This window comes from Triturus cristatus, chromosome 11, assembly GCF_964204655.1.
Source record: "Triturus cristatus chromosome 11, aTriCri1.1, whole genome shotgun sequence".
Classification (NCBI taxonomy): Eukaryota; Metazoa; Chordata; class Amphibia; order Caudata; family Salamandridae; genus Triturus; species Triturus cristatus.
In genome coordinates this window covers 272,291,744-272,363,832 of record NC_140594.1, presented here as the reverse complement: position 1 = coordinate 272,363,832, position 72,089 = coordinate 272,291,744, and the positions used below count along the sequence as shown (strand labels likewise).

The 72,089-nt window shown below is 47.4% G+C and overlaps 1 protein-coding gene across 1 annotated transcript; it reads left to right on the top strand.

The window, feature by feature from the left end:
- Nucleotides 1-13,803: 13,803 nt before the first annotated feature.
- On the top strand, nucleotides 13,804-47,376 carry LOC146784004 (uncharacterized). The gene is made up of 7 exons (XM_085633434.1): nucleotides 13,804-15,402; nucleotides 19,139-19,271; nucleotides 21,583-21,717; nucleotides 27,864-29,632; nucleotides 34,242-34,371; nucleotides 43,455-43,574; nucleotides 44,851-47,376. Exons 1-7 carry the CDS (start codon nucleotides 14,796-14,798, stop codon nucleotides 45,098-45,100), a joined length of 3,144 nt encoding a protein of 1,047 aa, XP_085489560.1. The 5' UTR covers nucleotides 13,804-14,795; the 3' UTR covers nucleotides 45,101-47,376.
- Nucleotides 47,377-72,089: the final 24,713 nt, after the last annotated feature.

Below are 72,089 nucleotides of genomic sequence, written 5' to 3'. Positions count from 1 at the left end.
CTGGGGGCTTTCTGGCATACAAGGAGACGGTACCTGAAAACGCTCACCTGATTCAATTTGTACTGGTTTAAACTGTATATGACTGTTGTAACGAGCGGCCATATAGATGTCCTGGTGTTCTAAATGTTTTAAATATTTTAAACCACTTTTTAACTAATTCTATGCATGTTTTTAAATATTTTTATAATAGTATAATTCTATGCATCTTTTATGGAGATATTCTCCGAAATAAAGTTTATTTAACTTGACTTGATATACAAATAAGCATCCTTCAGATCTATGGTAGTCATAGTCTTGGATTTGAACCAGAGGAAAGATGCTCTGTGGCGTCACCATCTTGAAATGTAATGTCTTTAGCTGCAAATTTGTATACTACAACTGGCAGCAGACACGTTTCGTCACAAGGCAACTTTTTCAAGGCTCAAGCACAAGTCATCATAAGAATAAGGTATATAGATGCATCCAATATTTCAATGGGTATTGCAAACGTCTAGGCATCTAATGATGAATTGTCTAAAAGACTAGTAGGTAATGCTACAATCAACTGCCCCCAAAAGGTGCCCATATAACAGTAGTCTGAACCGTAAGCAGCAGTCAGACAATGTCAGTAGTGTGTGGGCTCAGAAGTAAACCAAAAGTGGGGCATGTAAGGTCTCCAACTGTTATTCTATCATACTTTAAATAAATTCCTATTTTAAGAGGGAGTAAGAGATGATCTTGCTGCGATGTGTTCCTTTTCCAAAATCATAAAAGGCTAGGTTGCACAGATGGGGTGCAAGGATAGTGTTTCTTGTCTAGTTGGAGAGAGTTTCCTCTCTCAGAGCCACTGATTCACTGTTTGTCAATTTCGAACCAGCAAGAAGAGGGGAGAACATTCAGTGTCCTCCTTAAGTAGATGGGTTAGAGCCCTGGTTTCATTGGTTTATATATCAATGTGATCTAGATCAAACTAGGTCTGTTAAACACCAGCATCCCTACCACAGTTATGCCCTGTCCTATGGTAGCCCCCATCGCCCCACAACCCCAGATCCTCAATGCCATGACCCCTACTCAGAACCCCGATCAACTCACGGTGACACATCCCAACACACGGTCTCTGGTCAAACACCAGTTAGAAATATTCCATTTATTAAACACCGAATCACATGATATACTGCTATTGACCAAAACATGGCTCACTGATGAATCTTCCCCAGATATATTTCCTGCCCTCCCAGCAGGTTATAACAGACTACAAGCAAATACAGCTGTAGGGAAAATAGGTGGCAGCATAGCTGCCACATTCAGTAAACAATTCAACATCACCAAACTGATGTCATCTTTTCTAAACGATGTGTATAATTGAATTCTTATGATATGATATGAAAAAATATTTTAATTAAAATTCATTGTTATATTTCTAACTTGGTGGCATATTGTTTTTTAGCTGGGGGCTCCAGTAAATGTATCTACCTCAGTGTGGTGGAGTGCAAACTTGTGGTGAATGGTGAATGATTGTGGGTAAGTATTTTAGTCTGCAAAGGGAAAAGATTTTTCCTCTACTAAAAAATATAACTACGCAGACGATATGCAACTTCTGTTTACAATCGATAACACCCAGGACTCTCAGAAGTTCTTACAAGGCACAATGTTGTTAATTTGTAAGTGGATGAACAGCAACCACCTAAAACTAAACTCTGATAAAATAGAGATAGTCATTACCAAAAATATGTTTAACTCTTTGATCCGCTGTTTCTGGCCTTCTGCAATGGATGCCCTCTCCTACCCCACACCTAAGAACTCGATAAAGAACCTCAGGGTTCTTATCGACGAGGAACATTCTCTAAAACCCCAACTTGGTTCTGTGATCTCATCCTGGTTCCTACAGCTCCGCGAAATTAAGAAAATAAAGAAATTCCTCACTACAGTGGCGGCACTGGTTCAAGTCATAATTGCCCTGGTCATATCAAGAGTAGATTATGCCAACTCTCTCTACCTGGGCCTCTCCGATTGCCTCATTATCATGCTCCAAATGGTCCAGAACCAGGCAGCATGGCTGATGTTCCAACTTCCCAGACATTGTCACATTTCCCAGTGATGAAAAAAGTCCACTGGCTTTTAAAACCTGCATCCTCATGTTTACATCTCTTATCCTGAACAGTCCAATCTCCATAAAAACCAGAATCCAATTAGTACATCCCTAATTGAAATCTGTGTTCTACCAATATGCACTACATATCGATACCTCAATATAAAAAGAAAAGGGCAGGTGGATCTAGATTTTCAGCCATTGCCCACTGCATCTGGAACTTCCTGTCCTTGGAAAGCAGGACGCACCCCAATTACAGGAAATGTGGACAACTTTTAAAAACAGGCTCTTTAAGCAAGCTTAGAATTAACATCCTAAGCAGCCGTCTGGACTAGGTTACCTCAGCGCAAAAAAAACGTTTGGTGTATTTGCGCTCTATTAATGTTATTAACATAACACAACATAACAATGGGTCATCAGCCATCTTTTGCGGTTCAGGGCAGAACCCCAAATGGAATGCCAACATCTCTTGCAAAAGTTCAGAGGGCCTCATTTGTGGAAATATGCAGAGTAGCCAACTCAGATACACCTTGTACTGTTGATAACCACTATAGAGTGGCACAAGAATTAGATTTAGATTACATCTTTGGTTCCAAGACTTTTTCTTCTATGGAGTAAAAAGGAGAAGATGATTGGTTGTAATATGAAATAAACGTTTTCTGCATGCAACCCTGGTTGCCCTGGATTTGTATTTGGAATATCACATAATGCACGGATTTGATGCGAGGAATGGACAAAGAGGCAATTTGTCAGTTACTTACTGGTAATGTAAGGATTTTAAGAAAGGGAGTAGCACTCACAGTAATGGAATTAACTGTAAGTAACTCATGCCTTCCTTAGACAGACTGGCATCCCTCTCTCACACCCACTCTTACAGTCCTCTCACATACCCGGTTACTCACATACACACCCAAAGCAGACGCAGCTATCTACCGTCCTCGCTCAGGAGTGGCTCCAGTCTCGAACTCTCGAAGCTGGCCTCTCGCTTTCAAGGCTGGCAGTCTCCAGTGCCAAGGCCAAAGCTCCTGCCAGCAGAGGGGAATTTAATCCCCGCCTCCTCCCAGTTGCTGTTTCTGGGATGGTGCCCACTCCTGCCTCTTGTAAGCAGGCGAGGATACCATTTCCCCTTCACCCAGGGGTTCACCTTTCCAGGGTTGGATTGGGATTAAAAATCATCCCGGGCACCAAAAAAAAAGTGGCCCACATTTGCACGTTGCCTTCCTCAAAACACTGCTTCAGAGAACTTTTATTTTTTTTAAATGGGGGGTAAAAAAAGCACACGGATTAGTTTACACAGATGAAACACACCTCAAAACAAGTGAGGCCACTTCTGCTCAGGCCCCCTGTCCCCCCTCAATGTGCATACATTAATGGGCCGGCTCAGCAAGAGAAAGGGAGCGATACCTCTGCCTGCTGCTAAACAGGAGGTAATGAGCGCCCATCTGCCTCCAGAAAGGCCACTCAGACACCCACTGGGCCGCTGGCAGTGTCTGAACAACAGAGACACAGCCCAAGTCGGCCCCCCAGACTGCTCAAAAAAGCCGGCCCAGACCCCGTTACCAATCCAACGATGCCCTTTCCGACGTTTCTTCCAGCGCATTGAGCAAGGGAGACAGACACGCTCACTCAGTACGAGTTCTCCACTCACCCTGGTTGGAATGCCGCTGACCGCGGCCCCCGCAAGGGGCCAATCAGCGGTCGGCGCCTTAGTGCCCCCGGGGCACCGGTCACCCCTCCCCACCCCCTCCCACAGGGAGGGGGCGGGGACGCCGACCGGAGCCCCCCTCCTCGGGTTGGCCGGAAGTGACGCGCAATGCCTGTCACTTCCTGGCCCTGGTGTGAGGGGGAGGCTATTTAGCCTTCCCCCACCCTCCTGGTGACCTCTTTGTCGCCCACCTCGCCACATCGCAGCATCGGTCGTTGTCCTCGCCTCATCGCTGCGATCCCAGTCCCCACGCCGCTTTGGTCATCGTCGTTCTGTGTCACAGGATCAACGGTGAGTCTTGCCGCACCCACTCTGCCCCGGCCCTATCCCTGGGCTGTACCAGGTCGACGGGGCCCTGTGGCTCGGATGGCCACGGGCGGAGGGGGCGCAAGATGGGGGCAGGGGTGGCTTAATAGGCCGACGCTTCGGTCCGTCGGTGGCGCCGGCAATGAGCGGTAAAAGCAGGTAGCAGGGACTTAGCCCGATTAGTGGGGCCCCTGGTGGTTCGCGGAAAATGGCGCGAAAGGGTTGCGGGATTTAAATGTGTAAGCTACAAAGTCACGGTGGCCAAATGATTAAAGTATGAGACTCTTGGTGGCGCTGGCCCCGAAGCGGTAGGTCATCCTGCTAACACGGGTTATCCTTTCACTCCCCCCCGCACATCGAGCTAGGGTTCGGGGGTTTTCGCGGGCACGGTCTAAATCATCCCCTGCCCACGCGTCGCTGCAGCGAAATACTGTGAAGGGTAAAGCGCTCCAATACCGTCCGAGTACACACTCAAAATTGCGGCCCGGTTTCAATGCCCGCACTCGCCACGCTAACGAGCGTGAGGTCGTGCCCTCAGTTGACGATACTGGGCGGTTCACTCCTCCCGCACTGTCCTTGAGTTGGGCCTGGGTTGGGGTTGTTGTCGCGGAGGATAGACAGCGGGGCTCCAATACCTTTCCGCACTCTCATTGAGGGTGGGCTTCAAGGGCAAGTCATTGTTGACCCCCCCCTACCCTCGGGGCCTCGAGCCGGGTCCGGGTGGGGCTCCGAGGAGGTGGTCGCCGACGGGGGTGTGCTGTTGCGGGCCGCTGGCCTCGTGGTGGCGGCACCATCCTGTGATCCCAGGCGACCGATTGTGTTTGGTCACCTGTGCGTCGAGGTCCGGGGATGTGCTCCTGTCTGCGCCGCCGCCGTGCGGGCGGCATTCCTTATGGAGGCATCAGCGACCTGTGATCCGGGGCAAATCATTAAATTGATTTCCAGGTGGGGGCCGTGGGGATGTGGTTTGTAGGCTGCGGTCGCGTCACCATTTAATTCGCAAGCAAATCCCCCTCCCCCGCCCCCCTTTGGGTTAGCACAGGTACAGTGCTTTCAGCCAAGGCAAGTAGAGGCGCAATGGTGTCAGCGGCGGCGCAACTTTAATGTTGCCGCCATATGGCGCGAACGCGGGCGGCGAGCCTCGGTGTCGCGTCACTATCCTGTGAGTCTAGGCAAAGCGATTATTGCCCCGGGCATAAAGTTGGGGCCGGGGGCAGGGGGCGCAGCACCAAACGGCGGAGCAGTGCTTAGCTCAGTAGGCGAGAGGTAGCGGGATCGATGCCCGCACTCTCCACTAAAAAAAAAAAAAAGGGGGGGGCAATGACGCACTCGCCGCGATGAGGATGTCGCGCGGCCGCCAAAGGTGCGGTTTGCAGGTTACGAACCTCTTAGGCGCGTCCACACCCTGTGATCGTAGGCAAATCACTTATTCTCCCAGTGCCTGGACGGATAAGGTAACTACGGGGCTGTTTAAGGCGTTCCACACCCTCGGGTGAACTCGCACCGATTGAAAGTTGAAGGGATGGGGTGCCTAGGCTAGACTGCCGATTTTGGTGCTGGAACCCAGCGTTCAATCGTCTCGGGTCACGTCCACATCCTGTGATTCCGGCCAAATCATTCAAGCTCCCCATGGCTGAATGCGTATTGTAAATACGGTGCGCGTGTATAGCGCTCCAATACCATCGGGTCGAGCTCGCGTTATATAAATTTGCAGCAATTTTGCAGCCTTTCAAAGGGGTGCACCTATCGTCCAATGGAGAGTTCATTGGCTTGGGAGTGCAGTTAGCATGGGATTTGAAAGAGCAGGTCAGGTAGAAAGCCGAAGGGATGGGCCTCGGCTGGACTGCCGATTTTGGTGCTGGTAACCAGGGTTCGATCATCTCGGGTCGCGTCCACATCCTGTGATTCTGGCCAAATCACTTAATCTCCCCGTGCCCGAATGCATAATGTAAATACGGTGCTCGTGTAAAGCGCTCCAATACCTTCGGGTCGAGTTCGCGCGATATAAATAGGCAACAATTTTCACAACCTTTCAAAGAGGTGCAGCTCTTGTCCAAGGGAAAGTTCACTGGCTTGGGAGTGCAATTAGCATGGTTGACTCAAGCGAGCAGGACAGGTACACAAAGTTGTGGCTATAAAAGATAACCTGGTTTACTTGTGTATGGCGTGTAAAAAAAAAAAAAAAAAAAAAGTTATCCACACTCCGTGATCAAATCACGTAATCGCCGCGACGAGGATGTGCTCCATCGGCTGCGCTGCCGCCAAAGGTGCGGAAAGCAGATTACGAGCCCCGTAGGCACGTCCACATCCTGAGATCATGGGCTAATCACTTATTCTCCGTGCCTGAATGTGTAATGTACAGACGGTGCTATGACCCCTCAACGCCGCAGCAGCCGCATGCGTGCCACGGCTAGACATCGCGGGGGGAGAAGGTACCCCCCCCCCAAATCACTAATCTCCCCGTGCCTGAATAGGTAATGTAAACACGGTGCTCAACGTGCAGCTGTTCACTTTGTTGCAGGAAACCAGGGTTTGAGCCTCGAGGTCGCGTCTTGTGATTCTGGGCAAATCACCTAATCTCCCCCTGTGCCCGAATAGGTAATGTAAATACGGTACTCATGTACAGCGCTCCAATACCTTCGGGTCGAGTCCGCGCGCCTTGCTGACTGGATGTCTAATCTAGAAGGTGTCGCTTCTAGTACACAAGACAGTCACTAGTTACAAGCTTGCCCATGTTGCAAATGGCACGCCACCGGTTGGCACTGTGGCTATGCTGTACCATCACTAAGCCTGAAAGAAGTGGTATAGGGAGGAGATATGATGGAATTAATTTCCATTGCCATGTGCGACGCTGTTGACTAACATTAATTCATAGATGGGCATGTCTATTTAACAGTCCCACAAGATTGATGTCGGCACAGTTTACTGCATGTGTTCGAGCAGCCACGACATGAATCATGCTTCGCAGACGCCTCCACACATGCCAAGTGGGATTTCGTCCCAATTATGGAGCTAACTGTCGGAGCCATCGAGAGAATTCGAACTATACCCGGCAGATTGCATCACGGGTCCCGCGGCTCCAACCTTTTGCTGAAAAGGGTCTTCGGTAGGTTGTTGTGGTTGTTGTCTTGACATTCAAACCCCCATTGCTCAAGGCCTCGCGCTCCCAAGTGCATTAGTCCTTGGGCAGGGCGGACCAGAGTGGGGATAGTCCTAACGTAGAACGGTCATTGGGCTATGTTAGTAACAGTTAAACATGGAACGCTGCCGACAGTCTAAAAGAGGTGTGCTATAAGTCCGCAACTCTGCCCCTCCAACATGCTTAGGTGGGCCTTGATCTGAGCACGGTGTTGAGATGGGATTGACACGCAAAGGAGCAATTTACAGCTGTGGGGCTACTGCTAGCCAGGCCTATCAGTAACGGTCACCATTGTCCAACGAGTCAGAGTTACGACTTGTCTGGCCCAGAGACTACCGTACACGGGTATGTTCGTACAATTACTGATATCAATAGGCCTGCTGCATCTGCGTGGTTTGGTTTTGCTCGCAAGAAAGTGCCAGCCTTAGGCCTTTAACTGTCACCTAGCCACCCAGGTGGGTGGTTAGTTCTTGGAGGGCAACGCAACCGAGATAGAATGGTAGTGTATTATGTAATGCAAATGGAAGCATTGATTAAGCCAAAAAAGGGGTGTAGATATGGGTGTAGCTTAGTGCCCCAATCGCATTGAAATCGGGGATGCACTGACATAGCGGCAAAAGAAGAAGTGGTCACCACATAGCGCCTCACTAGGGCTAAAATCACGGCACAAAGTTACCGGTGGGATTTGACCAAGTGGTTGCGGGTGCGCCACACGCGAGCAAATTGCAAACTGGCGCTGGGGACAGTCTGCCACAAGTTGGTGCGGCCCGTATATTGTAGAGATGACCCAACAGGCATGGATCTATGCATCTGGGATTAATTCTCTGTTGCCAGCTGAACAAGCCATTCGTATAGTTTGGAAGGCTTGGAACAGGCGCAAGTATCATGCCTGCACGAGTATCTAGGTTGGTTGTGGTATTACTATGATGGACAGCTCGGCAGGAGCAAGGTGTGGGCGATAGGAAGTTGCCGCCTGGCATGTAGTCGCACAATTGTCAGGGTTCCGTAGAACTGCCTTGCGGCGGAAGCGCGCGCGTATGCCAATTTCTAGTTTTGCGCAATTTGGTTCTCTCTGTACATTTTGCCGTGAATAGCTCTAGGTCGGTGGTTGTGTGTCACTCTGCCTACAGCTGGCATTGCGGTACGCCTGCCTTAGGGGTAACGAGACAGGGTATTTGTCCCTTCACTTTGAGGAGCGATTCATTCAATGCTTTTCTTCATAGAACTATTCTCATCATTGTTATTTCAGTGTTTTGGAGGGTACCTCTGTCTCCAACCCACCAATAGTTCATTGTTAGGCCGATTACTTGCGGCCCACCGGTCCGTGTTCCAGACCGCCTCATGGCGCCCGAGTTAAATCTTGGACCATGCAGGTTCATTATTCAATACAACTTCTGTCTGGGCAATCAACCCGACCGGGTTGCAAGTGATCACTCAGTTGGTCGTTGTTTCCCAGGACCCCCGCCCCAGCATCCAGGTCAGTGGGAACAAGAGGGACCTCCAGAGAGGTACACCTCCTCCTCAGTAGTGCGGGATTTCCAGGGGTTTGCCGTGAAGACTGTACATGCGCGGGCTTAGAGGGCCACCATTCTCATACTGAAAGTCAAGCAAAACTTTACGAACACTAGATTACCTGGGAATCCAATTATCTGCATGCGAAGAGGGGTCCCGCACTGAGGAGCAGTGGGAACTGCGTGAATAACTTCTGTCTTGGGTGCGGCCTGGAGTTTTAGAAGGCGTACATTGCACAGGGCAGGCTGTAAGCACAGCCCTCTGTGGGGTGTCAGGCAGAGAACATTAGCACGGGACTACCGGGACTACCAACATGCCACGTTACTTAGTATAAAGTTGGCCGCATGGCGATGCGGCGCCCGCTACACATGCCTGGGGTGAGCTTGCTATTCACTGAAGGGAGACACCTAAGGCTTATTCAACTCAGAGAGGTGACAGTCCCACCATTTCAGAATGGAAGCAATTTTGATATGCTACCAGGCGAAGCCAGAACTGTGGCTTCGGTCATCTTCTACAGCTCACAAGCCTTGTTTAGCCATCGGCACTGGGGTGGTATAGGGGTAGTGTGAGAAGCCGCAATACACCAGCCGGCAGCACACTGAGCCGGGCACCAAACCCTAGGGTCAGGCCTGCAGGAGGATCAGTTGTAGGCACCATATAGAAACAGGTCCAGATGTACACTGGGGGGCATTCCCCTGCAACCAAAGACAGATTTCGGGTTGCTGCAATGAAGACCTATCCACCCGCGCTTTAGCCAGGGCGGCATGTGGGTGGTACAGTTGTTATATAGCAAGTGTGCGGTCGTTCAAAATGTTTGGTAAACACCACGTAGAGCCTCAGGGCGTCAGGGCATTATTGACCAGGCAGCATTCGCAACATTCAGGATAGGGCCGGCATTTGCACCAAAGTTTCTGGTTGGTTCCCACAGACTTGTCTGCCCCCAAGGTTATACTCTATGGGTTAGAACGTGAGACTAAGGGGGCATCTCCTGCTTCGGCGTCACAAATAAGCGATAGCTACGCTGGGGTGGAGGTACCATGCAAGTCCTGTCCACCACTGGGTTCCCCCCAGGCGATGGGATCAATCTAGGTGGGACCACGAAGTCTACGGTTCTTGGGAAGCTTCCAGCGGTAGGGCATTTTAGCAACAGATAAAGTATCAGCGAGTGGGTAAACATCTGCTCTCCAGCAGCACCGTGCCCTGGGAGCATGCGCGTTGCCCAATCTCTGAGGCCTACCCATAAGGGGGCCGAGTAGCAAAAAACAAGTAAATAGGTTTCAAGGCGGGCCTCTGGCCTTACGGCTGTGTGAAATCACCATCATTTAGAGATAGACCCAGATATGAATAAGGCATTTCTTAATGTCCAGAGGACCATTGCGGCTGGTGGTACCCCCCAGCGGAGTCACTGGTCGCGTACTGCAGCTGCAGGAAACTGGGAACCTGGTTTACAGACACTTTTACCTCGCTTAGGGGATGCGGCCAGCCAACATATGGTGCTGCCGTCCCAATAACTGGGGTGTCAGCGGGTCAAACACAAGGGGACATTATGTCAATAGAACAGTTGGCACGCCCAGGGTGTCACTAAAACTCTACTTCAACGGAGCAGAAATTAGGCACCGCAGGGGATGCTCTGGGTTGGCGGGGGGCACCCCCCCCTGCCACCCTCCTACCGGGGACCATGATGGGAGGGGCAAAGTAGGACTTAGTCAATCCCCAATGCCTGAACCATACAGACAGCGAGCACTGATCAAACCAGACAGATTCCCGAAGCTGGAATGCCTAGGGGGTTTCATCACTGAGGGATCTGTAGGGGCATAATTCCCATAAGGGATGGTGGGCAGGGGCAAGAGTCGCTCCTTGCCCATGGGCACGCGCTGTCAGCTAGAAGCACTCCTGTGCACCAGGTTTAGCATATAGAGGGGACTGCCCAATGGTTAAGCAAAACCCTTCTCGCCATAGTATCCAAAGCAGGCGGGCGGGGGAGGGGCCATCCAGCGAGTGAGCTGCTGTCCCAGAGATGGGCACGCAGGTTCAGGCACACCCGGTGCGGAGGGTGGCTGTTAGGTGAGATCATCAAATTGTTGGGAAGGTGCCGGCAGGGGCCTTGCGAGCCTGGGTGCCGGCATCCTCCCGCCCAGAATTGTGAAGCGGTGTAACTTTCCCGCAAGGGGGCGAATATTTCTTGGTACATCTTCACGGGCCCAACGGGTCCTTTATTTCAGCAGGCTCTATCCGACCCAGGATAGCGTCTAGGGCTTTGGGGACATAGATGGGGCCATCTACAACACCAGGAGCTATAGCTCACTGGTAGTCTTGTGCCTGTGGTTGTAAGGGGTCTCACAGGACAAGGGTTTGAGTCCCGCTAGCGCTGCAAAGTGTCATAAGGTGGCAAAATTTCAAACTCTTCTTTCTGCAGGGATGGTTCCCTTCCAGCTAGTTGCAGGAAGCCTTAGTCAGGAGAGGTTGCAGGTAAGACTATAGCGGGTTGGTGGGGGGCCCTGGCTGCGACGGTGAGCCGCCTCCAGGGCTGTGGCGGAGTTACAGGGCGATCTGGAAGCAGGCCGGTACAAAGGGTACCTCTGCGTGGCACCATAAGGGGTGCCTGAGCCAAAACCGAGGAGCCTCATGGGAGGATCCCGGAAGCCGTGTCGGCGCCCCACTAGTCCTGCGGGCGGTTGTGGGCATGAACAACCGGGGGCTTGCTAAGCGACGCTCCGCCCCGAGAGGGGGGCGTGAGTAGAAGTTACCAACGGCACGTGATCGTAGAAAGAATCACATGGATGGCAGCATCAGCGGGCATCGCTCCCGCGCTGCCCGGCTCATCAGGCGGGCAGGCGTCTCAGTTGGTTGCCTGCCCTTGGATCGCCCGTAAAATAACCCACCCATTACATATTCTGGAATTATGTAATAAACCTGCAGCATTGTTACCCAACACCAACTGTCTTGTGTGTGTCATTTGGGTAACCTACCATGGGGGAGGGGGGACAGCGGGGTGCCCCTGGGGGTACTATGCCGCTGACCGCGGCCCCCGCAGGAGGCCAATCAGCGGTTGGCACCTTAGTGCCCCCGGGGCACCGGTCACCCCTCCCCAACCCCTCCCACAGGGAGGGGGCGGGGACGCCGACAGAAGCCCCCCTCCTCGGGTTGGCCGGAAGTGACGCGCAATGCCTGTCACTTCCTGGCCCTGGTGTGAGGGGGAGGCTATTTAGCCTTCCCCCACCCTCCTGGCGACCTCTTTGTCGCCCACCTCGCCACATCCCTCCCTACCGCTTACCCGGCATAGGCGTTGGGTGGGGGGGGTTTCTGAGCGTTGTAATGTTTTCTTTTTTCGTTGCAGGCAGAGTTACAGGGCGATCTGGAAGCAGGCCGGTACAAAGGGTACCTCTGCGCAGCACCATAAGGGGTGCCTGAGCCAAAACTGAGGAGCCTCATGGGAGGGTCCCGGAAGCCGTGTCGGCGCCCCATTAGTCCTGCGGGCGGTTGTGGGCCTGAACAACCGGGGGCTTGCTAAGCGACGCTCCGCCCCGAGAGGGGGGCGTGAGTAGAAGTTACCAACGGCACGTGATCGTAGAAAGAATCACATGGATGGCAGCATCAGCGGGCATCGCTCCCGCGCTGCCCGGCTCATCAGGCGGGCAGGCGACCCAGTTGGTTGCCTGCCCTTGGATCGCCCGTAAGATAACCCACCCATTACATATTCTGGAGTTATGTAATAAACCTGCAGCATTGTTACCCAACACCAACTGCCTTGTGTGTGTCATTTGGGTAACCTACCATGGGGGAGGGGGGACAGCGGGGTGCCCCTGGGGGTACTATGCTCCAAGCGCCTACCCTCCATCGGACACCTGCATATGTGGTGCACGAGGGCAGTCGGGGTTGTTATAGAGACGGAAGGGGCGCGTGTCGAGGGGTGGTGGCAGAGAGGCGCGTGCGATGGATGCACGTTCTTGAAGCGAAGTATGAACGAATGAGTCTAGGACGGGTGTGCGGGAGTGGGGCCTGGTTGGGAATGGAGGGTGCGAGAAAATAGCTGAATGGGAAGGTGTGAGAGTGAAGGAAGGAGGCTGTGGGGCTAGGAGGGACAGAGGTGCAACTAGAGCCACATTTGGGGGGGGGCTAAGAAAAAATTTCGGGGGGGGGGCTGAATCTTTTAAGCCATAGGCAGAGTGGAGCTGCAGGGGCTCTTAGAAGGGGTGAAACAGCGAGGCCTCATTAACATGCAAATGGTCTTTTAAAGACCTGTGAAGTGCTCGGGTGCGGCTGTGTGTGCGCCGGGAAGCTGTCTCATCCCGGGCTGCCACACACGACGGGGGTGGGGGCTGAAGTCCTGTGAGTCCAATGGGTGTTGCGCGCCTGAGGAGGGATGTGAATGAGGGAAGGGCTGTGAGAGAATGGGGTGTGTGGGGGGATGGGGTGTAGAAGGAGTGAAAGTTTTGAACCTAGACAGTGCTTGAAATGGAAAAATAGAAGTGCAGGTAATCTGTACCAGAGTACCTGCTTGTTTCTGAGAAGTGCCGGTACCCTCCAATTAAAAGTATAGCATTTCTCTTGAAAAGTGCCGGTACTCTCCCTCCCAAAATAAAGAAAAGTACTCCGTTCCGGGCAGTCCCGGCCTATTTAAAGCACTGAACATAGGTATAGGAGGAGTTTGAAAGAGCGGGCGTGTGAGTGGGGAGCGTGGGCTTGGGTGAGGAGGCAGAGAAAGAGGAAGGTTACACGTGGTGGAACGATTGAGGTGTATGGAGATGGTAAGGGTGCGAAGGTATGTGAGGGCGGAGGGTGTGGTCAGAAGAACTTGCGGGGCTTGTGGAAGGCGGCATACGCGGTTTGGTCTGGTGGGAGGGGCTTGGGGTAGGAGGATATGCTGAAGGATGCATGAGGGGGTAGGAGGGAGTGTAATGAAGAAAGGGCGTGGGAAGGGCACGGGGCGGTTCCCTGGCAGGGACGGGCACACGGTAGCACCAATCAGGCGAGGGGCTGGCGGTGTGCCACGAGCACCCGCGGTGGATTCGGTGACAGAGATCACCTCATGGTCCCGGGCTGTCTTTAAAGCTCGCGCCGGCTGATTCATTCATTCCACCTCACCGGTTTCTCCAGCTGCCTGCCTGCCCTCCGGTGGCTGCACGCCCAGGCCTCAAGCCTTTTCCTAAGGGGCGTCCTTTCGGGTTCTCATCCGTGAACCGCCGCCAGTGTCAGGGACCGTTGTAGGGCTCAAGGAAGACAGGTTTGGGTCCGCAGAAGACAGTGTTTGTTTGGGGAGTCGCACAGGTATCCGAATTGAACTACAGAGCACATTTTTGTCCACAGGGAAGTGCCAGCATCTCAGGACAGATAGATTCTCAGGTCACATTATTCAGCCTCAGGGTACCGAATTGTTTCAGAACGGCGTTGCAGTCCCAGGAGACGGGTTTGCAGTGCCGGAGCGTTAGATCCTCAGGGTACACTGCTGCAATCTCATTACAAAAGTGGTGTAATCTCGGGACACAGTGGCGTTTCAGTCTCAGGACAGAGTGCAGCACTGTCCTGGCACAGTGCTACACTCTCAGGGTACACTGTTAGACTAGATAGGCGCAATGTTGCAGTCCAGTCGAAATGCGCAAACTTCTCTTGCGTGGTAATGCAGTGTCTGGCCAGTGTTGATAGCCCCATGGAGTAGTGTTGCCGTCTCGGGTAGAGTTTTTCAGTCGGTTTAGGGTGTAGAATTCTCAGAACACACTGCAACAGTTTAAAGCTACAGCGTTGTTGTCCTAGTGAACACCAGCACAGTCCGGGTAGTTTGCATTCTCAGGTCTGCAATCTCGAGACAGCGTTGCTGTCTCAGGGTTGATTGTTCGATTCTCGGCGGTCAGTCTCAGGGTACGGCATTGCCCTCTCAGTGTGCCTTGTTGTAGTGTCAGGAAAGTGACAGACTCTGCAGGTAGACTGTTGCAGCCCTATGGCAGAGTGTTAGATGTTCAGGGCACAGGTTTGCAATTTTGGGGGAGAGTGTTGCAGTCTTGAGGCAAAGTATTAGGTTTTCAGAGCGCATTGGTACAGTCTCAGGGTGTAGTAAAGAAGTCTCAGGAATGACCCGTTCAGTGGCAGAAAGTCTGTTGTTCTGTTTCGCATGTATCCTCTCTGTGTGTGCTCACGAGGAGCCTCTGTCCCTCTTTGTTAGCCCTGTCACTTTCTGTCACATGGTAGCGTCCACCTCGGATCAGGTGTATGTCAGTTTCCTGCACACTGACCTTGATCACGTGACTCTGTACCAGACAGTCTTTTCACTTCCCAGCCGCCATCTCCTTGAATGCACTATCCAGCAGGATCAGTCCCTGGTGCGGCCCTATCAGTCCTTTTGCGAGGCCTCCCAGGCCAATTCCACGCAGCACCCTTTCACTGACCACCAGGACCCGGAAGTCCAGCAGGCCCTCTCTGCGTTCCAGATGCTCCAGCGGTCGTGCCTCACGTCCTCTGGGAGTCTGTCTGAGGCTGCATTGGAGAGGACCAAAAGGGACACCTCCATGGGGGATGGACCGGTTCCAGAGACGAAACCATGGCAGGACCAGGATGCTGAGGCTGTACCAAGGCCCATACTAGAGGGGAGTCCAAGGACGAGAGCCAAGCGAGGGTGGACCATGCCTGGGACACTCTGGTGTGGAGCTGGCAACTCTGCTGGAAATTTCACAGATGTAGGTAAGGTGATGGAGGTGTCTCCTGGAGGTCCTCTCCTAGAACTGCTGACAAGTTCTGGGCAGGTAACTGCATACCTACCACTTGTCCTATACCTACTGTATAGTATAGACAGGATGCAGGAGGCCATGGTCGGGGGAACAAATCTGTTCTAGGTGAGACTTTGGATAGGGAAGACGATTAGAGTTTGGCTGAAGGTCAGATTAGTGTCCAATTATGCTTCGGAACAAGTTAGTGGTATGTCAGGGTCAGGGTCGTAACTGGGACCTGAGTTAGGATTAGGGCAGAGTTGGGGTAATGTAGGGGTATTTAAGGGTCAGCGTAAGTGTTGTAGTCCAGGTTACGCTTAGGAACAAGGTATGGGGAAGGTTAAATCACTGGTATTTATCAACGAAAGTATTTTCAACCAAGTAGCTTGAAATGGAATGTGACTTTCAAGCCCGGGTATGACTCGATCTCAATATTTCATTGAAATAGTTTTCATCATAAAAGTTGTCCCTGAAGTCAAAAGCCTGAGAGGACATTGATTCCTAAGAAATAAGGGTCCATAGCTATCATGAAAGGACTCAATAAAGAAATCCCTAAAGTTAATAGGAAACCATACAAGGAGGAGGAAAGAGGTGCTCCTTGAGCCCACTCTAGACATACGATACTTTGAAGAGTAAGACGCATCAGCAGTGCTTATGTCTACTTCCACTACAGACTCTACTAGATGTATGGCTCCAAACTTGTTTACATGTTGCTTCCTTGTGTCTCTCCCATCCATCCATTCAATTTCTCACACCACTGCAGTTGGGAGCAGGCCCATGCTTATACTCCTCTTTCTGTGTTCCTCATTGTCTGAATATTTTTCCAGAATCCAATATTTCTGGAAATTCTCACCTCTTTATCTGCAGGTCCATCTCTAGAAATATTTCAAGCATGCCCCCTGAGGAAGCCTGTGTCTCCTTATGCGCAATACTTGGTCCAGGGACTGGCCTTTCTCCATATCATCCAAGTCTTTGCTCCCCTTAAAATGTGGTGTACCAATGCAGACCCAGTACTAAAAAGTAGGGATGAGTAAAAAAGGTACCACACATAACCTTGTACACCTCTGCTAGACCCCTCTTTGCCTCGCAAGCAATGTCTGACACATAATGGACCCCCTCTGGTCGTGAGATGCGAGAGCATCCTTGCCCACATGGTGCCTTCAAACATGTCCTGTCATTTGTAGGGTGGGCAGCATATGTATAACTCTACATTAACTGCATTGACATCGAACTAGCACTTCATCTCACCTTTCTCAACCCCTTCATTGTCTGGGAACTCCTGCTTGTTAGCATAGGCTTCCTGACTTCCCATCTGCAATGTTGCCAATCAGTGTGAGGGATCTCAGAGCTCATTCATGCAACACTCAGAGGCTGGTGTTCTCTCCATGGTGTGAAGTCCTTGCACCAGAGCTCTTCATCGCCGTGCCTTGCAGACGACCATGCAAGGACGTTTTAGCTTATAAATTGAATGATATTGTGGACTTTACTTTAAGCCAGTCCGGCCACACCCCGCTCCCTCTGATGATCTGATTACCGGCTCGACTCAAAACCCTTCCATCAGATATGTCGTGCAGGGCTTGAGCCTAGTGAATCAGCCCCTTCCTATCTTTGTGTACTCTTCTGGCTTGTTGCTATTCAGTAGTTCTTTCTTTACAATATTCCAGTAATTTTGGCATTATCACGTCAGGCCGATAGATCTTAAATTGCCTAATCTCTGGCTGTTGAGACTTTTTATGGAGTGGGGCTTGAGATCGCATGCCGCCAAGTCTTTGCTGTGAAATATTGTTATTTTACTTAGTAAAATAGATCCACCTAATTTAAATTAGCCATATTTAGTCTCACTTATGTGCACCTGTGCATTTGTCCATAGGAGATTTTCCTATTGGCTATTGCATCAGTGGTAGCCAGAGGCCCGATGTATTACTCTGTCAGATTGCCAGCTGTTTGTCTTGATATCCTCACAGGTGTCTGAGTATATCCTAGAGATTGTTTCGGATCAGGCTCTCTGAAACACATGGATCAGGACCCAGGTGGATCCGCAGAAAGTTGTGACTGGGTTACTTGGTGGGTGACTGACGTCTGTAGGTGTGCATAGTTTTAGAGATAGGATAGTCTGTGGACTGTGTTTACAAGCCATTATGTTTACATCCTATCACTAGTTTGACACGCTACACGAGTCTGTGTACACATCATACTATTGTTAGCAAATGTCTCTGAGGGTAATCAATCACAGGCCTTTATTTACACCCTAAACATTTTAAGGTAGATATGTTCACATGCACATAACCTTCTACTCAATCTAGCTCTCAGTTTACTTCTACTAAGTGCTAGGTAACTATGTTCTTTTTATCACCGCCAAGATTAGAAATGTGTGGCTTGTGTTTGCAACTAATGGGTTGGTAAGTGCCCTGTGGTCTTTATTTATACAAGATTGGTTTATTGGGTTACACGCCTGTGTTATGTTTGTATTTGATGAGTTTTTAGGTAAACCGTGGCCTATTTTGATATCTGATGGGTTGTTAGTTAACACCTCGTCTTTTTTTCAGATTGCATGACGTTTGATCTGAGTTTACGTTTAATTGGTTACTAGATAATCGGAGTTCTACGTTTTAAGTCTATGTGTTGTTAAAACCAGATAACCAGAGTTCTAGGTTTACATCTGTGTGTTGTTAGACAACCCATGGTCTATGTTTACAACTCAGGGGTTAATTGTCTAGATTTACACTTGTTTCACAGCTCTTTAACTATGCCTGATCTATTCTCACACTACATGATTCATTAGATAATTAATGGGTTATGTTTACACATAAGCTTTTTTGAAAAAAGAAAACTCTGATCTTTCTTCACAGCTGATTGCTTTATTAGGTAACATGTGGTCTATGTGTATGTGATAATTTGCAATAAAACCTTTGTTTTTGTTTACACCTGATTGGTTATTGAATAACCCTTGGTCTTTGTTCACACGTGGTCGCTTCATAAGGTAACCTGTGGTAGATGTTTACATCTGATAAGTTAGTATGGGGCATATTATCAAGAAACGGCGTTAACCTCTTCAGTGCCCCGCCCTTTCCCCGCCCTGTGCCGGGCATTGAATTAGCGGGCGGGGTTCATGACGAGATAGTCTCGTCATGGGCACAGCGCAACCGTGCTCCATGACGAGACTATCTCGTCATGGGCACTGAAGGGGTTAAAAGTATCGCCGCTTTAGCAGCAGAAAACTGCTGCTAAAGCAGCGATAATGGGCTTGATAATATGCCGCAGAGAATTCCCATAGAAGCCCATGTTGACACCAGAACATGGGCTTCTATGAGAATTCTCACAGACTCGAAATATGGGTGTAAAAAGTTTGCTTCATTGGCAGAAATTGGGCAAGCAAACAAACATGCTTCGGCTTCTGGCTACACAACCTGAATGGGCTCCTGAGGGAAAGGTGTTCTCTTCAGGGGAGGCAAAAAGACGTCATAAATGGCCTGTCAGCCGTGTCGTCATCGCGCCCTTGCCTGCGCCTTCCAATTATCTCCGGGTGGAGAGAGCGGGCCCCTCCCCTTCCCACTTGATAGGCAGGATATCCTCACCGCAGGTTTATAGTGTACACTAGGCTCACACATGATCAGCAGCCCTTTGATTAAGCTAATGATATGCGAGTACACTCACAGTCCGTTGCAGCAGGTGTTTGCTCTCCATCGTCTAACACGCACCTTCTCCCGCAGGAATCTTCCAGGGGACGGACCTGTGCTGCCGGGAGCACGACCACTGCTCGGAGAGACTGCTAGCCCTGGAGTTCAAGTACGGCATCCGCAACTACCGGATACACACAGTCTCCCACTGTGACTGCGACTACAGGTGAGAGCGGAAGGAGCGCGTGCTGCCTGCACTCACCCATCCTCAACAATCACCAAGCAATGGGCAGAGAGCTGCAGGAAGCAGTGAGCTGCAGGGCACGGCTGGCAGGGAGCCGCAGGGAGCTGTAGTGGCCAACAGACAGTGAGGGCGTGAGCAGGTGCATGGAAGAGAGTAAAGGGAGGGGCAGGGGCAGAGTCAAATGGAGGGACACTGCAAGTCTGAGGGAGCGAGAAACAGAGAATCGAGGAAAGTGCCAAGACGAGAGTAATTGGCGTGACCGGAGATCATCTGAGGAGGGACAAACAGGGACTCAGAAGGACTGACGGACGGGGTCAATGGGAGTGACGAGCAGTGAGTCAGAAGGAGTGACAGGGAGACTCGGAGGAGCTGACAGGTGCGGTTAGAGGGGGACCGACATGTTCAGAAGGACGGACACGCTATGAGTCAGACAGAGTGGCAGGCAATGTCAGAGAGCGTGATAGGCAGGGTGACGGGGAGGGACATGCGCACTCGTGAGTGACAGTTGGTTAAGAGGGAGTGACAGGTTGTGTGAGTCAGAGGGAAAGACAGGTGTAGTGATGTTCCACACTTCATTCAGGAAAAGAAGGAATCATGCAAGGCTTGCAGTTAGTTACAGCTTCAATGTTTATTCCAAGATACTGAGTACAACCAGAGACCAGCAGCTCATGCAGCACAACGGACACTGAGTTAGAATCAGCCCTGACCCCATAACATTCTTATCATAGGTGTAGGTTCTATTCCTACTCACGAGCCTACTTAAAGCGATACACCATCGCTACACATCTCCCTTCTTAATTATACATTGTTCACAAATATATTTTCACAGAAACTCACATGCAACAGTGTTACAAATAAAAACAAAAGAACTTGCATAATACATTACTTAAAAACAACAAAACCTTCAAGTTTCCTGGGAGCTGTAATACTCCTACCAAACCTGCTTACCCTGCTCCCAATAGTACATTCATTGATAGGCTCTTTATTCTGTGTTCCCACTTCAACACTCTTACCCTGAACTTGACCATCCTTTAACACAATACCTTCAGGGGTTTGCCCACCAATGTCATCATGATCACCAGAGACAACTTCACCTGCTCCACTCTGCACCATCTGAAAACCCAAAGGGTCTGTAGACTGTGCACCCATTCCAAGATCTATATCCCCTAATCTTTCATTACATTCTCCCAACGACGGGAAAACATCCATCCACCAATAGTCTCTTCTCCCCTCTGAAACACAATTTTTTGCTAAACCTTGATCATTTGAAATAGCAATGCGGCTCATGTGATGGACACTGCCATCATCGAGCTGCACTGTGTTCCTCATGACCTTTATAATGGTTTTAGTCTCCGAAAATCTGGGTTGCAACTTGCTAGATTTTTTTGCATGCTTAACCCTTACACATTGTCCAACGCGGACACATGTTTCTTTTGTACCATGTTTTTTGTCAAAATACACTTTATTCTTCTCTTGTGAAGCCTTCATAGCTTCTTTTACAAGATCAGCATCCCAGTCATGTTTCCTACTTCTGCCGATCCACCCAGGATTAATTTTACAATGTGGGAATCTTCCACGCATTAACCCAAATGGACACTCCCCAATTGTGTCATGGGGTGTAATTCTATATGACCAAATCAACTTGTCCAGTTCATCATCCCAATTTTTATTACCCTTCTTCGCTAATTGCAAAATGCCTTTCAAAACTCTGTTAACCCTTTCTACTACTGAATTACCTCTTGGGTGATACAATGCTGTGAACTTTTGCTGAATCCCAGTGTTCTCCATAAATTTCAGAAAATCAGGCAAGGTGAGTAACAAATGGAAAGTCGGGCGGGGGGAGGGGGGGGCAACAGCATGAGAGTCAGGGGGAATGACAAGAAGACAGAGAGTCACAGGGACCGATAAATAAAAATAGGGTGTGATCATTGGAGAAACAGAGGATGGTGGTGAGAAAGACAGAGAGTGGATGCAAAGTGGAGACATAGGAAGGAGAGGGACAGTGAAAGTGACCGTGGGAGAGACCAAGAGAGTGAGATAAAAAGAGCCGGTAGAAAGAGAACGAGAAGATTTACAGGTAAAGATATGGTTGGTTGGCTGAATTGGGCAGATGGGTGTACAGTGTGTGCGTGAAAGAGAGAGAAAGATTAACAGACCAGGCAGGGCTTAAGAAAGCAAAACAAATTGAGAGAGTGACAAACGCAGAGAAATGGGAATGATTGAGAGAGAATGTGAGGGAGTAAGAACACATAAGATAATCATTGTATAATTAATACCCCATCTTCTTTCACAGGTTCAAACTTTGCCTCCATCAATTGAACGACACCATTTCCACGTTTGTGGGCATCACATTTTTCAACCTGTTGGAAATTCCCTGCTTCACGATGGAAGAAAGAGAAGGGTGCCAGGCCTGGCACTGGTGGGGAGGGTGAGTGCCGCTTATCATCTTCCATTGTGGAAAGAGGGTCGTTCTGGATAGGAAGAGCCTGGTTGCAGCTCTCCATTGAAATGCAGCGTCCAGAAGTGATTTGTAAGAGAGTTAAAACAAACTGATGAGCAAAGTCAACTTCTGCACCCCTGAGTGGAGCAGTAGCTCCTAATACGGGTCAGCTGGAGTGTGTACCTGCTACAGAGTGGACATCCCAGTGATGCAGGTCTGCAGTAGGGCATCTTTAGGTGTGCACGTGCAAGTCATGAGTTTCTTGTGGGGCCCAGGAAAAAACCTCAAGTGGAAATCAAGTCCCATTAGCGTTTATTTACTTTAAAGTAAAAAATTAAATGTCCTCCATGGTAAGAGAAATCAAAGCAGAGCCAGCACTTGGCCGTATCTATTGGTATAGTTGTGTTATCTGCCTAATCATTAGTAAACGGGCAGACTTGCGTCAAAGTCGGTAAATACGTTTGGAGTGCGAGTCCTGGGCCCTGAAATTGTGTGTTCCTGGGGAATGGCGTCTCCTCTTGTCGGCCTCTGTGATGGCCCCGGGGGTACTGAAGAAGGGCACCTTTGATTCCACTGCCAGTTGCTGTTCTGCCTGGATGCCTCTTTCCCTGCACCTGAGTTCACTGAAGCCTTTAAGTGAACATAACTTCTGCACACAGGTGCATTCAGTAAGACTTTTAAGTAGCCATATATTTTCTATATGTTAAAAAACATAAATACATTATTCTACAGAGGCATGGCTTCAACAGATTCAGCGGGAACATACAGGTGGTATGTTAAATTATTGTTGTCAAAATACCCTCTGGCATAATTATTGTGTCCTAAATATTGTCTGCAAAAATATCTTCTCAATAAGTGTAGATTTTCTGTTGTTATCTCCAATGGGGTGATATTTTTGTAAACAGGTTTACGGGTGCAAGATTGATGTCAGATGATATTCTGACAACAACATTCTGGTAGCATGCCCTAGTTACTCAGGAACTGTCCTGGCTGTGGCAAGCACCTCTCCCGGGCTGGAGAAATGGACACTGGAAAAGGTGGCATGTATGCAGGGACAGAGATGTTTCTACTTGGACAGGGTGGCGTGTATACTGGAACAGGGGGATGTGTATACCTGGACAGGGTGGCATGTATACTGGAACAGGGAGATGTTTATTCTTGGACAGTGTGGCGTGTATACTGGAACAGGGAGATGCTTATACTTGGACAGGGTGGCATGTATACTGGAACTGGGAGATGTTTATACTTGGACAGGGTGGCATGTATACTGGAACAGGGAGATGCTTATACTTGGACAGGGTGGCATGTATACTGGAACAGGGAGATGTTTATTCTTGGACAGAGTGGCATGTATACTGGAACAGGGGGATGTGTATACCTGGACAGGGTGGCATGTACACTGGAACAGGGAGATGTTTATACTTGGACAGGGTGGCATGTATACAGGAACAGGGAGATGCTTATTCTTGGACAGTGTGGCCTGTATACTGGAACAGGGAGATGTTTATACTTGGACAGGGTGGCATGTATACAGGAACAGGGAGATGTTTATTCTTGGACAGTGTGGCATGTATACTGGAACAGGGAGATGCTTATTCTTGAACAGTGTGGCATGTATACTGGAACAGGGAGATGTTTATTCTTGGACAGTGTGGCATGTATACTGGAACAGGGAGGGAGATGCTTATACTTGGACAGGGTGGTGTGTATTCTGGAACAGGGAGATGCTTATTCTTGAACAGTGTGGCATGTATACTGGAAGAGGGTGATGCTTATACTTGGACAGAGTGGCATGTATACTGGAACAGGGAGATGTGTATACCTGGACAGGGTGGCATGTACACTGGAACAGGGAGATGTTTATACTTGGACAGTGTGGCATGTATACTGGAACAGGGAGATGTTTATACTTGGACAGGATGGCATGTATACCGGAACAGGGAGATGTTTATTCTTGGACAGTGTGGCATGTATACTGGAACAGGGAGATGCTTATACTTGGACAGGGTGGCGTGTATTCTGGAACAGGGAGATGCTTATTCTTGGACAGGGTGGCGTGTATTCTGGAACAGGGAGATGCTTATTCTTGGACAGTGTGGCATGTATACTGGAAGAGGGAGATGTTTATACTTGGACAGGGTGGCGTGTATACAGGAACAGGGAGATTTTTATTCTTGGACAGTGTGGCATGTATACTGGAACAGGGAGATGCTTATACTTGGACAGGGTGGCGTGTATACAGGAACAGGGAGATTTTTATTCTTGGACAGTGTGGCATGTATACTGGAACAGGGAGATGTTTATACTTGGACAGGGTGGCATGTATACAGGAACAGGGAGATTTTTATTCTTGGACAGTGTGGCATGTATACTGGAACAGGGAGATGCTTATACTTGGACAGAGTGGCGTGTATACTGGAACAGGGAGATGTTTATACTTGGACAGGGTTGCATGTATACAGGAACAGGGAGATGTTTATTCTTGGACAGGGTGGCATGTATACTGGAACAGGGAGATGCTTATACTTGGACAGGGTGGCGTGTATACTGCAACAGGGAGATGTTTATACTTGGACAGGGTGGCATGTATACTGGAACAGGGAGATGTTTATACTTGGACAGGATGGCATGTATACCGGAACAGGGAGATGTTTATTCTTGGACAGTGTGGCATGTATACTGGAACAGGGAGATGCTTATACTTGGACAGGGTGGCGTGTATACTGCAACAGGGAGATGTTTATACTTGGACAGTGTGGCATGTATACTGGAACAGGGAGTTGCTTATACTTGGCAGGGTGGCGTGTATACTGCAACAGGGAGATGTTTATACTTGGAAAGGGTGGCATGTACACTGGAACAGGTAGTCTTGGACAGGAAGGCATGAACACTAGGACAGGGAGACATGCATACTTGAACAGTGTGGCACTCACACGGGCACGGGGAAATGTTTAGACTTGGTCAAGGTAGCTGGCACACTGGGGCATGGATACTTCTACACCTGAACAGAGTGGCATGCACACTCAGACAGGGAGATATTTATAATTGGAAAAGGTGGAATGCACTTTGGGACAGGGACACGTGTGTACTTGGAAAGCGTGGCATGTAGGCTGGTGCATGTAGTCTTGGACAGGGGGAAATGTGTACTTGAAGAAGGAAATGTTTATTCTTGGAAATACGGATACTTTTATACTCGGCCAGGGTGGCATGAACACTGGAACAAACATTTAGACCGAGATCAAGATACATACAAGCAATACATGGAGAATGGTAGAGTGAACACGAAGGGCCTGTTTTACAAAGGTAAACTTACACTTTTGTGTAAGGTTATGATTGTTTGCTATTCACAATGGTGTTTTACTAGTATTTGTACGTCTGCGGAGTCTCCGCACATAAAAAGATTCGACAGTTCTATCTTTTGATGTGCATAGACTCCGCAGTCGTAAAGTTCATACACGTAAAAATACCTCTGTGAATAGCAAACAATCGTAAACTTACACAAAAGTGTAAGTTTACCTTCGTGAATCGGGCGCATTGGAAGAGAGACAAAAAATATTTTCCTGACTAGTAGGGAAAACCCAGAAAGAAAGCCTTGAAAAATATGGGGAAGGTGGAGAGAAAAATAGAGGGCGCCAGACTTGGAAGGGACCCAGCAACCTCGCGGAGTTACCTGTAATGGCCCTGCAAGTTTTCCTTTGTAGGATCATCACCCTGAACAATGAGGCAGAAGTTCGTGGAAAAAAAATCCCCCAAGCCCCTCCCGTCTTTACCAGGTCTGCCCCTTACTCCTCCCCGGGCTTATTACGTGCCAAGCTACTCAGTGACGCGGCCAAGTTAGTGGAACAAAATGCCCGTCGAACTGTGCGGGGAACAGTGGGTGCATTGTTTGTTACACTGAGGAAAAAACCTCCCACATATACGTTAATACGTTACAGTACACACATGCGGATTGTTAGACACGCGCCCATCAATTGCTTCGATGACTCAGTGTTTAACTTTTGTATAAAGGAATTAAAACAAACCCGGTGCATACAAATGCCGGCCCTGTGGGGAGAGCGCAGGGTCTGGCCTTAAACATGACCGCACACCCCGGCAGAAAGAAAGGCTTCCTGTGAAAATCACCATACTGGTTTATTGCACATTGAATTAAAGCTCTGCAGCCAGGATCTGACTGGAAACCAAAAATCAGCACTGGAAAATGTTGAAACCAGCCTCACACTGCAGTAGACTGATACGAGAACAGAGTTGAGTGGGTTTTAACAGAGGTTAGATAGATTCCCATTGATGGGCTGAAATGCACAATCTGTTAACAGAAAAACAGGCCTATTCCCCATTTGGTCAAATTGTGCAATCAGAAGCAAATGTGTTATTTTAGATAGTGTCCTTTTTTCTTCATTAGCACACAAGAGAGCCCCTTCAAATACGTGAGTTCTGGATGTGGCTACACAGAAGCCTCTAGTGTTTGATTTAACAGACTGATCATTTATTTATGCTCCATCTATGATCAGAATCTAGGCCATGTGTAGGGTACACGTGACAACTGACTCGCCTCTTACTTCTGCAGTGCGTTGTCGTCTGTGGGGTGTGAGGCAGGAATGTTTCTAAGTTCATGTTTGCAAGCTATCACTTTTAATAAAAGCCACTCCATGCAGTGATATGATCTATTGTCCTAAGGTGAAACACCTCAGCATCTTAAAGAAATACTGTATTTTAAGTTATGAACAGAATTTATCACATTTGTACGCAATGCCTGTAGCATGATTTAAAGGGCAATCGTTTTCATGGCTCGGCTCGTGCACAGGTCTTTCGAGCAAAGCCAGACCCTGGCTCGGCTCTCCCTGCAAATTTGTCGGCTCGCTCACTTTTAGGCATGGATGGGTCATGGCAGCCCATTCATCTGGGACAGAAGTGCCCTAATCTGCAGCCTACCGGGGAAATGCCAGTGTCAGAATGCCCAGTGCCGACCCATAAAATTACTGCCCTGCCATGGCATTGCACACATGAATGACTTGGCGTGTTGCTAACGGTGGTGTGGATGAACGCATTCTATGCATTTCCAATCAGTCTACTAGGGCAAACCATATATGTATTGAAGGTTTGTGGTTTGCGGCGTGCGTGCTTGGCAGACACATTTTAGGGTATCAAGTACTCATTTGATTAAATACAGCATGATCTGGAGTCCCATCTAGAGTTTGCTGTGGGTTTTCCAGCAGTGCCCTGTCAATCACCCTGAACGCTTTCAGCTTCTTCCCAGCAGTGCCCATCCAGTGCCGTACAATTGCAGCAGTGTGAGCTTTTTCCGTGCAGTGACCTGCCAATGCTGTAGGACCCCAGCAGTGCCCAGCCTGTTCCATACAACTGCAGCTGTGTGAGTTTCTTCCCTGCAGTGACCTCACAGTGCTGTAGGACTCTAGCAGCGTGAGCTCCGTCCCAGCAGTGCCCGTATGTGCAACAGCGCCTCACTACTGAGAGCTTTCTTTGGCAGTGCTCTCAGTGCCATAGGACTAAAGTAGTGTGAACATATCCTCAGCAGTGTCCTTCCACTGCTACGGGTCACAGCAGGGCCTGCTTCCTTCTGCACTGCTCTTTCAGTGGTTCAAGACTCCAACAGTTGACGTTTTTTCTACTAATTCCCCATCAGTGGTGTAGGACCCCAGAAGCTTAAAGGTACTCTAAATAGTACCATTTACCTTGCGACTAGACCTTCAACACCACCCTTTCTCTTCCGGCAGTATCCTATAAGCACTGCAGGATCCCATCACCCCGAACGTCCTTTTGCAGCTGCTCTACGAAAGCCACTTATCTCTGATCTTTGGCAATGTCCTTTCAGTGTTCCAAGACTGCAGCAGTGAGGCTTCTCCCCCACATTGCCCTGCCACTACTGTTGTCTCCAGAAGGACCTGCTTCATTCACCACTGCCCTGTCACTGCTAAATGTCTCCAATAACATATACACTGTGTCCATGCAGTGCCTGTTGGTGCTGTGGGATCCTTGCAATGTTAGGTTTCTCACCAAAGGGTTCCTTTACCGCATTGTCATATAGGTTCTCGATTCTTGCAATTTCATCAACAACTAATGTGTAATATAGTGTTTTTTTGGCTGCTCGCTAAATCTGCTTCTCTACTTCTCTCTAGGTGTAAAGAATATGGTCCCACTTCCTTCGCTGTGCTCCAGAAGCAGGGGCTCTACAACTACACTCACCCCTTTTCAGACCCATTGGATGAACAATACAAACCCAATATTGCTGCAAATGGCAGCACCATCTCACAGGCTGGTTCCACAGATCGCAAAATCTTACCACACCGTCTCTCAAAAAATGGACCTCGCCGCCCAGACAGAAATCAGAGGAAGAAGACAAGGCTAGGGAAGCACCATAGGCGGCCAGAGCAAACAACTAGACCAAGAGCTTCTGAGGTACATTTGACGACCCACCTGCCCAAACTAGAGCCAAGCGTCTCTGGGACTGATAGTAATCCTCTTAGACTTAAAGATGTGAAGGCTACTAGTGCCGAGGCTGCGCTATGGCCTGATGTGATAGAGGACACAGTGCACAAGGTGTTAGATAATCTGCTACCTGAAGGGATGGAGGGTGCAGAGCACAAGATGGGAGATAGTTCGCTGTCTGAGATTGTGAATGACACAGTTCACAGGGTGATAGATAGTCGACTCCATGACGTAATGGAGGACAGAATGCACAAGGTGGTAGATAGTCCTCCACCTGATGTCATGAAAAAGGCAGTGCATAATGTGGTGGTGGACACAAGTCAAAAGCAGTCTGAGGGAACCCAGAATCCCCTTCCTGAGATGACGAAAGTCTTACACATGACAATTTTGGAGACCCAACTTCCTAAGGCGATGGAGGTCCCGCTGCATGAAAGGCTGGATTCTTCATTGGCCCATCTGACAGAAATTGTACAAACCGAAATGATGAAGGTGCTACCATCGGATTCTTTTACAAACAACTTAGAGGAACACAAAACTGTAATACTTGAGCTTTTCTATGATGAGAAACTCCAGAGTAATATGTCTGAGTTAGTTGGCAGCACAGCTCACCTCAGTACTGTCCAGGCAAGGATGACTACGTCCTCCGAAGATCAGCTATGCCCTGACCAGACTGTCACTGACTATACCGATGTGGCTAAGCCCAGAGAAGAACAACAGAACATTGATCAGGCACACACAGGCTGTCAACACACTGGACAACTCACTGCAAGTAACATACATGCTGACCATAGTAGCATGTTCCATCCAAGCACTGAGAGACCCACCACAGGCCATTTCACAGGGGCTCATCCCACTGCTGAACAGTTTGGCCCATCAAGGCCCAACTTTGATGATCAAATATTTATACCTCAACAAACTGAAAAAGAGGACGCAAGCACTTTAAGGACCAAGCAAGGACAATTTCAACAGAACTTTCCCCAAACTTACCCAGTGACTCCATCCATAATTACCCATGCAAGTAGTCATCAACCCAGAAAAGATGCAACCATGACAGGAACTGTTCAAGGCATACAGGAGACCGCCCCTGTAACCGAAGACACTTTAACAACATTTTATTTAGAAAACAAATTAGGAAATCATGCATCTCATGGACAATTAGCAACCTACCCTATGCAGAGATATGTGGACTCTACAACAAAATCAACCCCCATCGACAACCCTGGAACTGAGTTTACAAGAATGCATAATTTTGATTTGTCAACCATGGAAGCGGGACTGTATAGCCATTCAAAGGAGAGAACCGTTTCTCCTGTCCCTCCTGAAGTGCAACTAGATTATAGCCCAGGAAACAATTTATTGAATGAAAAGAACAAACCTATACACGACCTTACAAGGATCTCATCTCATCACATCCATGCGCATCACCCTTCTATTACCCATCAACAGTCAAGCAATCACTGTGAGTACTATAACGTATGGGATATACCTAGGGGCAAGTCAAGTGACTGGGGTAAATTGCAAGGGTGTGTGAGTTGATCCTGGAATACGGAATTCATTACATAGTGTGGGCTTAATTTGAGCATCAGTGGCATGGGTGCAGTGATTAGACTTTACTTTGCGGTGAAGCATGTGCTTTGTAATGGTTTGAGTGGAAGATGCATGGGTTGAGTGATGGAAGCTTACATTTGGTGATTAGATTTGCTTTGAGTGATGGATCATAATATTAAGTACATTGCTTTTGGCTGTCCTTATAGGCATGGGCAAAGTGATATGGCTCCTATTAACACATGGTTTGAGGGGCGAGTACCAGTGTTGAGTGGTGGTAGCTCATATTGTGAGATAGGGTTTAGTGTAAATGGCAGCACCTTTGGTAAATTGATAATGACTTGGTTATTGTTATTGGCCACGTGTAGAGTGATTTGACTCATCGAGTGGTTGAGGCATGGTTTTAGTGGTGGGTTCAAATAATGTGATTCAGATTGAGCAATGAGATTTAGTTTGAGTGATGACCCCTCAGTTTAAGTGGTTGTTGTTATGGAGTATTTGTAGAGTGGAGTGGTTATGAGCATGGTTTTAGCGGTGGATTCATGCCTTGAGTAGTAGGGTCTCAGACTGAGACATGGTATTTAGCTTTAGTGATGGCATCCGAGTTTACGTTATAATGCCTTGGTTATTGTTACCAGGTATTGTGTGGAGTTATGTGATTCTTGTTGAGTGATGGAGGCATGGTTTGAGCCATGTACGAACAGCTTTAGCTATGAGGTTTAATTTGAGTGTCAATGCTTTGGTTGATGTTGTGGGGCATGCAGTTGGAAATTGCTCTTGTTGAGAGCTGGGGGTGTGGTTTGAGTGATAAATGCATGAATTGGGGGATGGAGTTCAGATTAATAAATGGTGTTTAGGTTAAATGAAGTGATAATGCCTTGACTGGTTTTATGCACCATGTATACAGTGGTTACTGTTAAGAGCCATTTACAGAGTAGTGTGACTCATGCTGGTGGATGTGGCCATGGTTTCAGCGGTAGGTGCATGGGTTAAGAAATGGGAACTCTGGTTTCAGAATGGCGTTTAGATTGAATGAAGATATCTTAGTTGTCATTGGACTCTATATTTTAGTGTGAAATGCCACCTTGCTTCAGTTTTTTACGGGAGAACAAATTATGCACTAAAAAAAGTGCAAATCAACAAAAGCCCCTCAAACAACAGCCATTCACATTCTGTTCTTCTGCAATCACAGTAACATTTTACCACAACCGGCACGTACTTTAACACAACAAGCCTAAATCAAAATTATTCAAATTAGGCCCGTGAAATTCAAATTTTGCCTAGGCGTAGGTGATTGAGGAGGCATTGTTGGAGCAGTGAATGAATGGCATAAGTGACCTGAGAGTTTAGTGTTGGGATTAAGTTTGAGTAATGGCGCCGCAGCTTAAATGATAATGCCTTATGGTCATTGTAATGGAGCATGCTTAGACTGACAATAATCTTGTTGAGTAGTTGAGGCATGTGTTGAGTGCTCAGTGCATGGCTTGAGTGATAGTGTTAGTTTGGTTTGAGGCAAATCATCCTAGATTAAGTGACAACATCTTGGTTGTTGGTCTTAGGCAAGTGTAAAGGGTTGTAACTCTTGTTGTTGATAGGTGCATTGCTTATGTGACAGGAGCTCAGATTGCCAAGTCTAGCTTGAATGGCAGTGCCTCTGTTTTAGTCACAGTGCCATGGTTATGGTGAGAGGCATGTGTGGAGAGATATCATTCTTGGTGAGTGATGGGAGCGCGGCCTGAGCAGTGGATGCACGACCTAAATGGTCTGGTGTCCGCACCTCAGTTTTAGTGATAATGCCTTAATTGTTGACAAGGGGCATGTGTAGGGTGACATTATATTATTATTAGGTTGTGGAGGCATGCTGTGGGCAATGGATGCATGGCTCAAGTCATGGGAGGCCAGACTGAGTGATGGCTTGTGTGATAAGATCCTAGCTCAAGAGACCAAGCCTTAATTGGTTGTGGTTCATGTTGAGTAAAGTGTTTTGTTTCAGACTGTAGGAGAGGGTCCTGGGGCTTGAACTCCTGTGCAGGAAATAGTCTGTCTAATAAATGATAAAGACATACATAAAGTTTTGGAGGTGGTATTTGCAGATTGTTAAACAATGGCTACTTTCACGTCATAACCTCCTTTAAAAGGGTCTTTCTCTCCTCTCTTTCTGCACTTTTCTCCCTTGTATCAGGACCATATCTTGTCTCCCTCCCATCTCATGTTTTAGTTCTCACTTTCTCTGCTTTCTTCAATGTATTCACACTCCGAGGGCTCTTGTACAGTATGGTGCGTGAGTCTCCCTATGATCATGTCTTCATTTTAATAGCATTATTCCCAGTTCTTTTATGGTTTCTCACATTTCCTTCCTGCCTAGCCTTGTATTGTCACATGTAGGCTTCTCTACACTCACAAGTTTCTGAGACTCCTCCCTCTGTTTCTATGTACTGGTCTTCTATCCATATTTTTTTCCCTTTGTAACAGTCTCTCTTCCGCCTCCTGTTGATGCAGTCTTGAGTTTCAATTATACAGTCGCCCTTGTCTCCTTCCTCTGTACAGTGGTCTGTATCCATGCTCATATTTCTGTGTATTGGTCTGTATCCCATCTAACAATTCTCTGCTGTGGTCTGTATGTCTTCTCATATTTCTGTGTAATGGTGTGTATGCCTTGTCATATTTCTGTGTTATGATCTGTGTCCTTCCTCATAGTTCTGTGTAGTGGTCTGTGTCCTTTCTCATAGTTCTGTGTAGTGGTCTGTGTGTCTATTCCTATTTTTGTGTAATGGTGTGTTTGCCTTCTCCCGTTGACTTTCCTGTATCCATTCTCATATGTCTGTGAAAAGGTGTGCATACCTTTGCATATTTCTGCATAACCTCCTTACTTTTATTCCATGTTTTCTATAATTCTCACAGTCATTTACAATTCTTTTATTTTGATGTCTCTGTCCCATGTGTCCCAGTGTCTGTCAGGCTTCATCCTTTTCTGCAGCATTCTGTCTCTTTCTCTGGTCTCTTCCTAATGATATCTCCTTCCTGATATCTCTATAAAATATGTTGTCACTATGCCAACTGTCCAAAATCATGCCCCCTTCTACCCTCCCTCTCTCTCTATGCCTCTCCTGTCTTGGTTGTCTCTGCAAGCTACTCTTTCCTGGACTCCTAAATGTTGTTAATACTCATTCTCATTTGTCCTTTGTCTGTCTTACGTTGTATCTCTGTTCAATTAATGTGTTACGGTATTCTGCAAGCCAGAATCCCGCTGTGCCTTCGCAGCGCTGTTATTGAAACGTACGCATCTTTAGTACGCATTCGTTCAGCACGCAAGTCGTTAAAACGACTTGCCTAAGGGGAGCTCTGGATTTTGGAATAGATTCATTTACTATTCCAACTCCAGTCTGCACAACAGAAGGGAAGGTGTTGGACTTTAAATCCAACACCATTCCACAAAGGCGTCCCCCTAAAACAAGTCGTTATAAAGACTTGCGTGCTGAATGACTGCGTGATAAAAGGCACCTTTGTTCTATTGCCGGCACTGTGAAGGCACATTGGGATTCCTACTTCGTTCTAATGGACGTTTTCCCTGTTCAATATGTTCCTTCTCAGCATAGATTTTTAGGTTTGGTCTTGAGATAGGTTCAGCTGTCGCACCAGTCCTATGGAATTAGTAAAAAAATCATAAATGAAAAGTACATACATGCTGTCAAACGCAGGTTTTTTTGGGGTCAGCCCTTTTCCTTCGTTGGTCTTTCCAGTTGTCATTCGCATTTTGCTTCCTTCCACTATAGTTGCAGCATAGGGCAATGTGTCAGCCCACTACAATTATTAGCTCTCTTGCACTGTGAATGATGACATATGACACCATCACATGTGCACATTCGTCCTAATAAAGATGTGCACTTCATTGCTAGGGCTGGTGGGCCAATACTTTTTTTTGCCAATTATTTTTTAATCCATTCTTTATCCTTTTTACCTATTTTAGTTATTCTTGTCTTGTTTGAACAATGTCTTCAGGTTATAGTAATTCAATATCATTAGTACATTTTCTTTGGAACAATATAAATCTTGTTTTCCTGTGACAGGCATTAAAACTAAAAAGGGTTTCCATGCCTGTTCTAAGTGCACATGTCTGGTACGAAGCCCCTTACCTGTTCTCATAAAATTGTATGTAATGGTTAATTATATGTTTAAATGTAAAATGTTTATTGCAAGCATACTGCTGCTATGTTTAAGTGGCACCGTTTTCTTTGTTTTTATTGCATATGCTTGCATTAAAAAAATAAACCAAAAATTAAATTTCTCATTAGCTTGCCATAGCCAGTTTTCTTTGTTTTGACAGTGCTTGTTGCTAATGCCCATTTTCTCTGTTTGTCAGCTTCTACCTCTTGGGTGTTTGTGCAGTATGGCTTTTTTCGGTATCCCGCCTATTGTTAATTCCATTTTCCTCTCCCATCCTCTGCAGAGTCGTGTCTCTGTACGACATGCTCCTTCTTGGTCATACACTTGGTGTTAATGACCTCTTCACCTCTTATCTATAGATATCTCCAAGAGCTGTGGATGTTATCGCCGTCTTGATCAATGTGAATATAAGATTGCTCCTTATGAAGAGAAATTCCAGCTCTACAACTTGGACCCGAAAACTCTTTACCACTGTAACTGTACCAGGAGGTGAGTAGATGAACAGGAACTAAAGTACCCTGAAGATCATGATCCTTGCTAGACTACCTACAACCAGCTGAGCGCTGAGACATTTTTGGTTACTTAGTCTGCCCTCTGCCCTCACTGCATCCCTATCCTGAATGCTGCCTTCACGTTGAACCCCAGGCTCATCTCTGCCTCCCCAGCCTGCCCTTTGTCCTCTGCTGGAGCCCAGCCTGCCTCGTGCCCTCTCATGTATTCCCAGGTTGCCCTCTTCTAAATCCCAGGCTCTCATGTCCTGTCCTTGGTCCACCTGAACTTTTTCTTCTGCTTTTATCTTCTTTATTCACCCGCAGACTTACCTGTGACTTCTCCTTGGAAGCATATATGCATCTTTGAATTCACAACAGATTTACTTCTGCTTTCTCCACATGTTTACAGACTAACCCCTGCACTTTGCTCGACACATATTCCCAATATTGACGAATGTTTGTTGCGATGCAGAACAGTAACCGACGTTGCTGTGCTGGCTTGAGTCAGAGGGAGAGAGAAAAAGTGCAATTGTTTTCTCTTCCCCAGCACTGGTTCACTTTTAGCTGCCATGCACCAACACACACACCCTTGGACCATAGTGCAAGTGTGTGTGCCTTGTCTAAAGCATAGGTTATTTTACCAGAAGAGTATCCTTACAGTACAAAAACAGTTCTTTACAACTTTTCCCATTTTGTATGTGTGCTGTAAAATGCAGTGCACATGCAAAGTTGGAAGAATAAGAAGAAATTAAAACATTTCTCCCATTACACCTGCCCTCGAGGAGGCGTAAGGTTTTGGCACAAATCCCTGTCTATGAATGTTAGTAGATAGGGACTTGCATCAAACCCGTAGGTGGTGGCATGAGAATGCCGATGTACCACCCATGGAACACCGCCTTGACGCAAAATAGCACAAATTAGCACCTGGTCTAAAGTTGAATTACTTTGGTGAACTTTTAAACGCAAATCTTGCTTAGTGTTGGATGGTAGATCCCACCCCAGCACTTTGCACTGTGTTTTTGTCACTTTTGTGATGCAAACCTGGCACAAAGCATTAGTTAATCTGGGCACAAAACTTTGTTGATCTGTTCCTTCTCACTCTGCCCCCTGAATCACCTCTCCTTCCTTCTCAGATCATCACTGACTGTTCCCTCTCTCCTGGGAAACCCACACCCCTCTCTCCTCACTTATTTTTCCATGAAAACCCTCCCTCATGCAGATGCAGTGATAGTCGATTTCCATGTCAAGCACAGCTGTCTACATACTTACTGTTACCAATTCTGTGACATATAGTGGGTTTTGGCTCCACACAGAAGAGTATCACCCTCCCCTCTCTTGCTGTTGGATGCTTGGTGTATTATTCCACCTTCTAAGAACTGTTTCCATTGGAATGCATGAGGGACAATTTCACATCTGAAGAGTGCACTTAGTCATCACAATTATCTTTTAAATGCATTTTATTCAAAAGACAATAATTTGTTGTTCCTTTTTTCTCAGCAGCGGCAAAGCCAATCGGCCTGACTTTAATCTGCTAGACCGTGCAAACAGCCTGTGTGCATACGTGTGTTTACATGTATGATCACATTAAAGTCAGACTTGTTGCATGTGCTATGCTTCTTTTTGTTCTTTGAACATCTTCATTAAGGGGATCCTTTCTACCTCCCTTCTTCATCTGACTTTCACTCATGCCTCTCAGTCTGTACTTAAATGTTTGCCTGTCCACACCTTAATGTCCATCTCTCTGTACTCGAATGGCTATTTCTCCAGACTTAAGTGCTCATCTCTCTGGGATTGAATGTTCATCTCTCCCTACTTGAATGTCTGTCTCTCCTCTCCATAATTGTGTGTCCTTCTCTTTGTACCTGAATGTTCATCACTGTGCTTAAAAGTTCATGATTCTCTTCCTGAAGGTATGTCTCTCCATGTCTGTATGTTGATCTCTCTGTAACAGAAGGTTTGTCTCTTTGTACTTGAAGGGCTGTCTCTCACTATATGAATGTCTGCCACTCCACACTTGAATGTTCACTTCTGCATACCTGACTGTCCATCTCACAGTACTTGAATGCTCATCTCTTTGTACCGAAATGTCTGTCTTTCAGTACTTAAATAGCTGTCGCCCTGTATTTGAATGTTCATCTCTCTGTACTTGAATGTCTCTCAGTACATGAATAGATGTCTCTCCATACTTGAATGTCCTTCTCTGCATACGTCAATGTCTGTCTCTCTAGGCTTGAATGTTGATCTTTCCTTTCAGGTATGTCCCTCTCACAGTTCCTGAATGTTTGTTTTTCCACTCAGAGCTGCACATATTGGAACTCTAAAGCTCTCATGTCGCTGTACGTAGGTTCTTATTTCACTGCCTTTTTCTTTCCTTCACATAATGTTGATGCAATATCTCATTGTGGGCCAGACTTACTATCATACTGGTGGCAAAAAGAGGCCACCAATTGTGCACTGACTATTGCGGCCAGTATGTGATTTGCAAATTTGGGGAGAGGAGTTGGCCTAACAGTTAGGGCGCTCGACCTCGGACCTGGGGGAACTGGGTTTGAGTCTCGATAACGACGCTACAACATCCTGTGATTCTGGGCAAATCACTTAATCTCCCCGTGCCTAACAAAAAATAAAATAAAATGTGTGGCCTCATGTAACGTAACTGGTGCTATGTAAAGCGCGCTGATACCTGATTGGATTCGGGTCAAGTTTGCGCTATATAAAACTCTGCAAAAAAAAAAAAAGCGACCTATGTACCTATGGTGTCACTAAAATCACCACACTTATGAGGGCACACGACAACCTGCCTGTTGAATATTAATTAGGCAAGTTGCAATTTGTGAACCTCTGTGACTGGCCACAAAGACTAGGATGGTGACCTGACAACCATCCCTGTCTTAACATTCCTCTTCAGAAACATGTTTTCCTAAGCAGATCATGTTCCTTAAAGGAACCGGTGTTGGTTCAAAAACTAAGTTTTCTTATAGGGATAATTTTCAGAGGGCAGCAGGCTGCGGTCCCCAGGACCACTGCCTACACCCTTTAAGTCCGCCAATAAGATTTGCAATGGAGAATTATTTTGCAAATCAGGTTACCTCGTCCTTTGACGTGTTGGTAACTGTTTAATGGTTTGCGACTGGGAAGGCTGTTGCAAAGGATTGATACCTTGCATACTGAATTGCCTTTTGGAAGGAATGCCCATTGATGCCTTGCATACTGAATTGCCTTTTGGAAGGAATGCCCATTGATGCCTTGCATACTGAATTGCCTTTTGGAAGGAATGCCCATTGATGCCTTGCATACTGAATTGCCTTTTGGAAGGAATGCCCATTGATGCCTTGCATACTGAATTGCCTTTTGGAAGGAATGGAAGGAATGCCCATCGATGCCTTGCTTACTGAATTGCCATTTGGAAGGAATGCCCATCGAAGCCTTGCATACTGAATTGCCTTTTGGAAGGAATGCCCATTGATGCCTTGCATACTGAATTGCCTTTTGGAAGGAATGCCGATTCTAAATTAGGTGGCGGATGGGTTGCAAAACCCATTTTATCGAGTGATAAAGTTTCTGACTTGTAAAATGGCTTTTGTACATAAGAAAGAGCCTTTTTGCTTTCACCAACCATGTGATTTTGTGAGTTGCAGAGTTTGTGATTGCAAAATTGCTCAGTGCGTCTGGCCCTAACTCTTTTCGAAACTATTCGTCCTTTCACCTGTGTGTTCATTAACCAGTCCGGTGCACCGAGGGCAATCTTTCTGGGCCGCGGTTTGTTCTCCCGGCTCCCATGAGGTCACAAGACCGACCTTCACCCACTCATTTACGCTCTACAGTGACCTATTTTCGTTTTACGTGTCCCCTCGTGAGCTCTCCTAGAGCCATATAGACAAATCCGTTTCTAGTAACGGGAACTAAAGTAACGGCTGCCAGGGGCCTGTTGGTATGAAACACCTCTTCCAATGTCTCCCTTTAGAGCTTACATTCATGGAATTACAATCTTCCTAAAAGAAACACAAAGGTGGTCGGATGTTACACTTCTTCGTTAGCACCCCTGAAGATAATTGCAAGTAAAGAAGGTCAGAGCACAACTGACCAAAACAGCCTGTGGGCTGGAAATCTATCAAAGATTCATTTGAGGCCTCTTCTCTTCCGGTCCCCAGACTGACCTTTGACATATCTTCAGGCCCCGAAACTGCATTCTGCCCTCTCCCCTGATCCACAGACTTCCCTGTACCCTCTCCCAATGATTAAAGATCTCTCTCTGTCCTCTCCCTGGGCCTCCCGATCTCACCCTGACCTCTCATCATGTCCCCAAACTGGCCTTTGATCTCTCTCTCTAGGTCTCTGTCTAAACCGAGAGGTCCTCTCCCCCGGTCTCTCCACCTCCCTCTGATCTCTCCCCATACTCCATACCTCCCTCTGATCTCTCCCCACACTCCAGACCCCCCTCTGATCTCTCCCCACACTCCAGACCCCCCTCTGATCTCTCCCCACACTCCTAGACCCCCCTCTGATCTCTCCCCCGCGCTCCAGACCACCCTCTAATCTCTCGAGACCTCAGGCTGGCCTTTATTCTCTCCCCATGACCTTACACTGACCTTTGCCCTTTACCTCATATTTCATAATTACTTATTTATGATTCATGTGCGACTTGTGACCGTAAAAGTCTTCTAAATTCCCTGTTTCATTTCACAGAGTCTAAACAGCTTCCCTCTTCCCAAGTCTCCAAATAGCCTCTGGTGGAGGACTTTTACTACCAAACGCTCTTAAAGAGTGTGTCCTCTCTTGAGGCAGAGAAGCAACAATGCTTTGTGCATCCTGCCTATCGCCTCAAACACACGGAGAGCATCTTTCCGACACAGCCGAGTCCTTCAGCACCACCAAAATCCATAACAGGACCTACCTGGCACTATCCAATGTACACGAAACAACACACTAGTCTACCCTACCCTCGCCACCCACTATCGAATTACAACTCCCACCTGAACAAATCGAAGCACAACCAGTGCATGGTCAGCAGACCACCATGACTGGATCAATGAAGTCCCGCATTCACAGGGCCCAGATTCCAAAAGCACCTTCGTGCCATGAAAATTGACCAAGTACGTGACAGAAAACACAAAAACAGCAGTCGTTGAAAGTAAACTGCCTGCAACAGCCTGGTGACATAAAGTCTACCGTCCTGGTGTGTTTATTGGTACATTGGATATGATCATGAGAGATGGAAAATGCTGTAGTGTTGGGAACGTTTGTTAAGTATGTTAAAGTATATGCCAGTGTTGTGTTTGCACAAGCTTGTGCAAACACCAGTAGATGCACTTGTATTATTGGGAGAGTTTCTGTAGGCCCAAAGCACGATGATGATATTCAACATTTTTCCCTGCGCTCTAATTTTTGTGGCATTGCAAACGTAAACAATGGGGTGCGTCACACTGGTGAGTGCCGACTCTGGTGGTATACTGACACATCCCATGAACATTTTATCTCTTTTTTCAAGGAGCCACGCTACATCACCTGTTATCTCCATGGAGGGATCCAGGCTGCCCTGTGTAAGCCATGGATAAGCCACTTCGGGACACAAGCGCATGGGACACCGGTCAGAGGGGCACAATGGAGATTAGGAAGCACATGAAGTGGAGACTCAGGGACAGTGAGATGGGACAGGGAAGCACACTGAGTAGGGGGCACAGGTCAGTGGAACAAGGATTAAGGGGGACTGGGAACCAGTGGTAGATGTAAAGGTGGGAAAACGTGTGGACGGGGAGTCTTGAGGCAAAGGAGACCGAGACAGGGAGACAAGGGGGTGCACAGAGACAGGGAGACAAGGGGGTGGACAGTAGTCCGGGGGCCAGGCCCATAAGAATAGGGGTGATGCTGTTACTGAGCATCTTGAGGACACATGGGCAGAGGCGGCGAGAAAGGCAGGGATAAGTAGGTTGAGGGACATGTAGTAATAGGGTCAGGGGGACAGGGAGATGCACAGAAAATAAGCGACAGGGCCAGAGAGACTTGTGGGCAGGGTGACGCAAGGGACAGACTAAGGAGATTACAGGGAACAGATGCAGGGAAGAGGAATCTCAGGGCGATGCAGTGAAGTGAAGTAATTAGGAAATGAAGACATGGGAACAAGGAAACTCAGGGACAGGGAGAATTGGGGACACAGATAAGCATGGCCATGGGGAACATGGACTGGAGTACAGGGCGTAATAGGAGAGTATGAATCAGGGCGACACCTTGAGACAAAGTCCACTCCAGCTTCTGTAGTGAAGAATCTTTGAATCAAATTTGATCAGCATTTCTCTCTGGAAGCTCAGGTTACTGCTATTGTTAAGTCCTTTTTTTCCATCAGCAGATTGTGAAACACATTCCTTTTCTCTTGTCTCCACAACAATGGGTCCAGATATCAATGCATGCACAGGTTAGACTATTGCAGTGCCCTATATCTTGCTCTTTCTGCCAAAACCTTAAAATAAACAGCAGCTGGTCCAAAATGCTGCACCCAAAATAACCATACAGTTAAGAAAATTTGACCAAAACGTAGGCAGCTTTGAGTAATGAAAGAGTCACATTTAAATTCTTGCGTTTGGTTCATAAATATTTGTATGATCCACACCTCAGTTCTCTTTCTGGTTGGCTTACCCGCTCCAGGCTTAGGTGCTAACTTAGGTCGGCCTCTAGCTCTGTTAACTGAAGTCTGGACCCACGTTTAGGCTTTGCTGTCGCAACAGATAGGCTTTGAATGAACTGCCATTAAAGATTTCATCTGAGTCATCCCTTCTGAAGTTTAAGAAAGTTGTGAAAACCTGGCTTTTTCCATCTTTGCAATAACTACTGCTGTTTTTTTATTTTATGAGTTTGTGTAACTTTTAGGCTTTCACCCCTTCCGGGTGTTGTTGCGCTTTAGAAACATAACATTTAGGGCCTTATGTAGGTAGCCTAACATTTACCACTTCATAAATACCGAATTTTACCGATTCGGTATTTATGAAGTGGTAAATGCTATGTAGGTAATCAGTCGGTAAAAATTACCGAATCGGAATTGGTCGGTAATTTAGAATCGGTATTTACCGATTCGGTAATGGGGGAGCACAATCAAGAGTGGCAGGGTGTCACAGTGACACCCTGTTGCACCCCTGATTCCTGCATGTGTGCACATGTGGCACACATACATGCCCTAAGGGCATGTATGTCTGCCACATTGCACACTTCTAAGTGCCAAAAAATGCTTTTTCTAAGCCATTCGTCATTTACCACAAACTTTTAGTTGGTGGTAAATAACGAATCCACACAACACCCACACACTCCCCCTACATCTCATTTCAGGATTCGGTATTTACCGAATCGGTAAAATTACCGATTCGGTAATTTTACCGATTCGGTAAATTACCGAATCCTGAAATGTCCCCCCTACATACCAAAAGCCTGAATACCGGTCGGTAACGGGATTTTTACCGAAAATCGGCCGTTACCGACCGGTATTAGGCTACCTACATTTCGCCCTTAATGAGAATTAAGGAGTCTCGGGTGCAGAGAAATGCAGGGACACTGACTTGGGGACGTGGAGACATGGGGACTGTGAGTTATGGGGACAGGGAGACACAGAACAGGATGCACTGAGATGCAATGATAAAGAGTAAAGGAGATTTAGAATCTCAGGAATGAAGACACAATGGAATAGGAAGATGTCGGTGAGAGAGAATCTGAAACAGAGAAATGCAGTGACAGGAAGACAGAGGACTAGGGAGACAGGGGGGCAGGGAGACAGAGAGACGTAGGCACATTGACATCTGGGAACAATGAGAGACAAAAGGATTGCTACTGCTCCAAGAGGACAAAACCTTACGCCAATTAAGAAACACAGGGATGAGGAAACTAGGCGAAAGAGAGGTGCTGGGATAGAGAGACGAGGGGACAACGAGAAGATCTGGAGATACAAGGAAGAGGATACGTAGGAAACAAAGCAGGGAGAAATCTAAAGGATGACAATAGAAGAAAGAGAAATGAGAAACCACACGTCAAGGAGAAACATGTTCAGGAAAACATGAGAACGAAAAAACAAGGACAAGGGGACATGCGACAGCAATACTGTAGGGCACAGAGAATCTAGAGCTTAAGTGGCAGGACAGGCACTGGGACAGGGCGGCAAGAATAATGCACCGATTCTGCACACCTAAACTCTCAGTCACAGTTACTTTGGCAGAAGGTCGCACAACACTACCACTCACTAGGTTGACCTCTGCAGAGAAAACCCACAACTCACAGACCACACTGAAAGACTTGCACAAGTTAAGCCACAAGACTTGTCCTCCTTAAGGAGCCCTCCAATAGGAAAGTCAATAACCCACATATGACACTCTGCACTCCATGACCATCAGCAACACAAGAAACCAAGGAATTTGGAACATGGTGCTATTCAAAATTGCGTAAAGTAACATAACTACGTCTAAGAAAAGATGTAACAGTGGATGTTTTATGCAGTTCATTGTGATAACTTCTAGATCAATTGGGGGCTAAGCTTTCTTTTTCTAAGACGAGGTGTGATTTAGGATGATTCATGTTCTCTTTGGATAGGGGTATGTCCATCAAGTGCCCTCATCCGGACTCTGGACTGTTGACCATTTAGGCTGACAGGGGCCTGTTCCTGCTTCTTACATTTAGTACCACAACACCACCCAGTGACTGCCTGCTGTGGCTTGCGGTGCTCTCACCTATTTGTGTCTAAGAGTGACTGTCCCATCCGTATGGTCTCTAGGTAGCCTGGACGGGGCTTTATCATCGTCAGCAGTGATATACTCTTTTTGTTTCTAACAATCTGCCCCATCTTGGTACCAATTACTGTTGCATGCCATGGTCTGAAGTTGGTTTAATCTAGGTATCCCTAGCAGCATTACATGGCTCTCCTGTGCTCTTCCTTGCATCAGAGACTACCCCTGTCCTGACTAGAAAGGTCTGCCCAGGTGGTTTCTGATAGATTCTCATTGCTCCATCCTGGTACCCTTGAATTGTCTTCTTCTTTGGCTGTCCGTTGAATGTCTTTCATGTCTCTAACATCGCCACCTGACCCACCATGTGTCTGCTTTCTTCTTTTAGGTTGGCACGATTCTTGCAGAGGAAGAAGAGGCCCAACGAGGTTCAGGAAGTTTTGTCTGACTTTGTGTCACCTTCTTGCTTTGTGCTGGAACCCCGAGTGGAGTGCGACGAAGGACACAGGTAGGTGATGAACACCCAGGCTCTGGTGTGTGTGTGATGAGGGACTGAGTAGAGGATATCAGAGATGATGAGCATGAGACGTCAACTGCGCATCACCCCACTATGCTACATAAGGTTTGAGGTATCAGAGGTTACATTTAAGGGCAACAGACAATCTCAGAGGGAGGTGTGGAGGCACCAAGGTGCAAATGTACTGGGTACAGGGTAAGGCACTAGGTGCATAGGTGGAACCAGATGGAACAGTAGTGAATCGGGTGCCAATGTTTGCGGCTGAAACAGCAGGGGAAGGCATTGGGAGTTGTGGTTGAACCTGGCTGCCAATGCATGAGGTTGAAGCAGCAAGGGGAGGCACTCTGAGCTGTGATGGAACCAGAGGAGCTGTGGTGGATCTAGGGTGCCAATGCACAAGGTTGAAACCGCATCCGAAGGCACTGGGGATGAAGACATCGACGTATTTGAGGGTTGAGTAAAGTGATTGTTGGCATTTGTGGGGGCACAGGTGGCAAGGTTGTTTCCAGCGAAAAAGATTGCAGCAGTTTATGTTTTTGTAGCAGGTGTAGGGTACACTGCAAGGACTGCTAACTTCAATGAATCAAGTTGATGATGTTCATTATTTTGGGAGGGTCTCAGGTGTGTGCAACTGGAACATCAGGTGCCATAGACTCAATTTACAGGTCCTTCTGGTTTTAGCAGACACATTTTTGATAGCTGGGTTTTGATTGGCATTAAATTGAATATAAGCAGTATCTGATTTGTGAAAGGAGCATTGGGTGACCGGATAATGGGTGTCAGCAAGCCCAGCTGAAGTGATTTCTTGGGCATGTGCTTTAACTGCAAGAGATGATCAATTTAAAATACTAAGTTTTGGTTAGAAATAACTTTTTGGTTGCATCATTGAGATTACTGAAAGAAGTTCATGCCTTCTGAAGTTCTGTGAGAAGCAGGAAGCAGTGATTGTAGAGAATACGTTTGGACTTCTGTAAGCAGGAGGTGAGCGATGATATTAGCGGCTGGCACATGAAGTTGCTTCAGTTATTGGTTTGCGGTGGGGGAAGCTATGGATGTGAGTGGATCGTGGATAACAATGCTTGAGTAGTTTCTGCTTCTGGATTGTATGATGTTGGTATTAATCTGGTGAATGGTCCAAAAGCACCTTCTGGTTCCAGGTAAGTGTTTAAGAGGGTGTGCGTGTCAGCGGCAGACAAAAATATCGCTGTCTCTAGCCCCCGGGTACCACTGGTCCTTAATGAATGTTTATAACTTTCTTTGATTTCAGGTGTAGAAGTGTCTTTGTGGCAGTCCTTGCTCCATCTGGGCACCTGAAGCGCACTTTTAGACTATTGCAGAAGAGCCACAAAGATTGGACCTTGCTGCCTGGACGAAACCCAAAGCGGGTGAAACACCCCAGAAAAGGGGGAACTTCCCTGAAAGTCAAACGGCAAGAGCTAAAGAGGCCAGGAGCAACTCCCACACCCATCAGACTCTATGAACAATGTCTACAGAGAGTCCGAAACTCGAGGACATGACGCCGTTGAAACACGCAACACACTTGTGTCAGTCAACACATATGTGGTTTTACACATGTACCACACAAGTGCGCATGAAGCAGTGTATATATACCTATATTTATATAAGTCTTTATTTATAATCTAGGCTCATCTATCATGATGAAGCCTATATGACCTTTGTGTAATGTGGGACTGACACCCAACGTGAAATCAGCTGGTTTGAGTCCACAGTGCTTGGACTCAGAGAAAAATATGCAGGATTCCTTTCATGTTTCAATATTTGTTATTCACTTTTGAAAAACCTGCAGAGATTGTAGTTAGCTCTTCGATACATCATGCTGTTTTTTCTCTCCCTTTCTCTTGTCAGAAAGTGTCTCACCTGATGGAGGTCTGCCTGGGTGCTGCAAGTTCTGTGAAATTATGTGAGATTAAATATCCGATATGGCTGTCTTACAAGAGCCCCCTAAACTCCCACACCCTCTCCAGTCCCCCACTCGCCTGACTGTTTTAGACAAGCAGAGTAAAACTGGAGAATGTTTACGTTTAACAAAGTGTGTGTGTGTGTGTGTTATTTTAGAAGGCAGAGTGAAATTGGAAAATGTTTACATTTGATAAGTTGTGTGTATTAGACACACAACTTATGCGTGACATGAAAGAATGTTTACATTAAGCAATGTGTGTGTGTTATTATGCACTTCTGTTTAGTGGTTAGGTTAAATTGTGTTGTATACATACCTGTATTTGAGTATATATTTAACATGTATGTTTTTTGGATCTATGAACTTGATGTGTTTTCTTTTTTGTTCTGGTTATTAAGTTGGTAACTTCCTTCTGTGCAAGATACAGTTCTCAAAAATGCATGGTGGCGATTCACTGTAGTTAAACAAATGTATGGCCCAGGTCACCAGTATATGGAGAGATGCAAAGCCTGGGTCTGCCTCAAATTAATAGATGTATGTCCCCAGTCTGTACCACATGGATTCTAAGTATCTTCTGCTGCTGGACAGATGGGTAGACCTAAACCAGCACGGACGGTGGAGAGATTTGCAGCTCTGGGTCACCCTCATGAACAGATCTAGGACCTCAATTCCCAGGCCACAGCACGTGGCTGGATGATGATTAACTTCTCCTGGGCCACCCCTGATGGTGGAGAGATGTGTGACCCTGGATCAGCCCTGATGGCAAAGAGATTTGTGACCCTGGACCACGCCAATGGACAAATCTACGGTCCCAGTCCACACCACATGGATGGATGATGATAAGCTGCTACTGATGGTTTTGAAGGTTTTGTAGATTTACAAAACCTGTGTTCATTATTGTAAATGTCCTCAAGATTCAAAGTGTATTCCTCTTTGGTACCCACAGTGATTCGTGAATCATACTTTTGTACCCGTATCTTAAAGGTCTTAAGGTGGCTCCCCTTCTCAAACGTTGCAGCGTATTGAGGACTAGTATTACTGGTTATACTTGAGATGTCCTTTTGCGCCAACAATTTTTTTCCTCTGGCTACAGTTTTCTGATTGTACAAAAACAATCCAGCCTTTAACGCAGGCACCCTTGCATTGAGGTGCGAGGGTGCCTCCGCTAGCCCTAGGCTTCACACAATGCGTCAGCGCAAGGAGGGAGCAGAAATGTTCCATATCTTTGTAAATATGGAGCATTCTGCTTTCTCTCTTTCACACAACACAGCACAGAAGCTTTGCTTGCTGCCCTTCATTGTGTGAATATTTAGTAAATGCGTCACCCAGTTTTTGTTCTACTTAATCTCTCTTCACTTTTAAACTAGTGTCTTCATTTCCTCTCATCCTTACTCAAATGACTCCAAGTTCCTCTAACTCCTACTCAGTTCTCCATCAACCTTCAAACATACTCCAGTGTCTTCCTCATCCTCAGGCCCATACCTTGTCTCTCACTCACCTTTAGTCCAGTATTTCTCTCTTAAACTCCCTTCATCTCTATTCCAGTGTCTTCTTTTCCTTTAATCTGTACTCTAATGACTCCACAGTTGTCTGATTTATTACGAGGTCTACATCATCCCATGCATAATCCAGTGTCTCCCTCATCCGCAGTCCCATTCCTAGTGTCTCCCTCAGCTTTAATCCAGTTTCTTTCTCTTAACCTCTCTTCACGTGTATCCTAGTGTCTCCTTCCATTTAAATCCTTGAGACACGACTTTTCCTCTTCATGGATGAACAATCCTGCTACCTGTTGGACCTTCCATGAGAGTATCTAATAAGGTGATGAACTGATTCAAACTAATAAAAGTTTTGTAACAAAGCAATTCAAAGTCAAAATGGGCTGCTGTCATTATTTACTGTCTATCACATCTGACCTGTGGTAATTTGATCAGGACTTCGGTTTGATGGGTTGGATCCGTGAGTGTCGACAATGAACATCATACCTTGAAATATTTTCTCCTACCTCTTCCAGAGTTCACTGTGCAACATTGTGAAGTGGCCAACTGGTCATCGCTCTGGAATTCTGGAGACAGGCCAGGCTTGGAGCAGCTTTCTCAACCATGCAGCATGGATCATCATTTTCTCATTCTTAATTCAGTGTTTCAGGCAGAGAGTGGCAGTATATTGAAAATGGATGTGTGTGTGTGTGGTTCAGTTTTACACTCGAAGTTCTGACCTTGAACATAATACTCCATCAGCTGTTCAGAACCAGGTCAGTGGCCTTACCCCGCACCGAATCCAGATACTACCAATATACAAGACAGTGGGCTTGGCCTCCAAGATTAACAGAGGCCAATGTGATTGCTATTAAACTGTATTTGAGACAGAGAAGCCCTACTATATTGAAGGAGAATGACCATATGAGGTAAGTCACCAAGGTCAAATAACTGGGAGCGGTATGCGCTAGCCTCTCCATGAGAATGGGAGTCCGGAACCTACAAGCCTTACCGCATCCCTGCTACAGGACTGGTTCTGAGAGGAGGAGAATGTCCTACCGGGGTAAACAGGGCCCTTTCCTTTCATGAACACCTTAACAGATCAACACCTAAGGCAACACTTTAAATAGCATTGGAACCAAGCGTGCACTGATAATCCCAGTGTGCCCCACAAAAATGAATTTGTTCATTTAAATGATGACTCACCCCCGATTTTCTTCCCTCGTTAGCCTAATGCACTTGGATTTCTAGGTTGGGCTTTGAAAATTCGTTTTTATAAACAGCCGTCAAATCACTTTTTGAGTACAGCATTTCAAAATTTCTTTGTTTGCAGCTTTAGCTGACAAGGAACAATAGAGCCGGAGAGAAACTCAGGCCCACAGTGGCGTAGCAAGGTCCGCTGGTACCCGGTGCGGAAAATTACTTGTCACCCCCGGCTTGACAAAATGGCAAAAATATGTGTTTAAAACATATTTTTTCCATTTTGTCACCCCCCTCAGTGATGACACCCGGGGCGACCCCCTTCCTACGCCACTGCAGGCCCAGATTCACAAAGATTTAGCATTGGGTTAGCGTTACTTTTTTTTTGTTTTTTAAAGAATCTTTTTATTAAACCAAAGTCAGTGTTACATTGTCATGATCATACATTGAGAATGAATTACATGTTCTCATTAACATCCTCAGTCTGACGTGCATCCCTTATTATAACTCGATTGGCAGAAATCCTAAATCCCTATCCGTCCGTGAGTAGGTGTCCTACTGCCCTCCAAACCCCCTGTAATCTTCCAGCGTTACTTTTTTTAACGCTAACCTGATGTTAAACATTTTTGGGGATTAACAAACCAACGCTAATTGGTATTAGCGTTGGTTTGTATGGAAAAGTAACGCAAATAAGCACAAAACGTTGCTTTGGATTAATTTGCATCAAGGCAGCATTACACAGGCATTTCAATGCAACCACCCATTTTTTTTTACGGTAAACCCTATCGACTAACATTAGTAGACAGGGTTCAGTACCAAAAATGAACGCCGCTGTAAAGCAAGCGATAACAGGAGAAATGTTTTCATTTCTCCTTTATTTTGTGATTTTGCATGCGTGCTGCACTGTACAGCATACACACAAAGTAGGAAAAGCTTTGCAGTGTGTCTAGGCATAGTATTTTGTACAGGAAGGGTGCCCTTCCTGTGCAAAACCTGTGCTAGACTCAGGCACGCAGCCTAGCACTATGGCGCTAAGGTGTGTGCCTGGCACACAGCAGCACAAATCAGCGCTGGGACTAGGGAGAGGGGTGAAGAGCGTCATATCTCTGTGAATATGGTACTCTCCTGTTCTCTCCCTGTCACGCAGCACAGCGCAGCCTCTTTGGGAGCTGTGCTGCATTCCGTGACAGTTTTCAGAATTTGCGCCTAAATTTACAAAGAATTGTGCAGACACTCGCACGGGCTGTGGAATTTTGTGAGTCACCTGTGGGCCGGTTGCAACAGAGAATAAATCGATACTTTCGTGCTTTCTCGCCATGCGAACCCATGGTAAATAACACCAGCCGCGGTCGGTAGTAGGAGTAACTGCCGGGCGGTGACGTGGGGAGGGGGAGGGGCAGGGTGGGGGGTAGTAAACTATGGATTACGGAGGTTTACAGGTAAATTAACATATAAATTAATAAAACGAATTTCGTTGCGTGCACTGCATCGCATTTGGGGATGCAGTGCACGCAACGAAACTCGTTTTATTAATATATATGTTAACTTACCTGTAAACCTCCGTAATCCATAGTTTACTACCCCCCACCCTGCCCCTCCCCCTCCACACGTCACCGTCCTGCAGTTACTCCTACTACCGACCGCGGCTGAATAACACCCTGGTTGGCTCTGGACCTAAACTATATTCAATACTTGCTACAGGCAAACTACACGTCTTGGCAAAGTGCTTTTGGCAAGATTTAAATGCTTGAAGGTTCCAGGTGTTTGCAAACTTAAGATCTGTAGAGGTGGCATGTGTTGGTAGAATTCCAATGTTTGCAAGTGGGATGTCCTTGCAGGTGTCAGATTATTACAGATGGTAGGTGTGTGTGTGTCGTTGTTTATGAATGGGCTAAGTGTTTGTCATGATAGTGGTTGAGCTGCTACCCAGTTGCAGACGTCTGCAGCTTGCACCTCTAGGTCGCTGTGCAGAATGGAGAAGTAGCAGCTGGAGATCACAGTAAGGGGGCATTTGGGAGGATGCTCAGGTGCACAATCGGGGCAGTTTTATATGTAGTGCCTCTGGGGTTCAGTGGGTGTTTTCACCCACGTTTTCCCCCGCACATCTCCTCGTGCTGTGGTGTTACAGAAGGGGCTGCAGATGCTTGTGTGCCTCCCTCCTGTTATATGGAACAACCTGGCACGAAATGTGCGCCTGTGCAATTTCAAGAGAGGGTGCCCTCATTTGCATGGTGGTGTGGCCCTGATAAATGAGCAAATCCTTTGTCTTCACGCCCACACTATATTAGAGAAATGGACATAGAGGCACAGACTGTGCACATCATAAAGATGGCACACAGTCAGTGTGCACACCTGGGGAGGGGTGGTTGGGGTTCAAAAGGATCCTCCAGGGGTGGGGGGGGGGGGTTCAGGCACTCTCTGCACCCACCTGAAGAGAGCTCTCTGCCTCCCCTTGTAGCAGAGGCCCGGTTGCCACCTCCATTGAAAAGTGGGCCAGTGGCTTTGAACAGCTGCTCCTCCTTTAACATGCTATTCCCAATGCAGGCAGGGGTTCACGCCTGGGCTGGAAACATCACAATTGTTGTAATTGGGTGCACTTTCCAGTTGGCGTTCGGCACATCCAGTCAAAGGTGCACCGGAGCATAGAGCAGAGAAGTGCTCCCTATACAGCCCCAGAGGTGTGCTTGACAGTCATCTCTAATAGATTTACTTTGTGGGGGCCAATACACCATGGCCCTCATTTATAGGATTTTGGTATAGGGCAGCACAGCAAGGCAACTAGCTGTGCTGCCCTACGCCAAAGGGCAGGAATGCATCGTATTTATGCAATATGGTGCATCCCTGTGCTTTTACCCTGCGCTGACGCCGTTTTTACAGCCTAGCACCAACGTAGGCTCCCTTGCACCATGGTGCATGGGTGCCTCCTTTGCATGCAGGATTATTTTTATGCATGAAGGGACACCTTCCTGCATTAAAAAAAATCCTAAGAGGCGTTTTCCTCTTTCTATGTGTGGGCAGAGTGCAGCACACATAGAAAGATGAAAATGAGGAGAAATAAACATTTCTCCTTGTTACACCTCACCTCTGGAGTTGTATGGATTTGGCGCTTCCCCAGCTTTACATGATTGTGTAAATTTGGGGCAGCATCAAAATGCATGAGTGTTGAATTGGAAAACCCACAGCAATGGCAGTGGAATACCTCTGAGCGCAGCGCAAGACAACGCAGCGATTTGCACAGCGTCGCCTTACTCACGATTTATGAGGCCACTCAAAGCCATGCAGGGTGGCTTTGCTTGGCATCATAAATTGGATTGAGAGCCCTGTTTCACGCATGTACCACTTTACAAGGTGCAAAAGTGACGCAGGGCTCTCATAAATAAGCCCCCATGTTTCTAGACTACTTCTGGCCATTGCAACTCTCACCAACTTCTAAATCTAAAAAATTAACATCTGCAAGAATAGGTAGGTGACCGTATAGCATGCATATAGTTGATTTAATTAGTTTATGGTGACAAGATTTATCTAGAGCTCGAATGTGGATGCAGACAACACCGTGATGATATAACCATGCAGAGGATAATTGACTTCTCGTTATAAAAAACATATCAGTGTAGAATCCACTAATGCATTGGAATGTTCAGAGTGACAAGCGGTCAGCTACAGAGAATGACTCATACCTGTCAACCTATGGCCCATCCTGGGTACCGGAGAACAACCGTGCCAGTATTCTGCCCTCAGTAGAAAAGGTAACTCTCGCTCTCAAAGTCAAACAGCAAATTCAAGCTTAAGAAACACCTGCCAACGTGGTATGTCCATCCTACAAACACTTACCTACTTATCAAAACCCAAACCCTGCCTTTGGCCACTCACAAAAGATTTCCCTAGACCAAATAACAGTCATAATTGAAAAAGTAAAAAAGCTGGCTTCTTAGAATGTGTCTGTCAGGCTGTGACATGCAAGCTGAAGGTCCACTCTAAAGACTATTGCCCTGTACTCGGGTACGGCATCAATACGTTGATCCGCACATGAACCGTGTCCCCTTCCTTAAGGCAGCTTTTGTGATCCACCTTCCCCCAAAAAATGCTTAATCCAGATTAAAAGTTCTATTATTGGCCATGTCCAACCTGCCTTGCCCAGACAAGGTGCTGGAGAGGATGTTGATTGAACAAGCCCTCACTGAGGACAATGCTACCATGAAGGTGAGAGGGGATGGCATTAGACCACCTAGAGTCACCATATCAGTCATTCTCAGCATCTTGCTTGACCTAGAGAGGTAGGACAGCAGCAACAATTTTTGAGTGTTGATTTTGCTTAACTTATGGACCACCTACAATGTTGCTGGCGATGCTTAATAAAAAGCCTACAGTTCAATGGGGTTACAGGAATTGGTGATTAAGATTTTCTTGACCAGCAAATCCCAAGTGGTCTCCACACCTCCTTTTATGTGATTCTCTCAACCACTGAGGAACAGCAGTTTAAAAAAAATATATATCTTATTCCACCCCAATGATCAGACCAGGACCAATAAACAGACCATGACACTATTAATGAATGTAATGGTGGGTCACAGGTATTTGTTTTACACCAGAACCCATTTCAAGAGACTGCCAGCTGGTTTGCTCTGGTAACCCCAGTGTAGTATGGTATGCTGGGACCTCTAATTTCCCCTGGTTGAATGTGGAGTGTAGTTGCAGCTTCTTGGATACGTGTGAGGTGTGGGACCCATGTCGGGCACCTCATGTGTATTTAGCCCCAACGATGGTTTTTTTTCCAAAGGTTGAGTGATGGCTACAGTTAGCTATTACCCTCCTCCCTGCATGGCCCCACATGCGGCTGCTTAAATTTCACTCCCACTAGAATTTTCTTGTGAAGCAAACTACAGAGTTTGGATTTGAATCATGCTGACAAAGGACCAGTGACTGGAACTGAACCAGTTCCGGCAGTTCAAGGGGTGACCGGGCCATACAGCAAGACTTGGGCAAAAACCAGGACCTGGAAGCACGGCCCGAGACACCCTCATTTTCCCTTCATAGAAGGAGGTGGTTTCCCTGTCCATCCACCACATTCTGGGCATTGTGCTGAGAAATGGACTTAACTTCCTGAAATCCACAAAGAATATGTTGTAGTGTTACCTGCAAAAGGTTGCCATGGAGCCGAGGGAGATTAAAAGAAAAATGCACTTCCCTGTGTTTTGTTCTCCTCCAAAAGTTTGTCGAAAACTTGACACTTCATTGTAGATTTGGCACCAGAAATGTCTGCATGCTGGCCCCTCCAGCACACCTAAGGGTTTACCTTTTCACGCAAGGAGCTCTGCACACCAGTATAGATCAAGGCAAGGAGCAGAGGCAGTGTTGGTTGTCTCCTTTTTTGCATAACGACTATTCCATTGCTACTGAGAAGAAACCCTGCTGCTGCTGAGGTTATTAGTAGATAGATTCTCTGGGTAGAGAGAACCTGCCTCAGCAGCCTGAGACGTGGGCCAGCGTGAGCATCTTGCCACGAGGAAGCGGGAGAAGCCACGCCTGCCCAGAGGGAGCTGCAAACTGCTCCTCAATCCACCTGCATGCTCTCCTGTATGAGGGACACACCTTGCTTCGCCACATCTTCATCAGGGCCCAAGGATCATGTGCCCTGTATGCCTTCCCCCTGCTTCACTGCATCTTCACTACGAATGATGAATGAAAAACATTTCTGAAGGCCACTGCTACCCCGGGAAAGGGCCAAAGTCCACGCTTGAAGCAGCTAATTTTATGGGGTTCTGCTGATAAGAAACAGTTGACAGTCTTAAAAGCAAATTATATGACTAAAAATTATAGTGGTGAAAGCACGAGTAGAAATGCAGCCTAACTCCATTTTTCCAGTCAAATAAATAATTCAAGAAACATCCTCCAGGCAAAAAGTGTTCTTTTTCAAGAAGCTTATTATGATGGGTTTTGCTGCTGTTCGCTCCTCTTCAAAATCCTAAAACAGCCTCCGGTTCATGAAGTTGGTGCTTATAACGGCAGGCGACGTATGTTAGGACTTGCCCCTAAAATGTATATAGTTATGTCTAGGCCGTTGTGACGATTTTGAATAGTATTGCCCTATAGCAGCAGGGCTGTCAGTTGGCCAGCAGGCGGCAGTGAAGAGCTGCTGTTCACTTGTCAGCAGAAGCTAAAGCCGTGAGCGCAGCACCTGGCTGCTTCCTCAGAGAGAAATGTTATAGTTATTTGAACTTTCGTATCGTTGAAAAACCTCTCGGTCAAACAAACGTGGCACCTGTTATGTTCAAGGGAACACCCCCACGCTTACGCGAGGGTGGTCCCGTCTGTGACCCGGAAGGGCCCAAGTAAATAAATGGGGGCTGGACCGGATGATCCGGGTCAGTGCACCGAAGCGCAATAGCAAGCGTAGGTGTGTGTTTTATATCCCTCCGGATCCCGGAGTGCATGCTGCCCATCTACCTCCCGCCGTCCTTATCAGTCCGATACCGGACACAACAACTGGCGACGAGGGGGTCTCTTCCGGACTCTCGCTACCCGACGGCTGGATCCTCGCTGCCTGACCCGCTCCGGTGGCGGCCGCCACACGGAACGCTAATCTTCGCACGTGCGTGCATATACGCGCGGCCTGTTCCGGCCGCCTTCCTGTCTTCTCCCGGTCCCCGGCCAGCGTCACAACTGCCGTCCTGCACCAAGCGCGCGTGGGAGCGCCCTCATCGACCGGCCTGCTGCCTGGTTTCGCCCCATCGTGTGCTGCATTGGAGGACGCGCCCCGACAGCCCGCTCCTCCCGGTCAGTTGCTGTCTGTGTCCCTGCTGTGGTTTGCTGGCTGTGGTGGTGGCATCGGTGTAGCGGTGAGGCTGCGGTGCGAAGGAGGGGGCCCGTGTCTGCTGATTCCTGCCCAGGGGGTCTTACCTGCTGCCGCCTGGTGCCACGTGGAGTGTGCTCATCGACGCTCGACGCCTGGTCCCTGTGGCCTGGCTGCTGGGTGCCTGGAGGCCGCATTTTGCCGCGGCCTGCGCCAGAAGTGCGGAGTTTTGGCCGTTTGTGACCGTGTCAACCCCCTGAAGCGCCTCATCTGTCGTCTTCAAGATCTGCATCCACCAGTCAGTGCCGAGATGACGACGGTGTCCCCGGTGGAAGCGTTCATTGTGGACGGCCCGCCTTCCGCCCAGGCGGCCAAGTGGAAAGAGTGGCTGGAGCGCCTGGAGAATTATTTTGCCGCGGTCGGCCTCAAGCCTGAACGACATCGGCCCATGCTCCTGCATCTGGGTGGTGCTGCAGTTCACCGTTTGGCCAAGTCCGTGGTGGAAACCGGTCCTCCCTACACCTACGCCACACTCAAAGCGGCCCTGACCGCGCATTTTGAGCCCCTAGCGAATCCAGATTACGAACGTTTCCTCCTGCGCCAAGCACGGCAACAACCCGAGGAATCTGTTGATACATTCTATGCTCGTCTGAAAGAACTGGCTAGCACCTGTACTCTACCGGACACAGATGACGAGTTGCGGGCGCAATTCATCCAAGGCTGTTCGTCCGTGAAGTTGCGCGAAAGAGTCCTCGAACTGCCCGGAATCTCCATGGCGGATATTCTCACCATGGGCCGATCCAAGGAATTGTCCAAGGTGCGCGCCGCACACATGGAAACGGCCCTTCAACGTCAAGTGAAAACAGAGCCAGTCAACGCGGTGGTGGCGACTACCCCGAAGAAAACGTCCAAAAAGAAGCCGGAACACGGAACACCACCACCATCGTCCCGTACCTGCTACATGTGCGGAGGCCCGTACCCACACCAAGGTGTATGCCCGGCGCAAGGGAAAAGGTGTTCGGCATGTCGTCGTCTGAACCATCTAGCCAAAGTGTGCCGGTCGGCGGGACGTCAGCGGCAACAAAGTCGGCAGGTCAATGCGGTGGATGCCCCTCCACCCGAAACTGAGGAAGACGACATGGATGACGATGAGGACGAAGGCACGGTCCATGTAATTCACGCTTTACAGCCGGATGGATGTCCGAGACGAAGGGCACCGAAGTGTCACGTCAAGATTGCAGGGTACCTAACGCCGGTGCTGATCGACACAGGTGCGTCCATTAACATAATGGCCCAGTCCATGCTGAAATCCTTCCCAACTCAGCCCGTCCTGAAGCCAACGTCCATACAGGTGTTTGCTTATGGCTCCGGCACACCACTCACTGTGGTAGGCGTCTTCACCACCGACATTGCCCACGAGGCCAACTCCGTCCGCACCAAGGTATACGTCACCAAGGAGGGTACGGGGATGCTGTTGGGCTGTCGTACGGCGGAACACCTGCAACTGGTGGTCTTTGCGTTCGCTGTGCACCTGGAGGATGTCGAGTCATTGGTGGAAGAATTTCGAGACCTGTTCAACGGCATCGGATGCCTGAAGGACCACCTGGTGCGGCTGCACATAGACCAATCGGTACAACCAGTTGCTCTCAAGCATCGGAGAGTAGCGTTTCATCTGCGGCCCAAGGTTGAAGAGGAGCTAAGGAAATTGGAGGCTGCTGACATCATTGAGAGAGTGGACGGACCAACCCCTTGGGTCTCCCCCATTGTGATTGCCCGGAAACCAAAGCAACCAGGTGAAGTCCGGATATGCGTGGACATGCGTCTGCCGAACCACGCCATCAAGCGGGAACGCCATCTGACGCCCACTGTCGACGACATCGTTGCGGAGGTCAGCGGATCGCGCTGGTTCTCGAAGATGGACCTTCGGGCGGGCTACCATCAACTCCTGCTGGACCCCGAGTCAAGAGCCATAACCACCTTCTCCACCCATGTGGGCCTGCGCCGCTACAAGCGCCTCAGCTTCGGGGTGTCCAGCGCGGCGGAAGTGTTTCAGGACACCATCAGAGGGGTGTTGGCTGGCCTCAGTGGAGTCATAAATGTCAGTGATGACATTCTTGTACATGCGCCGACTCTGGAGGAACACATGAACTGCCTACGATGCGTGTTCCGGAGACTCCAGGACAGTGGCCTCACGTTGCATCGCGAGAAGTGCGAATTCCTAAAAAAGGAGATAGCGTTTTTTGGGTATCACTTTTCGCAACAAGGAGTGTCGCCCGACCCTGCCAAAGTTCGAGACATCCAGACGGCACCGGCCCCGACCACAGTCACCGGAGTGAGAAGCTTCCTGGGCATGGTCACCTACTGTGGTCGCTTCATCTGGAATCTCACGAATCTAACAGCACCTCTACGGGACCTCACGAAAAACGCCGCAACCTGGGAATGGGGCCCCAGCCAAGAGAAGGCTTTTCAAGACACCAAACACGCTCTGTCCGCCGAAACCACCCTAGCGTACTTTGACCCCACCCGGGAGTCTGAACTGTCGGTGGATGCCAGTCCCATCGGTTTGGGTGCTGTATTGTCCCAGAAGCAACTGGACGGGGAATGGGCCCCGGTTGCCTACGCGAGCCGGGCTCTGACAGAAACTGAGCAAAGGTACTCCCACATCGAAAAGGAGGCGATTGCGATACATTGGGGGTGTCGTCACTTCCACCTCTACCTATATGGGCAGCCATTCACGGTCCATACTGATCACAAACCGCTGATTCCTCTCTTCATGGGCGTGTCGTCTAAACCACCCCCGAGAATCGAAAAGTGGATCCTGCAGCTGCAGGAATATCAATTCAAAGTGGTCTACCGCCCGGGGACACAAAACCCCGCGGACTTCCTCTCCAGACATGCCCGGCCAGTTACCCGAGAAGAGGAGTCTGAAGCGCAAGAGACGGAGGAGTATGTCAGGCTGGTGGTGGAACGCTCCCGACCCCTGCCCATCAGGCTCGAGGACATCCTGGAGGCGACCAAACAGGATGACTGCTGGGAGTTGGTGATCTCCGCGATTGAATCAGGAAGGTGGCACTCCCTGTTGGAGAACCTGACACACCGCACGGATGATGCACAACTGGCGTTAAGGGCTCTTCACAACGTCCGGTCTGAATTGGCCGTGTCCCCCGAAGGATGTCTGATGAGAGGCACGCGTCTGGTTATCCCCAGGTCATTACAACAGCGAGTGGTGGATTTAGCTCACATTGCGCACCAAGGGGTAGTCAAGACAAAATCCCGTCTGAGGAGCAAGGTGTGGTTCCCTGATCTGGACAGTGTGGTGGAGAGGACTGTCCGGTCTTGCGCGCTCTGCCAAGCGGTAGGCCCAGCGGATCCGCCGGCCCCAATCGTGACGGAAGATATCCCTCCTCACCCGTGGCACCGGGCGAGTGCCGACTTTGGGAGCCTACCGGATGGCCGACACATGCTTGTCGTCATTGACGATTTCTCAAAATACCCCGAGGTTGAAGTACTGGACTCCATTACGGCGAGCAACACCATACCTCGGTTCGAGAAAATTATGGCCAGCCATGGGCTACTTAAGGAGCTACGCACGGACAATGGTCCGCCATTCGCCAGCCATGAGTTCTCTGAATACCTCCGATCACGAGGTGTCCGTCATGTAAAGATCACACCACGGTGGCCACAGGCTAATGGTGAGGCCGAGCGTTTCATGCGCACCCTGAACAAAGTGCTCCGGATAGCAATGTCTCGAGAGCAGAACATGGAGTGTGCCCTGTACAACTTCGTAAAGGAATACAGACTTACGCCTCACTCAACCACCATGGCCAGCCCTGGTTCCCTGTGCAATCAACGGGTGCTGAATGATGTTTTTCCCCAAGTGACACCATCCTTGCCTGCGTATCGTCAAGTATCCGAACGCCTCCGACAGAGGCGGGCCAAGAATGACCGAATGTCCCAGAGGCGCCATGCCAGGAGCAACGCGTTGGTGGCCGGTGAACGGGTGCTGGTGAAAAATCGACATCCACGAGGGAAGTTCTCCCTTCCGTTCGAACCGGAGCCCTGGGTGATCCAGACAGTTAAGGGCACGATGGTCACTGCCCAGAGGGGCCATGAGACAGTCACCAGGAACATCTCCCAATTCAAAAGATACCGGTGCCCGGCCCAACCAAGTGAGATGGTGCCAGAGCCTGAGGGTGGCGACCCGACGGGCGACGATGTTGACGAGGAGAGTGGTTCACCAGGGCCAGTCCCCTCACTGCCTGGGGCAGTTGTGGAACATTCGCCAGGGGCGGCTGGAGCAGAAAGCCGTAGAGAGGCGAGCGAAGGTCGAGGTGGACACAGATATCATCTCAGAGCCAATCCAACGGTGTCGTCTCGACTGAGAGGTTTTGTAATGGACTAGAGAACAGAAATGCAGTGTTTTTCCCGTTTCTTTTGTCTCTCTCTCTCCATCTCTATCTCTATCTCTATCTCTATCTCTCTCTCTCTCTCTCTCTCTCTCTCTCTCTCTCTCTCTCGTTTTGAACTGGAGCAGTTTTCCAACCGGTGATGTGTTTTGTTTGTTGTGCCATGATAAAGGAGGAATGTTATGTTCAAGGGAACACCCCCACGCTTACGCGAGGGTGGTCCCGTCTGTGACCCGGAAGGGCCCAAGTAAATAAATGGGGGCTGGACCGGATGATCCGGGTCAGTGCACCGAAGCGCAATAGCAAGCGTAGGTGTGTGTTTTATATCCCTCCGGATCCCGGAGTGCATGCTGCCCATCTACCTCCCGCCGTCCTTATCAGTCCGATACCGGACACAACAGCACCAAAGCAGCATACTCTGGACACTTTGATGCAGGGGCGGGCAATGAAGCCCCACCGAGAGCTGACCTGCAGGGTCAGGGCTGGAGAGATGTCGTCTGACCCACTTGAGAGGGGGAGATGGGCTTTGATGGATGGTAGAGTTTTGCCATGCCCTTTGGTGGGCTGTCTTCCGGTTCTAAAACAGACACACGCTATAGTTTGCAAAGCGCCCCTTGCTGTATTTACAGCTAGACGAAAGCCAGACATGTGATAGAGCACTTCTATTTATACAACTACTAAGGTATCTCGGTGGGATAAAGTGCCTGCTGACATGCTGGTCTCAGCTTCGAATTGCAGCTCTCCGTTGCCTTACTTTTTCCGGACAGTCTGCCTTTCAATTGGAAAGAACAATGGGGCATATTTACAAGGGCTTTATCTCCGCTTTTTTGGCTTTCAAAGCCAAAAAAGCAGAGATAAAACCAGCGCCCTATTTACAAGAGGGTGCTAACATGCATAATCGCATGTTAGCACCCTTTTCCCCAACGCCTCACTTTGCATCTCCAAAGAGATGCAAAGTGTGCATTACTGGGCGTACCCAAGATGGACTATCTTGCAAATATCGCTGATGTTTACATCGCGATATTTACAAGGCAGCCCACATGATTTTAGCACACATTAGATTTTGGCGAAAACTGCAGTTTTCGCCAAAACCTAATGTCTGCTCAAATCCTGACTTAGCCATCCCTAACATAGGGGGTGGATTATGCTGATACGACCCTGTGGGTCGTATCAGCAAGGTTATCGCCCTTTTGCAGGGAACATCGCTGCAAAAGGGCGATAACCTCGCTATCTGTGGAATTTTTATCGCCCTGGAGTAACGCGTTGTTAATAACGCGCTACCAGGGTGATAAATACCAGAGATAGCATGCGATAATATAATTATCGCTAAGCACGGCCAGCGATAATTATCGCTGGCCGTTGTTAATATGCCCCAATATCTGTTGTTACAATGCTCTGGACTAGGCGATATGAGAACGAGAGATAGCAGGTGCTCTAAGCCCTGCATGCCTGGTGAGAACATAGAGACGATATTCCGCTCTGTGGTGGCTTTCTGTCCGCCCAATGATGTACACTGCCTGCAGCCTCGCCCTCAACGCCAGAGCTGTGAGGCGTGGTTCGTTATAAACACTGGGGTTTATTTACAAGCCCCTTGCGACACTTTTGCACCGCCGTTGCGTCACTTTTTGTGACACAGAGTAAGCAATGCGCCAGGTTGAGCCCTATTTACAAAGTGATGCATCTAGGCAGATGTGTTACCTTGTAAACCCCTGTGCCACATTATACCTGTGTCAGGTATACTCTATGCAGGGTGGGCGTTCCCGCACCAGAAATCCTCGTAGAAGTGACGCCGTAAAATTTACAAGATATCACTGCGCCACTTCTAGGACGCCACTGTGTCAAAACCTTACAACTGCTTGGAGCAGGCATAAGGAGTGATGCAGTGCAATAAGAATAGATCTCCCCCAAGCATTGCTGGAGTTGCGTCAGGCTTACGACACAACTCCAGCAATGCGTGGGTTTTGCGCCGACAGATACATCAGAATTTCTGATGCATCTGTCAATCTTTGCGCCATGGTGCGCCGTTTGTAAATACGGTGCATCCATGGTGGCACAAGGGTTTCTCTTGCAAGTGCAAGGAAACTAGTGCATCACTGTTTTAATACAGCGATGCGTCAGTTTCTTGTAAATAAGCCCCATGGTTTATAACGAGCCATGACTGAGAGCTTTGGCATTGACCTCATGCTGCTCAATGGTCAGTTGATTGCCCTACCAAATATTTAGGGTCCCAGCCACCACTGCTCTAGAGAGGAATGGCATAAAGGCCTGACATGTGGCAGACACCAGTGTATATTCATACAGTTACCATACCACAGATTCTAAAATATTTTATGAATAATCTATAAACTATTTGGGATTACAACTGTGCTCAAGGACACTCTTTTGTGTGATATACAATTAGAACCTTAAGATGGCCACTGCAACTTGGCTTAAGGACTAGCCGCCAGTTGACTTAAAAATGAAACAGCCACAAATCAGGATAATAGCGGACTTACTAAATGCAATTATTATAATACTGGTATTTTATTAAAGTACTAAGCATCGACAATCTGATGACAGTGAATAATTAAAAGTATGCAAACCAATTAACAATCTGATGATGCAGAATGGAGGGCTACATACTTTCTACTTCAACACTCAAAAATCCTAGAAACTCCAGGTAACTTTGAGAGTAACTGAACATGAAAAAGAAGGCTATTTAACAACTAACTGAAAGGAAATATCACACATGATCGACTCTAGAGTTCCTGTGTCCAAGGCACTTCAAGCACAGACTTTGCAAGTCCATTTAAAACTGACACTGAAGCATGGGTGCAAGCCTGGGAGGCACAAGAAGAACCCACATGTTTAATGAGAAAAAAACACGTACAGCCAATGTGTTCGCAGACAGACACCGCCTTTCCCATCCTCAGGCTCCAACTTACATCCCACCCTGCTGTCTCACTGGATCTCTGCTGCTACAGGTGGTCTCAGTGACGGTGCTGGAGGCTGCGGTACTGCTAACGGACTCTGTCATGGCGAGGGGTCATGTGAGTCGCATGGCAGATCTCGGCCTTCAGCAATAGCAGAAAGAAGATACACACAGCCGCAAACAAGTTGCATATGTGCAATGCTTCGCTTCCTAAAGTCAGACATGCGCAGTACAGCACTTCCCGTGCTCGAGCATGCAACGCCAGAGCTGCGTAAATTGAGAGCAAGTAAGACACATGTTGAAGCAGGCAGAGAGCCGCTACTTCTATTCCCCTGTGACCAGTGCTTTAAATGGGCCAGTACTCACCGGTACTGAATACTGGCACTTCTCAGATTTATCACTCTGAGTACCGGCACTTCTCTTCTGCCAAGGAGAGTACCGGTACTCATGAAAAGGTAGGCTTTTTGGCTGTGAGTGCTGGTGAGCTGGAGTTGAAGGTGTCTCTGGCAGCCAAGGCGCCACTTCCGTATCCCCATCTGAGCCCCAGCTGAGCTATTCAACAGGGCTCATTTGAATAATTGCTGGGTGCTCACCATCACGCTGTGTTTGACAGAGCAGGGTCCGTTCAGGCCCTGTGCTGTCAATCACAGTATGTGCAAAACAAAAAGGAGAGAAAAAGGATTTTCGCAATAAAAAGTTATATGGAGGGGATACTCCTGGTCCCCTTATAAATATTAAAAGAAACAAAAATAAGGAGTATACCCAATAGACAGAGCCCTGTCTTAATGGTATTTGGAAAATGGAGCTCAGGAAAGGAAATTTCTTTCTTAAAATGACCCCTCACTCACCAACCTGGTTGGTGACATGCTTCATCATTGGGGTCCCACCCGGATAGCCGAGTGCCATCCAGGTGTGCTGCGACACCTGATTACAATGGAGCTGGTTATTTTGATTGTGAGGGTGAGTGAAAAAAAGTGTTGGTTAAAAATTGGCCAAATTTAACCCAATCAAAATTTATTTATTCTAGGGCAATTGGACAATGTTAAAAAAGAATGTTACGATACCGTACTAGGTTAGATTGACCTACAGTATCTTTATGTGAATAAAAAGTGTAAAAAGGTGAAAAAAGGCGGTCTACATATTTCAACCATCAGTTGTTACTACCAGGTTTTCGTCAGGACCAGTGGACGTGACCCGGGTGGAGTACACTCGCTAAGGTGTACCCTACCCTTGGTCACTGTAGCCTAACCATCTACTCACGGTTCGGTGTCCTTTCGTCCCATTCGTTGAAAGGAAAAAATCTGTGGAGATAAACACAAAATCACCGACACATATTTCCAGTAGCTGCAATGATTGTTCATTGTGGGATAAGTGCTCCTGTAATTTCCAAACGATGTGTGAAGCGTGAGATAATAACACAGCTCACAGTGTGTCTCCTTGAATAAGAGGCAGTGGACTCTAATAATCACGCACACATGACAGTGACGGTAATGAGCCACTCAAACATAAAACATACCCACTCATCATACTCAAAGGAGTGGGTGTCAGCGTACTCCATGGTGGGTGAGGAGTACAATTGCACCGGTGCAAACACAGGACCTATGGAAAATTATCCTGAGGTCCATGGTTAAATCCAACCCACATCATCCATACTAAGTGGTGGGTGATTAAACGCTCTCACTCAAATATGTGAGCGCGCCGCTTGACAATATTCAAAATTCGAGATCGCTAGCGTTTTGTAAGCAGTAAGAGTCGCAAATGTGTAAAAACACATTACTATTGTAGGGCTTTATCAATGTGGTAACTGTAGCGTTTGCCACTTGACTTGTAACACAAAGACACTATCACTGGAACAAGGAAAAACATGGACGCAAAGAACCCATACAAACTGCAACAGCACCAACGTGGTCTACTTGATCAAGTGACCATGTAACCTCCAATATGTGGGGATGACCAGTAGAAAGATCAAACAAAGAATATGCGAGCACCGCAGTACTATCAGGTGCAAAAGGACCACAACTAAGCTCACTGAACACTTTCTAGAGAAGAACCATACCACTGACATGCGATGGACCATAATTGAACAAATAAAATTGGGTTCCAATGTTCAACAAAGGATCTTTGAAAAAGAAAAACGGTGGATTTATAGGCTATCCACCCATATAGAGGGCCTGAACGAGAATATACCATGGAATTCTATATTACCCAAAAAATACCTCACCTCCTAAGATATTCTAATCCAGCTGTACAAATATACACAGTCTAGGAGTGATGTATGACCCACCTATCAAAGGTAAGGTTTTGTCTCCTTTCCTTTTGAACATGACCGTCAGTGGGACCCCACTGGTTCACACATCCTGCCAATACGACATCTTTGACGAATGTTTACACATGAGTAATGTGAGGATTATGGAATGTCTGTTTAAGGTGAATGAATTGCCTGTTTCCAGGTTATTTACATAGCCACTGCTTGATCTGTGGTATGTACTATCTTAGACATCTTGCATTCTCTGTATGTCTGAATTCACCTTCCTGAATATGGTATCTAGTCATTTAATTATGTGATCAGTAATTAGTCTGCCCGATTTGGTTACACATCAATGTCGCCACCTCCTTCTCCATTCCTTATTGCTCTGGTATTATCAACCTTGATTTTATTATAACCCTTGTGTGTTCGTAACCTTAACATCAACAGCGCACATGTAGCTCCCCTTTAGTGCGCTGTCAGTAGTGTGTACATTTAATAAACTTTATTGTTCTGAGTTAGAGCACCAATAGCACACACTCCCCAGGACGTGCTTACGCGGGTCACATGACCGCGAAACAACGCCCCTTGCTCACGTGATGCGGAAGCGGCTGCATATCCGAGACGCTGCGGCTCCGGTAAACGGATCCTACAGGGAGATGCGGCTGGTCCGGTTGATAGGTACAACTCAGGGTGATCAGTTCTACACAGTGAGTACCCAGGCTAATTGCGGGAACCCCCCTTTACTTTACCTCGTTTATGACTACGCCCATGGGGTTATTTTGACTCACCTTTACTTACCTCTATCTAGATCGTGTAAAGAGCGAATCATCGTGACCCCGACTCCCATGTGGCACGCTAACATCGCGTTTTTAGTAAGCTCCTCTTTTCCTCCCTCCTGAACTTGACCTTTGTGTTTTTAGACATTTGTGACTCTTACTGCTTACAAAACGCTAGCGATCTCGAATTTTGAATATTGTCAAGCGGCGCGCTCACATATTTGAGTGAGAGCATTTAATCACCCACCACTTAGTATGGATGTATGTGGGTTGGATTTAACCATGGACCTCGGGATAATTTTCCATAGTTCCTGTGTTTGCACCGGTGCAATTGTCCTCCTCACCCACCATGGAGTACGCTGACACCCACTCCTTTGAGTATGATGAGTGGGTATGTTTTATGTTTGAGTGGCTCATTACCGTCACTGTCATGTGTGCGTGATTATTAGAGTCCACTGCCTCTTATTCAAGGAGACACACTGTGAGCTGTGTTATTATCTCATGCTTCACACATCGTTTGGAAATTACAGGAGCACTTATCCCACAATGAACAATCATTGCAGCTACTGGAAATATGTGTCTGTGATTTTGTGTTTATCTCCACAGATTTTTTCCTTTCGACGAATGGGACGAAAGGACACCGAACCGTGAGTAGATGGTTAGGCTACAGTGACCAAGGGTAGGGTACACCTTAGCGAGTGTACACCACCCGGGTCACGTTCACTGGTCCTGACGAAAACCTGGTAGTAACAACTGATGGTTGAAATATGTAGACCGCCTTTTTTCATCTTTTTACACTGTTTATTCACATAAAGATACTGTAGGTCAATCTAACCTAGTACGGTATCGTAACATTCTTTTTTAACATTGTCCAATTGCCCTAGAATAAATACATTTTGATTGGGTTAAATTTAGCCAATTTTTAACCAACACTTTTTTTCACTCACCCTCACGATCAAAATAACCAGCTCCACTGTAATCAGGTGTCGCAGCACACCTGGATGGCACTCGGCTATCCGGGTGGGACCCCAATGATGAAGCATGTCACCAACCAGGTTGGTGAGTGAGGGGTCTTTTAAGAAAGAAATTTCCTTTCCTGAGCTCCATTTTCCAAATACCATTAAGCCAGGGCTCTGTCTATTGGGTATACTCCTTATTTTTGTTTGCTGTCAATCACAGTCACACTATCCTGTGCATTTGTGCAAATAAATATCAGACGACAGAGGTTTCTGAGGGAGTAGTCAAAAAGGGCATGATACAATGAGTCACAACTTTCATGGAGAACCTGATAAGTCAATGAACGTTTTATATTCATTAGAAATTGTAGGGGCAGATTTACAAGCCCCCTGCGCCTCTTTTATGCCGCTGTTGTGTCACTTTTGTGACGCAGCGGCGGCGCAAAACCAGCGCCATGCTGTGGGGTATTTACAACGTGACGCATCTTGGAGCTGCGTCACGTTATTAAGCCCTGTGCCAGAAGTAGGCGTTTCTGCGCAGGGGGGGCGTTCCGTCACAGGAACGCCTCCTAAAAGTGGCTGAGTGAAATCTACAAGATTTCACTCAGTCACTTTTGAGCCCATGTTGCATCAAAACCCTGCGCCTGCTTGAAGCAAGCGTAAGGAGTGACGCAGCATTCCAAAGATAGGGCACCCCGGAGCCTTGCTGGAGCTGCATCGCGCTTGCGACGCAACTCCAGCAATGCGTTGCCTTCACGGCACAGATGCGTCACGCATCTGTCCGTTTTTGCTCCATGGTGCGCCGCATTGTAAATGCGGTGCTTCCATGGTGGCGGAGCCGTGACACACAATAACTGGTGCATCCCTGCTGATATGCAGGGATGCGCCAGTTATTGTAAATCTGCCCCGTAGTTTGTAGTACGTCAGCAGCCGCGGAGAGAGTTACAATTTGTGAAAAACCACATTGGATGGTGCTCCCTACCTCAGACCCATAAATACTTTCCAAATCTTGCTCTCTATTCTTAGAAGTTTCATGTAAGCAGACGGAAACCATACCTCTGCACTGTATATTACCGAAAACACAGCCTTCACTTAATGGTACTCTAGCCTCGTATACATTTCAACAACACCACATATAGTTAGCATATTTTTCCACCAACATTTTTCTTAAAACATCACAGTTTTACAAAAAGTGTGTATGCACATGGCCCTGTTTGTGTGTGTGGGTGTGAGTGAACATGTGTGTTTCACATGAGGCTATCAGATAAATGTAATTAAGAATTAACTATGCCAAGTTAATTATGATATTTTCTTGTAAGGACCTACAACAGAGCTTGTTTTTTGCCATAGTTAATTCTCAGTGGTTTTACATTTATTGTAGAAGAACAACTGTGAGCCATTTCTATAGACCACTTGGATTGCAGTGTACTTACAGAGTAAAGCAAGTGCATCTCAAAGGTCAGGTGCAGCTTTAATCATTTTGGAAAAAATTATATAATTTAATATGAATTCTTTTTGTGAAAATGCTGCTACGCATTTATCCGCCTGCTGATAAGTTGGTATGGCAAAACGTCCTTGTTGTAGAACAAACTGAGGTATCAACGTTGCTCTCGCCTTGTGTGACATGGTATCTGTGAGCTGCACTGGGTACACTGCGGCGAGGGGAAGAGGTGTCTTATGTTAATCGTTCCTCCCAGCATTACTGTATTGATAGTGTGAAGGTTAAATAAGGGCCAGAGGTGCCTCACCCAAATTTAGTAGAGAAACGGTTCTTATGCAGAACAATTTTGATTGCATTAAATATTGTGACAACATTTTCTGAACATTTGCGCAATTCTTAATATGACACAGACATTCGTGTAAGCTGCAAAAAAGGCTTTACACGCACAAAGAAATAATGAGACATTGGCCCAATGTTATGAATTACTCATAAGTGAAAGTCACTGATAAATGCACGGGTTATGTAGCTGAAACGTTTTCAGTTCTTAACTCCTTCACTTCTGCAGCAAGCACTTTCGAAAATTCCCAAGAATGGTGGATGGAATAAAGAAATGAAAGGGTTGATGGATAGATGAGCGAAAGGATGGATGAATGAGCGAAAGGGTAGATAAAGAGATGGATGAGTGAAAGGATGAATGGATAGATTTTGAGTTGGATGGATGGATAGGTTTGTATATGAAGGGTGATCAGTCAGAATGGTGACAAACTGAATGATAGATGAAAGACTGACTAGACAACAGAATGTAAAGTTTAAATGGTGGACATCAGCAGGTAAATGGTAGGTGAAAGGATGAATGGATAGATCTATGAAAGAGAAAAGAGATATCTTCTGGAGAGGGTCATGATGATTTGCTTCATTTGCTTTGTGTCATAAGAGCTTTGGGTCGAAGTGGGGGTATTTTCAGTTTCTTCCTTCTCATGTGCTGAAAAATATATGGATTTGTGCCAAACAAAATCAATTAACAGTATGGCATTAAGAAGGTGCATCTATTGCAAAAAAAAGGATATGTTAACATATTATAGCATTTCTCTTTCATTTTGTGTAATGAGTTAACTTGCTTTGTTTATATAAACACATTTCTGGTGTGTTTTGGTATGTGCTGCAACTAATATAGAAGTCATGAAGTATCATCATGTCTTGCCTTTAGCCTCACCCCTAGCCCCGTACCCTCACTACACATCTAGCTCATTTTAATGAGTACCTGCACTTATTTTTTCCCATTTAAAGCACTGCCTGTGACCCACCTACAGCACCGTCTGCACATAACTTGCTGCGCTGCAAATATAACTCAAACAGTCGCACTCACTGACTCCCATATTTAATGCATTTTAGTGTGGTGATGCGAATCACCCCACTAAAATGGTTTCGTTAGTCTAACGCCTGATGCGTGGTACTTGACAGGACTGCTTATTTCTCTTGAATGGGCTACCCTGGGGGCAGCGCGAGTTTGCGAGTGCCCTGAGGACAGCACATTCTACATAATAGGGCGCACCTGCTTAAAGGTGCACCGTGGCGCAAACAGGAAAAGTGCACCCTATCTGAAATAGGGCCTCAGCAAGCCAATCTTTTCAGAAATGCATGAATTTTAATGTACGTAAAGCAAAGATTTATGGTCAAATTCTGCCATCTAGGGGCCTACTACTGAACAGACTGAAATTTCAGTTCCTGTTGTCTCTAGACAGCCTTTGTGGTGAGATCTCAATATGCCTGGTAAATGCGGGGATGAACTCAGAGAAGCCATACGGAAGCTAGAGGAGTGAGAGCAGCAGCTTTTTCGGTTTTCTGCTAGGCTCTTGTTGCTGTGACAGTGGAGAACCCCCTTCAGCAGGACGTAGAATATGTCAGTGATTTCGAAATATGGAGATCTTTACTGAATACTCTGTAACTGTGCCTAGAACAATTTCTCAAATGTATCCAGTTGGAGGAACATAGTTTACTTACCAGCACAGCATTTAGATTGTTGAAAGTACAAAACACCACTTTAAGGCCTCATCGACAGTCACCTGTCTGTTGTGGAAGACCTACTCTGTGCGATACCAATACTTACAGTGAGCCTACACCACCTGCTGTTCAGGAATCGCCTGAAAACTGACTTATATCCAGCCTTTTAACAGCTGAACATCCCAAGTGGCAGACCCACACCTAACATGTATACATTTAAACTACAAAGAAAATCAGGTTCTGGCATGCCAAGGCACCCACTGTCAAGTACTTTCAGCAACTATAATGTAACGCCACGCACATGTTGCCTAAAGACTCAAAATTGGACTATCTCCAACATTTCTATGAACATATATGAAGATCTAAAGCTTCACACACTGAAATGTGCATCACATCAATTACTTTCTGTTCTAATACACACCTTTACATGGCCAAAGTTGACATGCTTGGCACAGATTAAAATCAGGTAAACGTCTCCTTTGTTCTAACTGCAGTGCTTTAGCGCATGTCTTCTAAATTCTTAAAGTTAAATCCCTCCATATCTGCAATCCTTTTGAGTTCACCCATTTCTTTTCATGAGATGCTACATTCTGGCCCACATCTTTAGAAATCTGTCTTTCATTTAGCTGGCAGTTAGAACTTTGGGAGTTTTTGTCAACTCCGGTTTCTCCCTTTTGCGTGGTATTCTGTCCTTTTTAGGTTTTCCATACCGGAGACCGACAGTTCGTTACATTATTTGTGACGTTTATGCACCAGTCAACATATTTCAAAGTCTGAAGTGTGAGGATGTTCTATAGCTTGAAGTTTGGTCATATTTCCATGTTACTCCATTGGCTTCTGGGTCTGCAGCACATTCAGTTTAAGGCCATATTTATGGCCAAATATCCAAGCTAGACTAATGACTCTGTGTTGAAATTGGCCCTTTTTGCGGCGTTACCCCCAAACTTTTTGTGTTCGTCCTCCTCTATTTTTGACTTAGTTTTGTTGGTGTTTAGCACTGGTCAGCAGTGTTAAAGTGCCCAGGGTCCAAAGTGCATGTTCTCTGTGTCTGTGTCTAAAACATAATGGCATTTGGTTTCTCCATGATTGGCATATTTGATTTACTAGTTAGTCTCTCGTACAGTGCACTACACATGCCCAGGGCCTGTAAACCAAGTGCTACTAGAGGCCTGCAGCACTGATTGTGCCACCCACATGAGTAGCCATCCAAATGTGTCTTAGGCCTGCCCCTATAGAGCTTGTGCACACAGTTTTTTGCTGCCATGTCGACCTGGCAAGTACTCCTATTTGCCAGGCCCAAACCTTCCCTTTTACCACATGTATGGCACCCATAAGGTAGGCTAGGTAGCCCCAGGGGTCGGCTGCTGTGTATTTAAAAGGTGGGAAATGTGCTTTTAAGTTTTACATGTCCTGGTAGTGAAAAGCTGCCAGGCCTATCTCTCCCATAGGTTAGCACTGGAACGGCCCTGCCACGTTTAGAAAGTTTGCATTTTCTTACTTTAACCAATCGGTGCCTCTGCCTGACCTTAGAATACACGTCTGGGTTGGATGACAGTTGGGCTTTGTGAATTCACTCTAGATAGTTCAAACACAAAGGGAGCTGAGGTGTGCCCTGCATATACCGGTGGCCCATTACCAGGCAGATGGGCCTTCCTGAGCTAGAGTGGTGGGAGGCGTTGATACTTGCACCTGAGTAGGGCTGTGCCTGTCCCCACACAAAGAACTGCCTACCCCCCTGTATAGTGTCTGGAGCCAGGAAAAGCAGGGTCTTGTGCACTACAAATACATTTCTATAAAGCCTCCCTAGTTCAAAGGCCAAAATCGGTATAAGTACTCTGACACCATATACTTAGAACACTTCTGGATTGAGGACATTCTGCCAGAAAGAAGAGTGTTGGACTGCCAGGAGGGACTGCCACTTTGCTGCTTGCTTTGCTGTGTTGGCCTGCTGTCTGCTGCTTCCTGCCTGGGAGTGAGAGGACTGGACTTAGCCCTCTGCAGCCTGCTTTCTTAAGTTTCTCCAAGGACTTGAGCTGAGCTTGCATCCTGTTGAAAGTCTCAGGGCCATAAGACTTCACTTGCATCTGGCTACAAGCACCTGGGCTCCTCTGCTGTGAGTTCCGACCTGCCAAGTGGTGCCAAATCCAGTTCTGGACCCTTGGAGGTGATTCTGGTGCTGCAACCAAGAAATCGATGCATCGACTCCAAGCATCACTTCAGAACCGGCTCCTCCCTGCGAAATCGATGCATCACTGCTTCCAGCATTGAAGCCGTGGTCCCCACTTGCTGAGTGCACAATGCAACAACCACGACTTACAACGTATGCCCCGATGGTGCCGCAGCACTTCCAAAGTAACACCGATGCGTCAGTGTCGAGCACAGAA

What these genes read in the sequence shown, in the direction of transcription:
- LOC146784004 (XM_085633434.1), top strand. Translation starts at nt 14,796, where the DNA reads ATGACCCGTTCAGTGGCAGAAAGTCTGTTGTTCTGTTTCGCATGTATC. An exon ending in TGGAAATTTCACAGATGTAG is followed by an intron (nt 15,403 to 19,138) that starts GTAAGGTGATGG and finishes CTTCTCCCGCAG; the next exon opens with GAATCTTCCAGGGGACGGAC. An exon ending in GCCTGGCACTGGTGGGGAGG is followed by an intron (nt 21,718 to 27,863) that starts GTGAGTGCCGCT and finishes ACTTCTCTCTAG; the next exon opens with GTGTAAAGAATATGGTCCCA.